Genomic DNA, 72,089 nt, shown 5'->3' with positions numbered 1-72,089 from the left:
GGTATTATAAGCTCAGGAATGAGTATCAGTGTTCCCCCTCAGCGGTAAGTGATGCCCCTGAACCTACAGACTGCTACTTCCACATAACAGCTGTATGGACTGCAGAAGAGTGACACCAAAATGTGGCTCTCCATACAGAGGTAGCACAACTTATCTCACAGTCTGTACCTGCAGGGACAAAAGTGGTGGAGGAGGCTGGCCATGCAGTGAATCAGAGATGCCCTGTGCTCTGCCCCAGCCTCCATGTGTTTTGAGGTGATGCAGTACCTTCCTTTCGCAGGGCTCCCCTCTCAAGGTGCAGGTGAGGAGAGGTCTCCAGCTGGTGTGGAGAGGTCCTGTTGATACCCAGACATCCTGTGGAGAAGAAGCTGTACTGTAAAAAGTAGCCGGTGCCATGAGTTTGTGTTCTTGTGCTGGCTCAGGCATTGTGCTCCGGCTGAGTCCTGTGCTCCAGCATGCTCTGCAGGCTCCCCAGCAGTGCCTCGGGCAGGTTTTGGGAGCACAGGGAGAGCAGCCTGCCAGCAGATAGCTTTAAAGCAAATATAGGTACATCTACATCAGCCTGGAGACAGAGCGGTGACAGCAGGGTGGACATACCTTGCAGCTAGCTAATTCAAACACTTCATTATCTGAGGCATTGGCAAGACTTTTTAGGGCCTCCACTGCATTTTCCCTAACTAATCAAGCTGAAGGCTAGGCATAGACATCTCTGCCAAGGCAGAGTACCGAGTGTCCTGGACAATGGCTCCTTCTGGGTAACCCAGCCAGCTTTGCTAACAGGCACAGTCCGTTTTGGAGTGATGAATGCTATGTTATTGGCTGAAACTTGCTAGGCACGCTGAATTCTCTCAACATGATCTCCTAACAGAAGAGAACAGAATACAAGCAGGCTTGTATTTTCCTGCTAAAGCATTTACGAAGAAACACAAAGCCCTAAGAAAGTACGCCCGCTGGTTCCTTGCCTGTGTTACCCACATTGAGCTCAGTGCTGACAGTTTGTTGAGATGTTGGGAAATAATGTGTTTTTGGAACACTAAAACTATCATTGCCTCTGATTAAAACAATCCTGCTCCCAGTTTGGTATAGTCATGATCACATACTGTTCTAAACATTTATTCCAGCCTCTCTACTTATGTTCCCAGTTTCATATCTGAAACCCATGATTTCACAGAGGTCACTTATGCACCTTGACTGAAGCAACATAAAATTACCTCCGATGTAGGTCTGGAAATAGCATTCCCCCCCTCTTTCTCTTCACATGTTTGTGCAAGTGTGTGTTTGCACGTGTGTATGTTCTTGAGTTGACATCTATTAAAGACTGATCTCATTTGTGTCAAACATGCCACCTACAGGGAGCATTTTGGAGCAGTGAGTTACAGGAGATAGATAAAAAAGAAGAAGAGGTAATGAATATGGAGTGCAAATGCCTTAGCAAAGTAATGGAGACATGTACTAACAGCAAGTGAAATTTGACCTTCTGGCTGAAAACCTGATAGCGAACCAATTGGAGAACTTTAGAAAATTGGATCAGCCTCAGTGGGCACAGAGTAAACATTGGGAGTGCAATACAGTCTTATTAAACATAATGCACATTTAATGCATAATTTTATTGCAACCAATTTCATGCTACTGCCTTAAGTGAGTCTGGGTCTACTTCCACTGTAGCAGTCCACCACCATTAGTGCCTCTTAAAAGAATTGCAAGGCCAGTAAACTATCACTGGTCTGATCTCTCCCTTAGCCCATACTTTCTGCTTCATAAACTCTCCCAGCTCCCACAGCTTGTAGTGAGATCTTGTCTTCATTCAGTACGCAGCTTTTGAAACACTAAACTGTTTTGGCAAGTCTTCACAGATGGGAATGTTACAACATTTCCATTTTATGCTGGTGCAGTAAAGCAGTGAACCTTTGCAGCTATAGATCAGTCGGCTGAATCCCAGCCTTACAACAGGAGTTCCTGGAACCTATACAATCAGGCCGGTGCTGAAGATTTCTCAAGCACAGCAGGCAAAATCCTATTTTTCTAAGTGACAGCAATAGTGTTTGCCCTCTGACAGGAACAAGGAATAAGGAAAACAAATGATGCTGAGTGCTAAGAAAGTGAGTAGCCCCCCTCACAGACTGATAAAGTATGGCTGGATTAACACATAAAAAACTGCAAAGAAGGAACAATAAGTGCTTAATTTATACCATCAGAATACAGAAACCCACACCCTGAGTTTCCAGTTGCTCCTGGCTGAGATCTTCACAGACTTCAGAATTGTCATCTGCATCTTGTAGAAACACAAGCAAGGCAAGAAATGTTGCAACATCAGCCTGGGACTTCCCAGGTGTAAGAGGGCATCCTGCATACAGTTGAGCTTGGATTTTCAACAGCCTTGAGCTTCAGGGGTGTTTGACTCCAGAAACCTTATCTGAGCTCATCCCTAGATCTAAGATCAGTTCTTTGTGTTTTATCACAGTAAGCTGTTAATAACATCTGCTGAACACTGCTGCTGGAGCAATCTACAGGGGTCCTGTTTGCTAGGCACCACACACATATGTACATGAGAGTTATCTCTTGCCCTGACAAGCTTTAGGATTTCAGCTAGTAGCAAAATGCAGTGCAGGAGTGATACACATAGAGCACCACTGTCATCACCAAGTGGTACGATGTCATGAACCAAACCTTCAGTGCTAGTGAAATAACATATTGGTTGCTTTTGATTCACACCCTGAATTTTCAAGCCCTCCCTCCTGTGATCACAACATCTAGGACTCTCTTCATTATCTTTAGCCACACAGCTATGGAGCTGGAGGTTTTCTGAAAAAAAAGGCCCGAACATTGTGATGTTCTTTATTCAAATTTTGGGTATTGTAAACAACGAGGGCTAGAAAGACTATTTGAGTCCTGATATCAGGGTCTTCTGGAGCATATAGGAGTCCATAAGTTCAGATCTAAAATACAGTATGCTTCTGTTGATGTCACACCATGAAGTGTAATCTCTGCTGTCCCTTTGATTTGGTCAGTGCAAGGGACTTCAAGACATGTCAAAACTGGACCTGATATTTTGCACTCCCACAGAATAACTGGGCTCTCCTGTGGCTTTGTGGCATATTGAACTTCACAGCATTTGGTGGACAGAGAAAACTGGGTACCTTTTGTAAAACTTCATACATAGGTGCACCTTGAACTTCACCTGGTCACCTAAGTGGCACAGCAGACCTATGTTCATAGGCTCAGCTGTGGGGGCACACTTTGAAGCATATATATGAATTCCAATAAAAAGACATGAATTATATCCCTAAACATAGGTGACAGTTTTGCACATTTATGGACTAATGAATTATTGAAAAGGACTGTATCAATGATGCTTTTGTTGCCATTTCCTCTAAATCAAATTATGAAGCTATGTATCTGATTGTGAACATACTTAAATGCTAAAGTCATGCAATTTTCCCCACGTTTGAAATTAAAAATGATACAAAAATCTTAATGATCTTTAACTCTAAATAACATTTAATTAGCAATCCAGTAGCATTTACAGTGGTATCACATGAATAATTTTGAAGGGGCAAAAAAAAGAAAACAAAACCTTCAACACCAGTCTCACCAGGATTTGTAGCCTGGGAATAAAAATAAGTTAAAACAACTGAAGAGTCATATGATGCTGTCCTGTCAGGTTGTGGAATTTACAGCTGATGGGTTGGATGTACACTGTTACCTCATTTCACATGTATGTGCCCATATTATTTTGAGGGGAGAGATAGGCAGGAGGTGTGAAGTGTAACTCTGGACTCATGTGGTGGGATGTGCAAATGGGTAGTCCACTCATTTTGCAGGAGCAAAAGATTTGTTTGGCTTCCAGCAAAGGAAGCATTTCGCTATCCCTGCTTGAAGCCAGCCTATGTTTCAAGAAGATGAAAAATACCCAGCTAGACAATGGCTGTCCTATTTACACACTGCGTATGTAAATGCATATACCTACGTATACCTACCTTTACATGCACTTTCCTAGCACATGCGCACAAATGGACACACAGCTGTAGAGAGACAGGCAACGACAAGGCTCTGACTTCTCCTCTGAGAACTTCTTCCCTTTCCCACACAGAACTGTTAGGAGCAAGGATGCTTAAAATCTGTCCAAGGCTTCTTACAGAAAGAAAGGATGCTCTGAAACCTAGAGAGTGCTGCAGGCAAATGCACACCTCTGGCTTGTAACTGTGGCTACTCACCCAGAAATGAGGCTTGCCCAGGCACCTCCCAAGCCAGAAAGGCTTACCAGTTTTTGAGGTTGCTAGATGAAGTACAGTGTCCATGTCTGAATAAATTTGTCCATCTTTATCGGAGACCTCGTGGAAAATGGGAACTCTAGATTGCTAAGAAATGCTAGCAGATTTCACCCATCTCCAGTCAGAATGAAATCTGGAAATTGCCTATTAAATGAAGTTTTTTGAATAAAGTACTCCAGAAATATCAAACTGACCTTGCTGAAGACAAGATTTGACAGTTGAAGTCCTATGTTTAAATAGACAAGCCAGGTGTGGTTGGAAAAAAACAGAAAAATTTCCACTCTTAAAAAAAATTCTTTATGTTTGAAATACTTCAAAGCTAAAAACAACTTTTCTGAGCCAAATCAGATATGTATCTGTTAGACCATCTCTGACAGAGAAGTTAATTGGAAACTATAAACTTCCTCTTGCTTATGTCCTGAGACTATCACAGCTACAGCATAGCTACCCCTCCTTATGGCAATGTTTCTTTTTGTTCTTATGGCTCTAAGCAATACAAAGGTACTTAACTTCTTTTCAATACTTTCAATGAAATCTTAAAGTTTCTCACCGCAACGTCTTCCAAATTGAAAATAATTCTAATGCAAAATCATCAACAGATTATGGTTGAGTTTTTTTCAGGAAGGTTTAAATTATTACCTCAATACCTCAATAATCTATTACTAGGCAGGTACATTAATAGTCTATTGCTTTTAACAATGGATGGTTAAATCAGCTTCTACTGGTGTGTCTTGTACTTGTCATTTATTACATTCATTGTTATTTCTATTACAGCTGTACCTGGAAACAGATGTCTCCACTGGTCCAAAAAACTGAAAAAAAGTTTGTCATGGTTTTGCATTCTGAAAGAGGGTATCACCATGGCTTGCTTTATCCTGAAAATGCAAAGCAACAGAAATCAGTGCTTGTAAAAGAATAATACACAGGGAACAATTAAATAGATATATTCTGTAGAGAGCTTATGAAACTTGTTACTGTGAGATGTTAGAGGGCTGTCATTTCAAGGAAGATGTACTTTCCATCCTTATTCAGACAGAAGAGCATAGTGAGGATGACTACACCTCAGGATATCAGCCAGGGTCTAGATCTTTCTTTCCATGTTGTAGTATCTCATGTGCAGGCAAATTGTATAAGACAAGGCAGTGATAATTCAGCATCATGAAAAAACATGGTGTCAGATAGGCAATGCAGGGATGAAAGGAACATTATTTTTTACAGCAGGCCAAGACGCTGAACTTTTACGTCTTTCTACAAGAAGTAACCAGGAACCACATAACTGTTTTTGCACTTTTGTAATTTCTATTCCAATTTACTGTAAGCCTGATGTGATAAGACCAAAAATGTATTTTAGCTGTGGGCAAGTTTTAAGACCACATTGTTCTAACCCCCTGAAAATCAGGATCCTTGATAGAAACTCTGATAAACCCCAAAGTCTGACTGTATTAGTAGGAGCTGCTATCATAGACAATTTAATAAAGATTTCAAACATTCCTTCTGTGTCCTGAAGCCATTATTCACTGCTAAAGGACTGTAAATCACAAAAAGTCTTGGAAAGCTTTGATTTGAATATTTATATATATATATATAAACCAATCAAGAAATTTAATACCAGGAACTACATTCCCTCTGTCTTTAGCTTGTCCCTTGGTTTAAAATGCAAAACTCACTTAAATAAGAAATGTGGCTGTTTAAACACATCTGCCATACTGGAACAGTAGATCAAGTCCTCTATGCAAAGCAGACAGGAGGAGCTGCGTATTAAAGAAGATATGATCCAGTGACTCAGTAAATACATGCAGGAGAAGGATGGTCTGTTCCTGGTCTCACCACTAGCTCATGGAGTAATGTAGTGTGATAGCAAATTAATTTTCCTCTTTAAGCTCATTTTTCTCCTTTCACTTTGTTGTGAACTCTTTGGGAAAAAGCAATGTCTCTGGGCTCAGCTGTGCAGGAGGAGATCTACCAGCTCCTTAGAAATGCTGGAGAAATGGGAGGTCTCTGCTCTCACCTGCGTCAGCCATTTGATACTGCTCTCCCTCTGTGCATTTCCCCCCTCCTACTCTGCTGGCTTTCTTGTGAGCATCACAGCAAGTGGTGGTGATGGAGACATGAGGCGTATCCACATCTGTCTTGGAGGTAGAAATTGCTGATAGGAAAAAAAACCTTTGCAACTATGATTTCTAGAGGTTCAGGTTTAACATTATGAGATTTCAACTGTAGGGATTGCCCCTGCTTGGGAAAAAGACCTGCATCAAGTATTCAAGTCCTATGGTGTTTGCAAAGGAAAAGAAAGGAAACGATTTCATCCTGGGAAGCTGCCCAGATGGACTGCAACAATGTCACCATGAATACATGTGAAAATGGGATGGATGCAAAGAAAATCAGATTGCTTTCTCTCAGGTTTTGCCCTACAATAGTCTTTTCTACCACAAGAGAGAAATAATGATGAAAAAAAAAAAAAAAAAAAGAAAAAGAAAAAGAAAGAAAAAGAAAAATCTGAAATATGGAAAGAAAGCCAACCAGAAACTCTGCAACCTGAGTCTGTTTCAAGAATTCAAGAATCATACTCCCACAGGTTAAGGCTGGCAGGATAAGTTAATCAACCATCAGTTTTATACCGAGTGTCCCTTGACTGTGTGTCAGCAACTCTAAGCTTGTGTGCCTGGCAGAAATTAATTTGATGCTCCTAGCTGGTTTCATACTGGTCAATAATTAATTTTATGAAATATCTTCCTCTTTCTCCTTGTCAGATGATATTGGCAGTCTCTCCTCAGGAGAAGCACGGGACCGACCAGGTTCTCAGACTTTTCCTTCTCAGCACAGAGCTGGCAGAAACAGCCATCACCCAGGCAGTTGTGACAGCCTTGCCTGGTGCTTCTCACGGCAAAATGCACAAGTAGCAGCTGGGAGGGGAAAACGACCTCCAGCAGAGATGAGACCCTCTGGCTCCGAGGGATGGTGCTGATTTTGACTGCAGGATTTGGCCCACCCAACCCAGCATGGAGAGAGAAACCAAAACACATCCCTTGGATGGCTGGAGCGCATCACCATTTGACTGTCTGGAGCAGGATAATTTGTCAGACACCAGCTGCTGCGAGCTCTGTCCTCTTGGGCACACTTGTTATTGTGTTACAGCCTGCCTGAAGAATGTGGGATGTTGCAGGAGGGAAAATGATTGCAATCTCGTTTGCACAAATAATCTGAGAACTTCTTTATGTGAGAGCTTCTACCATCCATGGTGTGCTCATAAAGCAACAGCCAGTGTTAGGAGGGAAAAGGGAATGGGGAAAAGAAAAGGAGACGTAGAAGAGGGAGAAGAGGAAAAAAGCAGGCTGGCAAGGCTGGGGAAGTGCTTTTGTGACCACACAATGAGATTTAAGACCGGATGGAAGTGGTCCCCCTGCTCATTCGCTCCCTTGCCGCGTCTCCTCTGTCTCTGAAAGAGTTACTCGGGAGGATTTCAAGGGTAGGTTTCTAGAGCGACACCATGTCTAATTATGTACAAGACGGAATGAAAAGGTGTAGGCCTGTCTTTCCAGCTCAGAAAAAAATGTGGTGTCCTGCGAATAAGAAATGAACAGACTGACCTTTTCAGAGCTGCTGAAAGAGAAAACCAGATGTATTCCTCAAGAGTCACTATGACTGAAGGGTGATAAAGGCTTGCATTGTGCACTTGAATAAAAGGAAAGCTAACCAGAAAACAGCAGCTGATAATAGTCAGGCCAGGCTGTGCTATTGTCCAAGGCACAAATGTTCAGCATTGGCCTAGACCACACTGCTGGTATATACAGCAAAGACTTGGGGGAGAAAGAAAAAAAAAAAGGGTGGGGGTGGGGGGAAGGCAGCTTTTTTTATTCCTCTTACCTACAGGAGATTGTGTGAAACTAGTAGCCGTTATAAGACCGCAGAGGAAGAAAATTATCTGGGATCCTTTCCCCACCACACACAAACACAAACATACACAAACTCCATTTCTAACATTATGTTCCTGTAAGACATGAATCTAACCATCTGCCAAATGAATAGACAAAACCCAGCTTGTCTTCCAGGGTTGGATGTAAAGGGGTGGATAAAGAGGAAACATCACACTGGTGAAGAGGCTGGAGCTTTCTGCACTGCAAAACAGGGGTCTCCAGAGCTCAGGACAACCAGTGAGAAAGAGCAATGGCTTTAATTTACCCAAGGACTGGGTGAAACAAGGGGCTGGGCGGGGAACACTTGGAAGGCATGACCATCCCCCATGCCCAGCAGGTTTCTGACACCACCATAAAACCCAGAGAAAAGGCAAGGGTGGGAGACAAAGAAAGGGAGGAAAGGAGTGATTTGTGGGAAAACCCCAAAAATAAAAACCGGAAAGCAAACTCCAGCCCTTGTCGTCTCCCAGTCTTGGGGAACAAACTGGCTTCTCCCTGGGCAGGAGAGCCACTTGCTTCAAGCCCTGATGCTGTGACCTTTCTGATTCTTCAGCGTCACAGACCTGTCTCTCGGCCACTTTTGAATGTCATGTTTGAGAACCAAGGCTGTGTCTGAGTGAGCAGATCTTGCCCATTGGAGATGGCTATTTTTAGAGTGGGCATGATAAGCTTCTGCCAGGCACCATCCCCAGCCAACCACCTCCATGCCAACCAAGTGTAAATCAACCTCAGTGCTCACTGGGAGACCTTGCCTTTTCTTATTCAAATATGTTCTCCAAAATAACTCTTCAGGGCTGTTACCTGTGAATGTGGTGGGAGAGGGGTTCCCTGCTCCTTGCTGCCCTTCCAGAAACAGCAGATGTGCAAAGAAACTAGGGGGGGTGGGGGGTGGGGTGGAGGTGTGTGTTGTTTTTTTGTCTGTTTGTTTGTTTGTTTGTTTGTTTGTTTGTTTGTACAGTGTTGGGTTTGTCCTATACAAAATTAGTTCAAGGAGATTTATTGCTGGCAACAGGCACTGAGTGCTGGCCTGGTGCTTGTCTGCAGAAGATGAAACAGGGTGTTCCCACGGCAAAGTGCTGCAGTTTGGCCGTCTGAAGATCAGGTGGAGTTTGCTTCCTGGCTACTGGCAGTGTGACCTTGGTCGCATCCCTTCACCTCTCCCTGCCTGCTCCAGTTGTCTCAGGACTGTGCACTTCTCAGGAAGTCCTCCAGAGCTGGAGCTGGCTGTCACAGTGCACACAGCTCCTAGCACAGCGAAATGCATCACTTCAACAGGGGATGGAGCAGCTGTTTGTATAAGGAATTAATTATACCATCACTACCAGATGGATCAGTGAAGCAAAGAAATATGGGCTTAAAGGAGAAGCACCAAAGAGAGGACACAGGTATCTACCAGCTGTGAAGTCAGACAGGAGTGAGTCTATTTCCTTCCACTCTGCCTTCCTGATATGCTTCAGCCCAAACTTGGGAAAATGACCCCAGGGAGCAGGCTATTTTGAGGCTCCTGGGCCATGGCTTTTCTGCTGTGATTACCCTGGAGGCATCTAATTAGTAGCAATAGGGCTGCCTTTTCTTTCTGATCTCTGCAAGGAACCACACTGAGAAGCTACCAACTCATCTCATGCTGTACCCGCAAGACCTATACAAGCTCCCTAGCCAGTTAGATTTATTTTTCCCATGTCAACAAAAGTAGGAGAGATTTGGGGGGTGGAGTAGATGGGCAGGAGGAGAGAGAAAGTGATTCACAAGGAAATAATGTATTCCTGCCATACATTCAGAGAATTAAACAGCACACGTATACACACACTCATGAGGCTGAGGAAGCAGGCTGAATAACTTTCAAAAGGCTTGCTGCATCTTGCTCCATGAGTGGGTATTGCTTGGCTATTTCTAAGAGACAGACATTAAAATCCGCAGCACAGTCATTTAGAATTTCAAAGGATTCTTCTTCAGGGGGTGGAATACAAAAGACACCACAGTTATTCACATAATACAAGCAAGGTTGGGGAAACAGCAGCATGCCATTAGGTAAGGCTGAGCAGAAAACCTTTCTGGAGAAGACTAAGATCTATTAATTCAAAGTAAAGAAGTGACCCTAATCATGTCTTATTTATGCATTTATTGTGCGTGTATGTGTACATATATAAAGATATCTTTGTGCAGCTATGTTTTCTACACCACTTGGAGGGAGAAGGGCTTGAGAGAGGATCTGAAGTGCAGAAAAGAAAAGGAGGGGGAGAAAAATGTATTCAAAATACATCACACATCATCCACACATCTACACAAACATGCTCGCATTTCTTTCACCGTGAGCTTTGGGTGTCAATCAGCAGAGAACAAACAGCAAAATGAAAACCAGGAGCTCCTTCTGTTGAGGTTTTATGATAATGTCCTCCAACATTTCCCTGTTTTTGTTTTCAATGTGCTAAACTAACTGTATGGCTGGAGCAGCAAAGAATGCAAAGCTCACACATGTAAAGCATTGTGTCCTCTGACATACTATTACACAGAAGGCTCACAGTTCCCCCCTCTCCCTCCCCTTCCTGGTGTTGATGAATTACATGAGATGAATATCACAGATCTGGGTTTTTTACACCGTGAGCTTAGGCAGCAACAATGACTGCAAAGCAGACATCGTTGTCTGAACCTCTATTGTTTCTATTTCGGGAGCACATTGAGTGATTAGTTTGGGTAACGGTAACATCACATTACCTTCTACAGGCTGGAAATGTCTTTTAAAACTGAAGCAACACTGAAGCCATGTGATACAATACTGTAGACAGAGCCAAGTGGAATACATCAAAGAGTGCCTTGATGCAGATGTTTCATGCAGAAGAAAATTAGGTCAGAGACCACTTCAATTTCAGCTTCTGCCAGGCTTGTTTGAGAGCTTCCAGTGAATTCCTAATGAATAGCTTCTAGGGCACTTTTCTCTCATTCAGTCACAAACTGCCACAGCCAGATGAGCTTTCCATGTGGAATTTTTTCTCATTATTTAAAATACTATTACTTTGTGTTCACAGATTCCAGAATCTTTCTTACAACAATAGCAACAACTCCCCCTCCTTCATCACCCCCCAATAAAATATGAGGGAAAAGGTAAGAAGAATAACCAATTGATACACAATGTATGCTATGGGGGTGTGTGTGGGGGTGGGGTGTGCGGGGTGTGTGTGTGGGGGAAAGCAGCCTTTTACCAATTTTATGTGGTAAATGAATGCTTGCTAAGGGTCCTTCTCAAACACAGAGCTTTTTGAATCTCAGGTGCTCAGACTTGTGGAAGCAAAGCAGTCTGCAGAAACCCAAGTGTTTGTTGATGTTTTGCCTTTTCCCCCCTTCTGTAGCTTTTTGGTTTTTGTTTGTATATATATTTTTTCATAATACAAGGAAGATTTTCAGTGAAAGGGCTTCAGGAAAGAAATTTCTTCCAGTGATAAAGATGTCACATCTTGTTCTTCTTGTTCTTTACCAACCACAAGAAGAAATTTTTCTTTTTTTTTTAATGGCAAAGAGTGAGGTGCTTTAAAGATATTTTTACAGCCTATGCACATATCAGCTGGCACTGCCTGCTCTAGTCATTGGCCCGTTGCACTTCCAACAGGACAGTGGAGTCTGTTACAGACCTGTGCACAATGGGACTACACAAAGCCTTCTGAACTTTTGCTGAGCCATAGTGCCCATCCATCTCTCTCCTGAGCTCACTCCCCTTTCATAAGCAGCTTTGGGGACCTCTTTGGAACCTCAAAACCAAAAAGCAAGTAGCAAGTGTGTTCACTAATCAGTTTAGGTCAGGCTCTTCTTTTAAGCTGAATATAAACTGAGCAGAGCAGCTTACATTTCCATACATGACATACATCAGGGACTGCAAGATTATGGGATTTAGAAATACAAACAATGGCCTAGCATCTTCCTCATCAGGAAGAAGTCTTCAGCATTTGTAATGTGGGTGTTTTTAGTGTGGTCTGCCTTTGCTTTGGAGTATAAAAGCAGTTCAGCAAGCTGTGAGCCAGAGTCTAAGATTCCATTCCAGGCCCCAGTCTAGCCAAAGGTGAGCTTTTGGGTCTCAGATAGATGATTTAATCCATGCTATGCCAGATCTTTCGCTCCTTTCTATGGTTGGCAGGTGGCCAAATCTGAAGGTGGATTGAAATCTATGATGATTGGGGTTATCTAAGGAGCTAAGCAGGTGCTGGGACATGACATGTTGATAGGGTAAAGATATAAACCTGATTGTTGAGATGAATAAAACCTTTTCACTTGTTATCACCCAGACAAGCAAGGAGGAAAGCCTTCACATAGCAGCAAGGTCCTCTCTGACACAGGACCATCTATGAATAATTTTACCTTGCAATCCTGAGTGTTCTGTACTCCACCCACATGTTGCACAGGATCAAATCGAGACTAATGACTCAGACTGTCATCGGAGAGGATCCAGAAACTGACATCAGCCTCAACATGTCCAGCTGTTGTTGTTCACTGAGTCGCACACTCATGACAGAACAGTGTGAACTCCTTTGTGTTCCCAGGGGCTTAGGTGGAACAAAAGCGTAATAAGAACTTGCAGCAGCACAGCCTCTGTTCTGCGTCTCCATTTTCCTGTGCAGAACTCAAAGTCTTGCAGAAGTTCACAGATGTCCTTTTGTCTACTCCAAGCAGAACAACAAAGGCCCTCACCCATCAAAGCCAGCATTTTGGAGGTGGTTTGATATTTAGGATGCTTCCAAATTCACAGCACCATATTAAAGCAACAGGATCTGAATTTTTAGACATTTTTCAGACCATCTACAGATGGAATTTTCTGTTTTCTACTCTTTCCAGCCATAGGCACTCAGGATGAAGGACCACAAAATCAAGTTGCTTTCTAAACCTGAGTTGCTAGAGATGGCCATGCAGGTTCAAGATCAAAACCAGAGCCCTCAACTGAATGACTCATGGCAGGAACAGGACATCCCTGCTTATGTGCACATCCACCAGCCTGGACACAGCATGACAATTTTTTGTCCCAGCAGTCACATCAGGAGCCACTGTAGATATCTGTTTGGTGAACCACTTTGCTAGGTGATAGTTAATTTGTTTGTGACTCTGTAGCAGATCTGTGCTTCTCTTCAGAGGCTCTCATTTTCTTCTGGTCCTGACACCAAGGGGCTTTTTTGGGGCTCTCCCACAATCAAACCCACCCAAGGAATTCCCACACAGAGCAAATAGGAACATGGGAATCTTTCCCTCACTCCATAATTTGGATTCCTAGTCTCTCCTAAAACTTCATAATCACTGTATACCTGGAATGTTTGTGCCCTTCTCCATGTGGTCATTCTCCCACACCCTCAATTCTTAGGTCCCACTGCAAAGACACAAGGGTTCATTTAAATGCACCTGGATGCACTTCTCTTCCACCACAAGTCCTCAGCCTTTGTAGCTCAATAATATGTCCTGTTTCATGAACTTCTCCAAGCCCTAACAGATCTCATATGCTTTTCAACATCCAGCTTTGTTTAAAAACCCCATCATTCAAACACTATCACACAATCCTTGCAAAAAGGAAAATATTGTAAAATACACTGGAATTCAATACATCATGCATATAATTGAGACACTTCTGTTCATTCATCAGTGGTTGCTAATGCACATAAGATACTGAGATGGAAAATCGCTTACAAAATTAAAACACATCAAAATAAACCACTTACAGGATTTTAGTTTTTCAAAGTAAACAATAAAAGCTGTCGTGTCTACCACCTGTTTTACACAGGGGACCACAGCAGGTGATCCTGCTGGCTTTAAAAGCAATAAGCTCTTTCTTTTCTGACCACTAACTGTAGAGTTGAAAGCCCTCTTTCACAGCAGAGCAGATACAATTTGGCAGTAGCTATGACCACATCTCATCAGCATCCTGCCTGCAGTTATAGATATGGTTGCTCTCCTTACACATTCAGCCACTGGTATCTCTAGGGATGCTATCAGCTGCTGCAAAGTGGGGCTACGTTTGGACACTTTTTGATCCAGATCTGGATGGTGGCCATCATGTTTATATTTACACAGACAACTGGACAGCCCCATATAGGAACAAAAATGCCTGCTGTTTCCTAAGCAGTTACTTTTCTGTTCCTGGAGGAGTTCAGTTTCTTGGCTGTACACAGCCTCTGTTGCTCCAGGTTCTCCTGGACATCAGCCAGGATCCAGGTAACATCTCCACCCTTTCCCACAGAAGCAATGGCCAGACCATCTCTCACTGCAGGCCTGGATGAAGTAGGAGCGAGGGTCAAGTCTTCATTCCACAGTGTTATCCACACAGAAAGAAAATTAGAGCACAAGTATTACTGACAAAGCTGTAGTCCAGAGGTGTCACTGAATACCAGACAGCTTAGCCTTTCATCACTCTGGGTGAAGCCAAAGGGATCTGATATTTTTGAAACATCCCATGTTCAATGTTTATTTTGATCATCTAATTTCCAAACAACACCCGACCTTTTCTATGGGTACTCACCCATGCAATCTGATTCTCAGTACTGGAGCTCACTTGATAAAAGAGAATGACTACCATGCTAATTATTTCCAAGCAAGGCTAAAACAGTTTGCACAAAGAAGGGGAGAATCTCAGACAGGAGACGCATCACCCATCCCACCACCAGCATAAATGGCAAAAGTTATGTTGAATGAACTAATTCATCTGCACAACCCGTTGAATTAGGAGTATTTTTAAATAGCCTCTTGACTGAGAATTGATGTCGTATTAATCTGAAGTATATCACAGTGAGAGCCCTAGTAACACCAAATAGAATAACTCTCCACATTGCAGAGACTGCAGCAGAGATTTCACAGTAAAGGCCTTTACATTTATTTAAGACTACAACAACTTCTGCTGTAAGACTTTGAAGGACTGGTGAATATGCTAACTCACTAGGTTTACAAAGGTATGGGCATGCTGTAGGGGACTGGAATATATTGCTTCAAGGACATATCACAAGGGCTGTGCAGCAAAATGCTTTCAAAGTCAATTTCACCCACGGATGAAATGTGGCTAGTGGTCAGAGAGGAAAATGATGCCTTAGTGGCCTTGTTCCATATCTGACTTGTGTGAGACAAGGCTTTTCTGTCCTGTTTCCCAGCAGTGAGATGAACAGAGGTAACACCAGTTCCCCTTCAAATGTAGATGGGCATGGAAAATTCAGGAGCTGTACTTAGAAGGTCCTAGACAGAAGCTGCTGGAAAAGCAAAGCAGCCATCACCTAGAACTCAGCAATAACGAGCATTCTTTTCTCTTATCTTTCTTTTTAATAATCATGCTTAGATAATTTTTTTTTTTTCCAAAACCCTACTTCCTCTTCTCTTCTCCACTCCTCTACTAGCCCTGGTTGTCTGCAAAATTTCATTCAGGATCAGATGTTTTAAGTTAGGGATAAGGTGGAGTTTCTCCTTCAGAAACTTAAATTTAATTACATGCTGAAGCAGAACATTACTTCAAAATGCTTCATTATACTAATGTGGAACCAAAACATTTGGACTTTTTCTCAGGTCTCTGTTCCTTCTCTTGTCCTGGAAATGGCAGTAGGCTGGAGACACAAATCTGCTAATAATCTGAAACTGCAATTTGACAAATAAATTACCTTCAAAATACTCCTATATCTAAGGATGTCTGAGTTGATCTGGTTTCAAGGCCCATTCACTGCAATGTGTGGAGATTAAAGGTGTTACAGGGAGTGACAGTAACGGCTGCAGTGCTTGGAAAAGAAGGAATGATAGCAACAGCAGGAACTCAAGAGACACAACAGCACCAGAGAAGCCTCTTTGCCAGCCAAGAAAACTGCAGAAATGTCCCAGTGCCTGTGCAGGAGCCTGCTGACCATCATGTGTGTTGTTTTGCAGCAGTAGGCTTCTTGCCCTCACAGCATGCTTCACCCTGTCTCTGCCTGCCGCACTTTCCCACCAGCTGCCAGGTACTGGCACTTGCTCCAGGTGCTGGCAGCTCTTCTGATGCCTCCTTTCCAAACCACAGAGTGGCCTGGGGCTTCACATTCAATAGGCCTCCCACCCACCTTCATTTTGGAAAGGTCCCTTAGCATCAGTCACATTGGCATGGGAGCCTCTGTCGCTTGTGAAAGGTACAAAAGAGCTTGCTCAGAGTAGAGTTAGGATGGGCACTTATCATGTCTAGGGACTAAGTGTTTTTAAGTCTCTGGTGGAGGATGCTATAGGAACTCCTAGTGCTGCATGGACACCAAGCCAAGGGAATACTAATATAACTTTGATGAAGAGCTCATCCAGACTTTTACCTGGCTTTTGCTCTAATTCTTCCTTCATCTAAGTGTGTATGGGCTTTGAATCTGGACATAGGCAATTCTTCAGTGCATTTTTGCCCTGTGTCCAAGAGGCACTATTTTCATGATTTTCTAAGAGTTGCAGCCCTTGGGGTGCTAGGATATGCTTAGATCCAGGCACAGCTTGCATGAGCATGGCTGAAGGGCCATTCAGCATTTTGGTAGTCACAGCTGGGTTTGTTTAACCTTTTGAGGACCTGGATAAACTCTGAATGAAAGACATATCCTATACAGGCTGGAAGAAACAGATCAAAACCAATCATGCTAAGTCTCTTCATTTGTAAGTAAGGCCCTGTTCACTACAGGCCTTTTTTTTTATTGACAAGAAACTGGCAGGTTGCTTGCCAGTCACAACTGAGAAGGACAACAGTAAAATGGCAGCAGGGTAGAACTTTGACATGTCCCAAGGAGCTAAGGGGTAGAAACATATGCTCACCATTACAGACAATCTGATGTCATAACTCAGGATGAGGCAAATTTTTGGAGAGTCAGAGAGGAACCAGGCTTTCTCAACTTGCCAAGCAGAAATTGTTGTAGTGCTTTCTTGGTCAATGAGTACAGAGAAACCTAAATCTTTGGCTGAAACCAAGAAGAGCAGTGTAAGACACCAAAAGCACATTTCCGGAGGTTAATGAGCTTCCTGCAGAGAGCAGCAATCTTCCCACTCCTGCCACAGCAAGCATCTTTTTGCCCTGACGGATCCCCTTCCATAGCTGTTGACTGCCACCTTTTATTCCTACAGACCCCTCATACAGTGAAGTTTAAAAAGTCAGCTCATAGGACATACATAAGGCACAAAGGATACCAACAATTTCATCATACTGTCACTGCCAAGTACCTAAGGTCTAGCTATAATGCAGACACGCTTTTCAAAACTCCCAACTAAGTCAGCTGCTTCAAAGGCAGGACACATTCCCTCCAAGCTCTAACTCGTTGCTAAGTACTGTAAGTCAACAGTTGGCTTCCTGCCTTCCTCTTAAGCTACCTACCATCAAAACATGTCAGAATAGAGGAATGTCAATTGTTGTTTGGTAAACAAAAGCAGATTTTATTTGCCTTATCCTTTCCTGTTGGTCATCTCCTTTGCATCAGCTCCTCATTGTGCTGTTATCAAACACACGTTGGATGATACTTTATAAGGGGAGGGATCCTAAACAGAAAGGTGCAGCTTGATCACTTTTGAACAAACCTGTCAAACAAAAAGCTAAGGCATCCCAGAAATTCCTGCCCCATCTTGTTTTGGAGTAGGCAAAACCTGCTGCATAAGTGTCTAGTGCTGATCCTTCAAGTGCATGTGAATACAACAGTAGCTCTGCTGTACACAACAATTTGTCATCACTATTTTATCATCATACTCTTGACAGCAACAGAGAGACTGGAGCAATATCCTATATAGCACAAGACTAGCCAGTGCCTATGACCTTCTGCCATGTCAGTAGGTCACTAGGAAATAGAACATCATTGCCCTGGAAATTCAGGAACAATCTCACAGGAACTGGAAGAGTAGTTGAATAGAGGAAGAGATGCAACTTCAGCAAGGACACCTTTTTCCTAGGCATATGGTAATTTAATATACATCGATCCCTAAGTCTAAGTACTAGAAGGTACTTTGGAGGTAGTTTTATCAGTGTCCTTATTATTCCAAGAAAAAATACTTTGTTTTCATTTCCTTGAGGAAAAATGACAGGTAGGACCAAGAAATAGTTAGGAACTATATAGATGGATGCTCCCAATAGGCTTCAGAAGTCTATAAATAAGCAGATCATACAGATATTTAGAAATTATTCAGTCATTACTGATAATCCAAGGCTTACAAAATTAACAGTAGGACATATGGGCAGTAATAGCAAGGAATGGCCAGGCAAAAACTAAGCAATAGAACTTGATAAAACGTAGCATTCAATCTTTGATGATACTGTATATCATCTGATTCAACTCCACGCTCCATTTGTGAACCAGAATTCATTCTGTAAAAGGTAAGATGATAGAGGGGGCTAGGAAGCAGAGGGAGAGGTGAAGAAGTTGAACTCCAGCAGTTTCTATGAAAACTTCAGCAGCTGCCTAGCTGCAATCTTCTGTTCACAATATATTATAAATACAGCTAGGTGTAGCAGGACTGGGAAAAGAGTTATGGTATTGCTAGGATAATGCAAATGTCCGTTAAAGACAGTAAGTGCAGCTACAAACACAGATAGTTTAAGTTTCAGCTCTGTCTCCCATATGTACCAGGGACCACACACAGCTTAGATTTTTACAAAGCCCACAGAGAAAGAAGCTGAATAATACACTGCAAGTAAATGGTTTGGTACAAACACCAAATTCTAGTTCCAGGCATATCATTTTGAACTTGTACAAACCTCTCGGAAATAAGAAATGCTTTTAAAATAATCTACTTGATTTTTTTTAAAATAGATCTCATTTGATTTGTCCTTTGGAATATGAAGCCGCTTTAACCCAGAATTTCAGGCCAATTCACCCAGGACATCTAGCTTTCAGCTAGGTTTGGAAGGGACTAAGCAGCCTTAGTAGAGAAAAATTTAGAAAGAACTTGGTCAGCCTCGCTGATTACCTGTTTGCATTGGTCCTGCTATGTTGGAAGCAAAATGCCTGTTCACTATGTTGCTTTGGCACAGGCTAGTGGTCTTGGTTTGAAAGTATCTTGTGAATCCAGGTCAGAAAATGAACACTGGCACTGAAGCAAGTTCAGCACAATGCAATAGCTTCAGGGTGTAGTCATGAACACTGACTGAGCCATGCACAAAATATTTTGCCTATCCCTTGATGACATTGCCTTTGGAGGATGTTGTGGGAGGAGAGGTATCAAAGGCCCTCTGGTACATCCTCGGCCCACTCAACCACATGGATGAAGAAGGTTTTCCAGTCCCACAGCCCAAGAGACTGAAATGATCACAGTCATGTTTGTCTGATTTTGACTCCACAGGTAGAATTAGTGTGTACGTATTTGCAGCTGAGTCAGTTCAGAAAAGTTCTCAGCATGAGTCTGTAGCAAGGTTCAGTTTCATGCCTCTGGCCCCACATGAACATGTTTTAAACATGTGGCCATCTGACTCATGTCGTACTTGCACAACAAAATCATTTATTCATTTTAAGCATGTAAATTCTTCCTTGATATGTTCACAATCCTGAAGTCATAAGGGAACTGAAAACCTCTCCCTTTGAATAACATCAAGTTGACTTGCAAACTAGCATACCATACCATCATCTCCTTTGCCAGAAGAAGTTAAATACAAGGCCAGCTAGTGCTTCACTGAAGGGCTCCTTGGTAAAATCCCGTAACAGGAAATGGACTTGGTAATCCTAAATTAATGGCTGGACTCAATGATCTTAAGGGTCTTTTCCAACTTAAATGATTCTATGATTATATGGTCAGATGTCTCATCCGTTCATTCCACGGCAGAGATGAGGTGGAAAGGCTGCTGCACAGGGCAGCCTGCCTCTGCTGTGCTCTGGCTTCTTAGACATTTCTGGTCTTTGAAAGTAGTGACTGTAGGGGGAAAAAACACAGCTCTTCCCAGCCAGTGTGATCAAAGCAACACCAGGCTGAAGAACAACAGTAAGGTACTGCAATGACACAAATCTATAGGCCTGAAGGAAATGAGAATCACACAGAATCACAGAATGGTCAGGGCTGGAAGACACCTCAGGAGATCATCTGATATAACCCTCTGCTAAAACAAGTTCACCTAAAGTAGGCTGCAAAGAATTGTATCCAGGCAAGTTTTGAATATCTCCAGAGAAGGAGACTTCACAGACTCTCCAGGCAGCCTGTTCCCTCAAAGCAAAGAAGTGTTTCTCATATTCAGATCGAAGTCCTGTGTTTCAGTTTGTGCCTGTTGCCTCTTTTCCTGTTGCTGAGCACCACTGAAAAGAGCCTGGTCTCATCCTCCTGACATCCACCCTTAAGATATCTGTAGACATTGATAAGATCCCCCCTCAGTCTTCCCTTCTCCAGGCTAAGCAGGCCCAGCTCTCTCAGCCTTTCCTCAGAAGGGAGATGCTCCATCCCCTCATCATCTTTGTAGCCCTCTGCTGGACCCTCTCGAGTTGTCTCTCTTGACCTGGGGAGCCCAGCACCCAACACAGCACTCCCAATGTGGCCTCACCAGGGCAGAGCGGAGGGGGAGGACAACCTCCCTTGACCTGCTGACTGCACTCTTCCTAAATGCCCCCCAGGATCCCACTGGCCCACCAGGGCACACTGCTGGCTCACGGGCAACTTGCTGTCCGGCAGCACTCCCAGGTCCTTCCCCACAGAGCTGCCTTCCAGCAGGTCACCCCCAGCCTGTGCTGGTGCGTGGGGTTGTTCCTGCCTCGGTGCAGGGCCTTACACTTGCCTTTGTGCATGAGGTCCCTCTCCACCCAGCTCTCTGGCCTGTCCAGGTCTCGCTGAATGGCAGCGCAGCTTTCTGGTGTGCCAGCCACTGCTCCCAGTTTTGTGTCACCAGCAAACTTGCTGAGGGTACACTCGCTCCCTTCATCCAGGTCACTGATGAGTCAGGTGAGCCAAACCGGACCAGCACTGACCCCTGGGGAACACCGCAAGCTACGAGGCTCCAGCTGGACTCTGCACCACGGATCCCAACCCTCTGAGCTCTGCCATTCAGCCAGTTCTCAATCCACCTCACTGTCCACCACCCAACCCACACTGCCTGAGCTTACTTGTAAAAATGTTGCTGGAGACAGTGTCAAAAGCCTTGCTGAGGTCAAGGTAGACAACATCCACTGCTTTCCCCTTGTTTACCCAGCTGGTCATTCCACCACAGAAGGGTACCAGGTTTGCCAGGGATGATTTTCCTTTGGTGAATCCATGTTGGTTTTTCCTGATTACCTTCCTTTCCTGCACATGCTTAGAGATGACATCCAGCATGAGCTGTTCCATCACCTTCTCAGGGATGGAGGTGAGGCTGACTATCCTGTAGTTTCCTGGGTTGTCCTTCTTGTCCTTTCTGAAGGCTGGAGTGATACCAGCTTTCCTCCAGTCCTCAGGCACCTCTCCTGTTCTCCATGACCTTTGAAAGATGATGGAGAGTGGCTTAGCAGTAACGTCTACCAGCTCCCTCAGCACTCGGTGGTGCATCACAGTGGGGCTGATGGATATGTGGGTGTCAAGTTTGTCTAAATCATGTCTAACCCAATCCTCCCTGACCAAGGGAAAATCTTCTCTTCCCCTCACTTCCTCTTTTTCCTTCAGGGCCTCAGATTGCTGAGGGGTGGCCTTAGCAGTGAAGTCTGAAGCAAAGAAGGCATTCAGTAACTCTGCCTTCTCAATATCTTTTGTTACCAATGAGTTTTAATCACTGCTGATTTCTGCAAAGTATTCAAAAGGAGAAATTAGATATTTTTTGCATTATTATTTTTTATTTGTTTTCTCCAAAGGGTCATAGCTATCAAAATTTTTTATTTTCCTTGATGTGTCCACCTCTCAAAAAAGCTGATATTTTTCCTGATATACCTATTATTCTTCTTATACCTCGGCCTACAGAGAGTCTCATTTACTGTTTCTTTGACCTTTCCCATGCAGTAATTGGTGGTATCATAAAGGGTTATTACATTGTTCACTCTTGCCTCTTTCTTCTCAGCTTCTTAAAGACACCCTAAATTATGCAGTCCCTCTCAGAGGTGAGGCTATTTTCTCCACTGCTGCAGTTTTCAGATCCTATATCCTTGTTCTTGGCAATCTCCATACTGTAAACCACAGCCTCCATGTGGATCAGTCCCAGATTAACCACATTGATTGCTCTCTTCTTTCCAATCTTAAAATATGTTTCAAAACGTTTCCTGAATATTCTGCTATTATGTAAAATGCAGCCTCTCCAAAACCACCATTGACAGTACCCTGCATTTTCAGGACATAAGAAATACCCGTCTTCTGGTTCTACTTCTGTCTTACAAACCTACCCATTTCCTTATTGTTTCATAGTTTTTTCCCTACCAGACATAAGGATAGAACAACATCTGTAAGGATTTAACTGTTTTCCTTTGTGTAACATTCCTGAAAGCAGCTAATGATGAGATGATCCCAGCTTGCATATATCATTGCTGTCTTCCCAATACTTTTCTATTGGCCATTGATACAACTATGACTTAGAGTTTTAGCATAGATCTTGCAGCCCAAAGACAAGGCAAATAATACAGAGATCACCTTGAATCTCCCCCAGCCTCTATTTTTTCTGGGGTCCTGTGACACCTCAGTACAGATGAGTACTTAGTTTAGGGACCCACCAAGTTTATGGCTCTCTATCTGGGCTGCCCAAGAAGCTGAAACCTTTTAGCAGTGCTGTGAAACTTTTTCCTTACTTTGCTCTTTCTCTTTCTTTTCCATTTTTCTCTTTATTGATTACATTCTCAACTGATTCTGTGTAGTTGGACTTTTCGTCTTGATGGATCCAAAGCTTCTGAAACCATTTCACTTGTACCAAACTAGTCATAGTTTACAAAATCTGACTTACTATTAGTCAAACATATCTGATCTTTGTGCACACATTTCAGTGTATGATGATGGTGAACTGTGTCCTACTACACATATGGAGGATAATTTTTCAACTCTTATCTGTTCAAAAGCACTTATAAGTTCAAAGCCCCAGGAAAAGCAAGCATACCCCCTGCCAAGAGATGGAAAGCACCTGTAAACCTATGGACAACAGACCATCCTACTAGCAAAGGAAGTGGAGAGCATATTTTCCATAAGGCAGCTAAAGAGCATCCCTGTGCCATAGTTGCAATGAAGTTCTATAATTGGGCCTGCAGTTAATGAAATTCCTGTAGGAGACTGTCAGAAGATTTAATTACACTGTTTACTGAATTATCAGCATGATAGTGAATCCCGTATGCCAGATTTTCATGCCAAAGAAGGAAAATTGCCAATCCAGAGAACAGGATTCATCCAGAGGGAGGCCTCCTGCAACACGGAGGGTCTGCTGTCATTATACCCACAGCTTGTTGGGTCAAGTATATCCCTGGTGAAACTCCTTTAAGTTGGATGAAATCATCATTCTTATCTCCAAATAGAGAGAAAGAGTGAGGCTGGGGATAATATTCAGTCACAATATCAAGTAATGCACCATGGACTAGCAGATCAGGCTGTTCAGTTAAAAATGCCACCATGTGCATTGGGTTCACCAGTTGTCTATAGTGCAAGGGGGATATGGAAAGTGAAAATATAGCCCATGAAGGGGAGACATAAAATAACAGTTCACTTTTTATGAGAGACTGCTAAAGCAACATCCGTCTGGAATCTGATAATGGCAGGATTGGGGCTTATGATAGAAGCAAATTTAATCTAAACACACTTTGTGTTTTGTTTTAACATGTCCAGCCACTCTGATACTTCAGCAAACACATTTACATAAAGAAACCATGCAATCATGATTCCCAGTTGTTGTGCACCTACTGTTACCTATGCCTTTGCAAAGTGAGTGCCAAAATGCCAGTGTGTCAGGATGGCAGAGTTTTCTAATTATTTGTAAAGGCAGATGATGAAATAACCAAAGGCAACACAGGATGTGGAGCCTAGACTACCAGATTTTATTCACCAGTTTGCTTTATCTCGTATTACAGGTGTGCAGGTGTCTTGTTTGTTTTGATTCTATTGACTAACTCTGTGAAAAACTGAAATTAATCATGGAGGGGAAGTCAATATTCTGTTTAGTAAGGAACATATAGTTGGATATCTAAAGCTGAATGTAAGATGCCAAAGAAAAAATTCTGGTAAAATGACATGTTTAAATTTCATCTGAATTTTTATCCCAAATGTATGGAAACTGAAAGACAGTCTGTCTGTGCGTTGTCCTGTCATCATGGTCCCCATATCCCCTTTGTTTTATAAGGATGGGAAAATGTTTTACATTTCTTTTAAAGTGCAGTTATTTTTTTATCAAGCTGTCGTGATTTAAAAAAACTATTTTCCCCAGGAAAAAAAAAAAACCAAACCAAAACAAAGCAATTCAAAGGGCTAAATGAGCTTTATTTTATTGGAATCTATAATTGTGAACAAAAATGCCAAATAATGTTAGCTATAATAGCAAGAAAGAAGGTCTAGAGGACAGGACAATATGCAGAACATTCGGATTTCTTCAGTCAAAACAGAGTCACCATTGATACTCCTAGCTAATACATCTTTTGGGGCCACTAACAGTTAACATAGGCAGAGACAATCTATAAATTTGTCAAAGGACAGGTTAGCACAGATAAGCAGTGGGCAGCACCTTTGTGGTAAGTTGACTAACTTCAAGTGATGAAAATGGTGTGTTACTTCCCCAGGCTTCAGTTACTCCACTTAAGAAAGCTTGTGTTGGCTTTTATACAACACTGAGGCAAGATAAGCTTTCCTATATGCACTCCAAATGTTTTGGGTCAGATCTAAAGCCATATTGTTTGATTATGATCACAAATTAGTGATGATAATATCCAATCAGAAATTATGTAATTCAGACTTCTGAGGGATGGAGGAGTTGTACAGGGTTTTAACATTAGAAGGAATATTAATGGTGAAAACACAATCTTCTCTACTCCTTTTAAAGCAGAAAGAAAAAAACACAATGTTTTCTGTTTGGGTATAGTTAAGTACTCTGTCACCTGCTTCAATATATATTAACCACTGAGCTTTTGCAACAGGGTATTTAATGCCAGTCTGACATGTCCCCTACCCCAGAGGACATCTATAAATACCCTTTCAAGAATTCTGTGTAGGTAAGACATATGGAAATATTCAATGACAATATTAAAAACATTGGATAGATTATCTTCAGTGAGGAGCTCAACATGGGCATGCTGTTCACTTTCACTGTTTAATCCCTATATGAGATTATGTAATATATATCATATATATAATATATATTTTACCAAATTGTTAAACATATTGTAAACCATCACTACTTACAGGTCAACAACTAACTGTGTTTCTATGTATTTCAATCTCTGTGTTAAGGGAAAATGCAAAGTGGGAATAAAGTCACACAAGCAGAGGAGCACTGCTATTATGTCCAGTGTTGCCTAGCTTTGAGACAAAGGTGTTACAATGCTTAGTTACAGTTTTATTCCATGGTTTGTCATTTCATTGATGATTTTTCTGGTTTGGGGCTAATGTCTCTGTGCCATTCAATGCTATCAAATGCTTTCTCCAAAGATAGTAAGATAATGAAAGCAAATAAATTCTAAACAATAAATAATGAACAATATTGCACTGCAACTGACAATCAAGAGGAAAATCAGTTTGGTTTAGGGGTGGAAGAAAGGAGAACTGACCTTGTAGCTGCAGTCATATTCTAGATACTTCCAGTTTCTAGGAAATAAGTCCATCTTTTTATATCAAAACATGATGAAATTATTACACAGCACCAATATCAATAGGGTATCACAGTACTTAATAAGAAATTATATTCTGGAAGTCTTCTGTGCTGCTTTAGAAGTTCTGATTTCACTGTATTTGAAACTCTTTCAGAAGGTGGAACACATGACACAATGTAGAGACTGGAAAACCTAATACTTTGATCAATACACTTTGATGTAAAGTAATATGGTTATTTCCATTTCTCTGTTTTTCCCTTCCACTTCATTACACTTGGTACAGCAAATGCCATGAAAGTTGAGAGCATCCAGTGCAAACGTTGGCCCTATAAACAAGTCCAGCTGCCCCATCAGTAACACCATCAGGGAGAACTAAATGAACTTGTACAACAGGACATGCCTGTTGCACAATGATCTTGACAAATACATGTGAAGTGGCAAACTATGGGGCATGTTTCTAGATGCAAAATACTCTTCCCCGCTTCCCCCACCCTCCATCCCCCTCACCCCACACCCCATGTTATAGACTGTACAAAGCATGTAGAAATAAGTTGGGGTTTACCACACTAAAGGTGAACTTGCAGTCGAGTGGCAGGCATATTTCTACGTACACCCCTCTTCACCTGGTTTAGATACCTGGTGAAAGAAATACTCAAATTTAATCTCACAATTCTTTTGCTTGAGCAAATCTTGCAGTTACAATCACACCTTCCATATCAAAGTGCTGTGCCCAAATCCTTAGAACATTTTACCTTTTCCATAGAACATTTTACCCTTTGTAGTTCGTTCACCTAAACGTTTTGTGGACGTGAAAAGCTGTGAATGGACAATTACTACTATTTAATCACAAAAAAAAAAAAAAAAATTAACACTGGGCTGAGTACTTAACCAACAGGATTCATTCTTGAAAAGGAAACTGACTTTGGGACAGCTTAACACACACAGTCACAAATGAGACAGTTAGAATGTGAGTATCAACATATATTTGAAGATTAAATGAGCATCAAAAATTGGGAAACACATTTAATACACAGACAGATGCAAGTCCTGTGATAAACAGGCACTGAAGAAACTGAAAAACATTTAGATAATGTGAAAGTGGACTAAGCCTTTCCATGGCTAATAGAAAAAATAGGACTGGACAGAATCCTGAGAGGCTATTTAAACTTTATGCCTGTCCTAAATCAGTATTTTAACCACATCTAAATAATTTCCAAGAAATGTCCATCCAACCTCCAGTGAGAGGTATCTCAGGTTTACACTTTAGGAAGTTAACAAAAAGAAGTATGATCAAATGTGGGTCTGCCTGCATCCTACAACTCTAAAGAAAGGCAGCATTATTTTAAACCTAACAAACCAGTTGGAGATAACATTGCTCAAATGTCAGCTGACATGCCTCAGTATTGACAGGTTAGCTTAGACAGCAAGTTACTTGTGCTGAGCACTTTAAACACCCAGTGGGAAAAATTCAAATTCCACGGCTTAACTCTTGGAATCACAGTCTTCTAGAGAATTGTTTCAGCTGAAAAATGGTGCTTTTTTCAGTCTTAGCAGGTGTCCACAGCATTGCAGACGGTATGATAATAGAGGCATACACTCAGCAGGGACATGATCAGAAGCTAGGAGAGGTCACAAAATGAGCATAAGCAGAAAACATCAAGTTTAATCAAAAGGGAAAATGCAATTCAAGGCCAAAAAGATGAAGAAGAAGAGAAGAAGAAGGAGTTGTGGCATATTCTTTCATACCAAAGAATCAGGACAGTCAAGATCATTGCATAAGGAGTACTGAACACAGCATTTGTTTAAAATAGAGAACACAGTGATTGTTAGGAGCTTTATGGCAGATCCTAAAAGAGACAGGGTGGGAACTGATTGAAGGCCGTGTTGTTTTCTAATTCTAAACCTTTCTGAGTAGCCCAGAGATACTTAAGGTGATATTTACAACAACAACAAATCCTCTCAGAGGTCAATAACACAGAACTCTGTTATGTCCTTAGGGTCAGATTATCAATTCAGCAAGCAATAACCTTGCAATCAGATGTACTGATGAGTAGCATACTGGGGCATGCCATGTAAAACAATATATCTGTTTCCATTCATAAAGCATGGCTTCGACTGTGCTAATATACTTGAAAGAGGTGATCCTTGCTCTAATGAATTTTCAAGCTCAGCAGAGGCAAAAACCCCATCCAAGAGTAAAATCCAAATTATGTACATATGCCAGAGAAATTCCTTGCTGTCCTTATCAAGAAAGTTTGGTCATGGTCTTCTTGAGTGAGGCATTTCCATGTAAAATTATTGTTAGTTCTCCTAAATCTATCTAAATGTTTTGGTAAAACCGCTGAAGTAATGCAAAAAATTCACCTAAATACCTTTATAAAGTCTAGCTGGAGCAAGGCCACAATCAACTCAATACAGAGACACAGTGATAGAGCAGCTTCTAAAAGCACTAAAATATGGCAGTGAGTGGCAGGCAGCTCCAGATTAAGTTAGTCTGATATTTAATAGCAAAGAACTTTAATGGTGAAATTTCTTTGCAGAGGGCACTGTGAAGAAAAAATGACTAAAGGACAAGATACTCTAACAATGAGTTTTATATATATATATAATGACTTGTCAAGTATCATGACAATAGGTGCACTGGAAAATCCTTTAAACTAGCTAATTCTGTGAAATTCAGGTTTACCTTTAGAGCACCAAATTGTCTTCTTGTACTTAGAAATATGGGCTTAAACTCTCTGATCAGGTTTCTGGGATATCGGAGCAGGAGATTGGACTAGATGACCTCATGAGGTCCCTTTCAGCCTAAATTAGCTTTTGATCCTGTGATCATCACAAAAAGTCTGAACACTCCTTACAACAGAAAGCAATCATTCACCACACAGCAAAACCAAGAGGCTGATGATCTCTGTGAAACTCGTGTGAGACACCAACAAACTTGCTAGGCTGTAAGGGGCGTGGATGCATTTGAACTCTTCCTTGATCCACTCAAGCCATTGTCAAGGTCACAGAGCTGCTACCTCACCTGTAGGATGACCCTCACCTTAGGTCAGCCAGATCTTCAGCTTGGAAAGTCAGTCTCTCCCTCAACTTTTAGAAGCCACGCAGCTGCAGGAGCTCCACAGGTCTACAAGTTACATCAGGCAAATGCCCTTGCAGAGGGCACCAAGCCATGCTTGTAGGGGCTTACTACGTTCCTGAGAGGAGTCAGTCTGGAAAATAGACTGTGAAGCAATTCTTCCAAGGTCTGGCCAACTTTTACTCTCCTTATTTGGGTTTGTTTCCTTATGAAACTGTGTCTTCTGGTCATTTCTTGCTGGTTCACTTTCAATTGTGAGATCAGCAGCACTGTAACCAAACAAATAAAAATCTGTGAGAACAAATAGGATGGTGCAAAATGCTCTGCTGACATCTGCAGTGTATGTCTCAATTAACTGTGTCCACCTACAGCTAAACAAAATTAATTCACTGAGTTACTGTTTAGCTACATTGAAACCCTTTTTTTTTCTTATTCTGGTCACTTCAGTGCATACAGTTAAATTGTTTATGTATGTCCCTAATGCAATACTACAGAGTCCCTAAGTTCCAGTAGCATTGCCTTGTAGATACAACCCCTGAGGAAACATAAGCACACCAGAAGGCACGGGTTTCTGGATCTGAGCAGATTGTGCTCATTATGTTGGCCATCTACAGTGAGGCTAGGATGTGGCAGAAGTGGAAATGAGTATTGTGCTGTCTCAGCCCAGCCCAGTATAATGATCCTTCACCTACATTTCAGTCCCTGGTGTGATGGTGATGCAGAGATCATTCATTTCTTTGGTGGCATTCTTCTGCTTAGCTTGGTTTTATTGTTTTGGGTTGGGGTTTTGTGTTTTGGTTTGGGTTTTTTTTACACTAAATCTGTTTGTTCTGCCAAGTTTGGCCCAGAACCGGGACAGGAAAGGGGGAAAGTGAAGCAAAATCTGAAGTTGTGTTGTAAGAGCAGAGGTAAGTGAACAACAGCAGCCACACCAGTGTAGGAAAGAAGGATTCTGTTACACGATATGCTTCTGTAATGAGGTGTTAGAAAGCACAGCAGTCTGCTCTGCCCATTCCCAGACTTGGAAGAACCAACAAAATGGCATAGTTTTAAAACAATACAGGACACTGACCATTAATTCTTAACAGGACTTCCAGAACTGTGATTTTTGAACTTTGTCACACAGTTTCATTCCCAGATTGCTGAGATACAGCAGAGGTTCTATATCTGCTTGGGGCTCTGGCACCCATACAATCACACCAGCAAATATAGCCCCACTGATGTAAAACATGTTTAGCGTGGTGCAGCTGCCTCTAGGAAAAATCAGTGCTAATCCAGGCAAGTTTAAATGACCACTGCATCCTCAAAAATGGCTGTAGCAGCACTAGGGTGAATACAATGGTCCAGGTTGCTCTTATCAAGAGAAGTTTGCAAGTGCACAGCCTGATCCCTTACAGCATGAATAAGTAAGCGTTCCTTCAGTCACAATGAGTAGAAAAAGAAACACAGCCTACCAGGTCCCACTGAAGCCTATGAGGATTTCATCTTTGCTCCAGAGAGAGGAGATAGAGGTTAGTGATGAGCACTTCGGAACATTTTCTCTACTACAATTATCTCAAATCTTCTCTTCTATTTGGAAGCAACTCATAGCAACACATAGGGTTTTAAGAATTCACAGAAGGAATTTAGTTTGTCTATTAGCTGTTCTCAAGAGTAATAATATTGGTATTGTGGTAGTACCTACATACAAGGTGTTAGACACATAAAGTGTGGAAGAAAAAAGACATTCTTTGCCCAAAAAGCACTCATTGTTTTCATACAAGAGGAACGCATGACCTTTTAAATGACCCATTCTATATGGATCTCAGTGAACAACCCAAATAAAGCTGGCGATTTAACACAAATGTAATTCCATTGAAAATCAGCAGAATTGCATCAGCATGAGATCAGAAAGGGGACATAGGCCTAGATTCTGCAGACACAGAATGTAGGAAGAGGGGTAGAAATCAATTTGTATGGGCAGTAACTGACTTCAGTGGAGGAAATGTGTGCTCAAACCAGCAAAAGGGTGCATACCAATGTGGTAACTATAGCAGGCATCTATTTAATTATGTCTTATGTTTAAATCATTCCATTTTTAATTAAAATCACTGAATTCATCAGTATAACATCAACCATGGAATCCTCATACTTTGAACATGAAAAAACAAATTATCATTTATTTGAAGGATTAATGCTGTCTGTTTTGATTTTAATAAAGATAAGAGAGGAAAAACAAAGACATGGATCCATACAACCCATATAATGAAGCACATGGCTTTTCTCTACTCAAACAAAGGAACAGATATATTAAGCATACAGTACAGATTGAATGAACTATCATTTGTGTTCTTTGTACAGGATTTAAAAGGGATCTGGAAGTTTATCTCACTCCAGAAGTCATGCTCTATCTGCAAATTTCAGTGATTTCTGAATTACCTTCGATGTATTTTGCTGCATCAGGTTCCAAAGGAGAATTTCTACGTATCAGTCCATGAAACTGCCCTTTCAGTGTGTGGACTGCTTGGCTTTGGGTGATTGTTCAGGCAATAAGCAACTTGCTCCAAATACAGGGAAACCTAAATTCCCTAAGTGCTAAAGGTGCCATTTAGAGAGCAATGATGGATGAATCCATGCTTTTGACACTGCAGCACAACACAGGGATCTGGTTCTGCTGGCTCCACTGCAGGTTTCCTGTGGAACAGCCAGCAAATACCTGTGAAAACTTTTTACAAGTACAGAGTTTTAAAGGTGAGAAGGCACCATCTAGTATTTTTTGCATTTGGCCTACATCACTCCATTAAAACATTGTTTTGGAAAAGGATGGAGAATTCTGATCAGGACAACAGTTGGTCTGTTTGATGATGAATTAGTCTCACTGTTTAAAAACAATGCACTTCATTGTTCACTAACAGAGAAGAATTCAAGTGAAAGCAATTGTAACCCTGCAAAAGAGTACAGAGAACGCCAAACAAACCCCTCAGTAATTTAAGAAGACAACTGTCAGTAAATTCAGGGGGTGGGTGATACCCCATGGGTGACAAGCCCACAGAAAAAGGGAGACCAAACAATGCTAAGAACAGAAGAAGTTATCCCAAAATTGATGAGGGAGGCAAAATGCAGGTGAGACAAATTTGGTTGCATCACAACTGCTGCATTTTGCTGAAGAACAAGGAAAAAAGCATGCAAGAAGGTGAAGAGTAGGTCTAGTTGCAAAGATAAACACAAAAGAATAGTATGAACACACTGGACCAAAAAACACAAAACAGTGACACAAACAGAACAGAAGAATAGCTAAAATGACAAAGTTTCGCAGTAAAGAAAAAAACCCAACTAAACAAAAACCCTCCAAAACCCCAACAAAGGGAGGTCTTGGTCAATGGGTAGAGAAAGATACTGACAGATGATGTCAAAAAGGTGAAAGTATTTGATGTCTTTTTGCTTCACTCTTCAGTAAAGAGGTCAGCTGCAACCAGGTGGCAAATCCAATGAATGCCATCAACAAAGAGGTAATGTCAGGCCCAAAAAAGAAAAGAATGTGTTAGAGAACACTCCAATACATTAGTTTTATCAAATCATCTCCACCTGATGAACTTTATCCCCCAGTACTTAAAAGAACAGACCGAAGCAATTTCAGAGCTCTTAGTGGTTTCCTCTGAGAAGCCAGAAGAAAGGGTTATGTCCTAGAAAACTGAGAAAGAGCAAATACCACATGTAGCTCTAAAAATAAGAAGAGGGAGCTCAAGCTGTAAGCCAGTCAGTTTAACCTCCATTCCTGCTAGATGCTGTGTTGATATTTTGAACACTTGTCCTTGATAAACTTACCTGTAAGCACTGAGAGGAAAAGAGATGAGCAGAAGCCAACACATGTTTATGAAGAGGAAATCATGTCAAAGCAATCTTATTTCTTTCTTTGACAGAGAAAAAGGTCTTGTGTGGATGGAGAGAATAGGTCTTATCTATGTCAAATTTTGTAAGGCTTTTGAGTCTAAGAACACATTCTAATAAATAAGCTAAGAATACCCAAATAAAATTGAAATAATCTGTGTGAAATATGGTTCAAAATCATATTAGACAACATTTATCAATGGTTGACTGTCAAAATCTAAAGAAGTTTCAAAGGGGAATCTGCAGGGTTCTGTCTTCTGAGGAGTCCTATTAGGCTAGCAAATCTCTTCAGTCTGCTGTACTTAATGGAGGTAGGGGATGGAGAGCAATGTGACAGCAAAGTCATAATGTGTTAGAAACCATAGAACTGCCTGAAAATGGTCTTGAAGGAATTTGTGCTTGTCCCCTCCAAAAGGGGAAGATAAATTCCTGGCACAGTCGGTGAGGGAGCCAAGTAGGAAAGGCACCCCACTGGACCTGTTCTTGGCAAACAGAGAAGCACTTGTGGGTGATGTGATGGTTGGAGGCCACCATGGGCACAGCGATCATGGAATAATAGTGTTTTTCATTCTTGGAGAAGTAAGGAGGGAGTTCAGCAGAACGGCTGCCTTGGACTTCTGGAGGGCAGACTGGCCTGTTCAGGAGCCTGGTTGACAGAGTTTTTGGGGAGGCAGTCCCGAAGGGCAAAGGAGTCCAGAAACACTGGACATTCTTCAGGAAGGAGCTCCTACAGACGCAGGAGCAGGCTGTCCCCATGTGCTGAAAGACAAGCCGGTGGGGAAGAAGGCTGACCTGGCTGAGCAGGGAGCTTTGGCTGGAATTCGGGGGGGAAAAGGAGAGTCTGTGAGCTTTGGAAGAAGGGGGCAGGCCACTCAGGAGGACTACAAGGGTGTCATGAGGTTATGCAGGGAGAAAATTAGAAGGGCCAAAGGCCAGCGACAACATAATCTGGCTGCTGCTGCAAAACACAGCAAAGGGCATTTCTACAAAGGCGTTAGCAACAACAGGAGGACTAAGGAGCATCTCCATCCTTCACTGGATGCATGGGGAAACATGGTGACAAAGGATGAGGAAAAGGATGAGGTACTTGACGCTTGCTTTGCCTCAGTCTTCAATAGTAAGACCGGCTGTTGGGGTACCCAGTACCTGAGCTGGAGGACAGGGACAGGGAGCAGAATGAAGCCCCCATAATGCAAGGGCAAACAGTCAGCGACCTGCTACACCACTTGGACACAGACACCAGTCTGTGGGGCTGGATGGGATCCACCCGAGGGTACTGAGGGAGCTGGCAGAAGTGCTCCCCACAACACTTTCCATCATTTGCCAGCAGTCGTGGCTAACCAGGGAGGTCCCAGTGGACTGGAGGTTGGCAAATGTGACACCCATCTACAAGGCGGGCAGGGAGGAGGATCTGGGGAGCTACAGGGCTGTCAGCCTGACCTCAGTGCCAGGTAAGGTTATGGGGCAGATCATCCTGAGTGCCAACACACAGCACATACAGGACAACCAGGTGATCAGGCCCAGCCAGCATGGCTTTGTGAAAGCCAGGTCCTGCTTGACTAACCTGATCACTTTCTATGACAAAGTGACCCACTTAGAGGCTGAGGGAAAGGCTGCGGATGTTGTGTACCTGAATTTCATTAAAGCCTTTCACACCGTTTCCCACAGCATTCTCCTGGAGAAACTGGCTGCTCATGGCTCAGATGGGTGTACTCTTTGCTGGGTAAAAAGCTGGCTGGATGGCCGAGCCCAACGAGTGGTGGTGAATGGAGTTAAATCCATTTGGTGGCTGGTCACAAGTGGTGCTCCCCAGGGCTCAGTGTTGGGGCCACTTCTGTTTGATACCTTTATCAACAATCTGGACAAGGGGCAGAAGTGATCTACTTGAGAGTAGTAAGGGTGTACGGAGGGCTCTGGACAGGCTGTACTGATGGGCTGATGCCAACTGTATGAGGTTCAACAAGGAGGAGGGCTGGATCCTGCACTTGGGCCACAACAACCCCATGCAACATTACAGGCTTGGGGAAGAGTGGCTGGAAAGCTCCCTGGTGGAAAACACCCTGGAGGTGTTGGTCAACAGGCAGCTGACCATGAGCCAGCAGTGTGCCCAGATGTCCAAGAAGGCCAATAGCATCCTGGCTTGTATCCAAACCAGTGTGGCCAGCAGGGCTAGGGAAATGATCGTCCCTTTGTACTTGGCACTGGTGAGGTTGCGCCTCAAATACTGTGCTCAGTTTTGGGCCCCTCACTACAAGACAGACATTGAGGTGCTGGAGCGTGTCCAGAGAAGGGCAACGAAGCTGGTGAAGGAGGAGTGGCTGAGGGAACTGGGGTTGTTTAGCCTGGAGAAAAGGAGGCTCAGGGGAGACCTTATCACTCTCTACAACTACCTGAAAGGAGGCTGTAGCAAGGTGGGTGTCTTTTCTTCTGTAACAAGCAACAGGACAAGAGGAAATGGCCTCAAGTTGCACCAGGGGAGGTTTACATTGGATATTAGGAAAAATGCCTTCACCAAAGGGGTTGTCAAGCATTGGAAGAGGCTGCCCAGGGAAGTGTTTGAGTCACCAGCCCTGGAGGTATTTAAAAGACACATAGGTGTGGCAGTTAAAAGCATGGTTTAGTGCTGGACTTGATTAGTGGTGGACTTGATTAGTGTTAGGTTAATGGTTGGGCTCTATGATATTAAAGGTCTTTTCCCATCTAAATAATTCTATGACTCACTATTTTTGTTAATGACTTAGATGATCAATGGAAATATGGTTACATCTGCAGAGAGCACTGAGGTCAGAAGGATTGCAAATGTACTAATGACAATAAATTTATTTTGGCAGCTAATAGATCTGATCTGAAATTGGCAAGATACAATTCAAAGGACTGGGCTGGAGTTCACCACCACACAGATACACGATGGAGAAATAACTGGCTCACCTTCAACTGTGTAGAGAAGCCACTGGGGATTACTGTCAGTTGCAAGCCGAATATGAGTTAACTATGTTACGCTGCTGAGAAAGGCTGACGTCATACTTACATGTAGGAAAAGGAGTGTCATCTAGTGAAGTGATTCTTCTCTATGCAATCCCTCACCAGAACAGTAACCAGCTTTGGACATTACACTTGAAAAGCAACTTAGAGCCACCTGGAGAGTTGGCAGCATGATTGAAAATCTTAAAAATGTGACTAAGAAGGAAAGACCAGATGGGTTAGGATTGTTCTGAAAAGAGAAAACTGTGGTGATTCATGAAGATAACCCTTACTTACAGTTGAGTTGCTGGGGAAAGATACAAATGCTTCTACACCCCCAAAAACTTTAAATGCAGCAAGGAAGATTCAGATCAGGCAGACATCAAGGGAATCTTTCTGATGATAGGAATAGTGGAGGACTGGGGGAGGAGTGTCCATGGAGGTTGTGGAATCTCCAACTTGCCAGATTTTAAAATAACAGGTTGATGCAAATAAAGGTAGCTACAAAGATAAAAGTTTGCTTTTAAAGTGTGTCCTTTTGTCTTTCATATTGCTGTGATTCAAATGCAAAATGAGAACGATATTGCTTACCAACCTCATGGGGGCTTTCCAGGAACCATTAATGAGTATTTACAAGACACTGAGTGCTGCATAGATACCTACTCCAATGTAACATATAAATCACAATCCTCATGTCTAATGAAGAAAAGAAAAACAAAAATCAATGCTGTGTTCTTTCTAGTCTCATTTTCATGGATAATTGATTTGAAATTGTTACATGTTAGATGTAGAAACTGAGGCAGGAGACACAGCATGCCCAAACTCACACAGCAAAGCATCGGCAGAGCTGGGAGCAGACCCCACATATTTTGTGGTCTTTGAACCACAACAGCAAACGCCTGGGGCATCAGAGGCACAGCATCGTGACCTGTAACACATGTTCTGGCACAGAGACAAGCCATGGTTAAATACATAAAATACTGTTGTCTTCTCTGGCATCTGAATAACAACATGCTGCCAGCCATCATTGAGATCTTGCAATGGTGTTTGCTGTGCTTAATATCTATGAATTCAGGCATATTCTTCATTCTTTATACTTCTGCAAGGTAGCCAGATAGGTAGTCAGATTGATGCAACTTTATTATGATTTTTCACTGGGCATGTCTGGGTTTCCCCTGAAGAAATGACTAATGACATCAGTTCATATTTCCCCACATTTCAGACAAATCACAAGGACTTGGAGCAATATACATTCAACAGAGTAGTAATTAGAAGGACTCTTGGTTATCCTGGAAATGAGATTCAGATGGTAGAGATAAAACTGGTAGATGCTAAAACACAGACCCCCTCTCTAAAGTTCTGGGAGATGAAATGGCCCTGCTGTATCTCACATCGCACTGCAGTAAATTGTGGCTGATGAAGTAACGGACATGGGAACTCTGAACTACTGAGGTGCCTCTAAATGAGCTCCGGACTCTGGAGTGCTGAGCCCTGTCTTGCATGAAGAGTAAGCAGGAAAATGCACGCGAGCCTTCATTCTGCTTCTTGGCATAGGAAAAATGTGCTGTATGCAGTGAGAAAGCCTGTGAGGAGCATGGCTTCATCCTGCAGGGTGCTGGAGACTCCTGAGAGCTCTGCCCCTTCCCCCACCCCAGACAGGTTTTGTTAGGAGGGCAGCACTCCCGGTGCCTTGAGAACTAGCAGCACAACTCTGCTTTTCATGCATGATAAGTGCATGCAAAAAGATGGCCCCTCAAGGAGAAGGGACATTTCCAGTACAGCAGCTGAAGTTTTCCTCATGACAGCAGGAGATGCTGTCGAGTCCTTATTTGCTGGATTTACTAGCTTCCACGCAGGCATGCTGCCGGGAGACCGCTTGCTGTTTGATGGGGGCCTGAAGTTTAAAGCTGCTTCCAGAGTTTTGTTGAGACAGACAGGATTCTGTCAACAGCACACCAGACAGAGAATCGTTAATATGAACACACTTTGGGATGCTGCTGTGTGCATGCTCTCTTCCTGGTGGTTGCAGTTCTAAACTAATTAATTTCTGTGATCTGAACCATTCTCTTTTATTAGTAGTATCAGCATGTGCAGTGCTGCATAGTTATAGATGATGTGCTCTCTCTGGGGATCCTATCAGCGTGCCATTGTAGGTCTTCACAACATGAAGAGAAACGTCTCCTACATTTCCTTGGTAGTGTTAAAATTTTTCATGTTGTTATTTATTTCCCTTGAACTCTTACTGCTTTCTCCCTCCTTGTGAGCTCTGTGTTTGCTCCTTGTGGGTTTCAGTGACTGTTCAGCTCTGTCCTTGACTCTGACTACTCAGAATGACCTTTCTGATAATTCTTTTTGCCTCCCTGGGGCTGAGGTTTGTGGGTAAGGCAAACTCACAGTTTCCTTGGATAATCTGACTTCATTATTTTCGTTGTCAGGGGAGCGTGAGGTTCTTTTGCTCCTTGGTGCACAGCCTTCAGGATGAGTGATACATGGGTTTCTCCTATCTCATGACAGATAATCTTGACAAGGCTCCTCTTTTCTATTGCTTGTCTCACTAGATACAGCACATAAATATAAATAGACACACACATGATCCTTCTCTGTGCATGGGTCCATATCAGCTGCACTGCAAGGTCTTGTGGGACTCTTAGCTCCTTCTTGCAGCTCAGATAGGAATGTGTCGGCCAAGGTTCCCAAAAGCACCTGCTGAATTTGGATGCCCTCTCCATGCATCTTTTAGATTGTCCTATTTTGCGGAAGCTGAAGGGCAATTCAGTCACTAATCACTGGCCTCTTTTGGAAACCTAATATAGAGTGTAGCAACTTCTCCCAGAGAGCTCTCCACTAATCGTTTTTGTCATTTTGCTCTGGGTCCATTTCACTCCCGGCTCACAAATTTTCTATTTTTTTTCTCGCCCCCCCCTCCCCCCCCCCGAAATGCACAAAATTCCATGTTCCACCTACCCTTAACTGGCAGATAGACTCTGTTTTTCATTGAAACACAGACCAGTTCCTCAGCTGCAGGAGACGCATAGTTGTGCATCAGGATTTGTGAAGTCGGACATCACCGGGGTCCTCCTGTTTTCAAGCAAGGAAGACAGTCGTGATGCAGATTTTGCTATTGCACTTGGATCCTACTTCTGTTTTGCTTAACACTGGTACATGAGCACCTCTGAATCAAGTCCTCTTCAGCAGTACCGGAGTGAGAACTTATCTCACTGTTGGCCATTTCTCCCCACAACTATCTGGAGCACATCTGCTTACCATATCTCCAAGCCCTTGTCCTGCTTCCATTGGCACTTGATTTTTTTTCTGTGTTTCACTTGATCTTTTCAACAACATTCATCTCTGTCACAACAGACTGTTATATTCCGAGTATGGATTTATCTGTGCAGATCCCGTTCCAAATAACTATCTAAATAAAACATAATATTTCGTTTCCACAGCCATGCCATTTGCTTTTCACCTGGAAGCCTGAACATTTATTGATGAATCCATATTTGTACTTACAGCAGCCTCTCCAATAATTTCTTTAGTCATGTTCTGTGTGGTTTGTAATAGTGCATGAAAGTAGAAAGAGAAGGTATGCAAATATCAATAATAATTACATTCTCTGTATGCAGATTTCCTCAATATTTCTTGAAAATCATCTTCTAAATTACTTCTGCACAATTTAGGCAAATGTAAACATGCATTTTAATAATTGTGGAACAGTTTAGAGTGCAATCTTGACTCAGTTAATCCTCTCAATTAAGGGACTACTGTAAATAAAGATAATGTATATACCTAGAAATATGGTTGCCTTAATATTTACATGTTTTACAATTTAATGGGTTGCTCTTCTAATTCAAAGTGACAGTTTCATTGTTAGGGTAGATTTAACCATTTTAGTCAAGTGTAGTAATTGATTTAAGAGAAGTTTCCAGAACTAAGGACTAACAGTCCTGAATATGCAGAGCTCTTTAGTCAATGATGTTTGCCTACTGCCATCATGTATGTTATATAACAATAATACAGTCCCTGACTTCCACATTTAAAAGCAGTATATTACCATAGACTGCATATGTGAGAGATAAATGCATTAGCATTGGTTTCTCAGTCCATTATTGGTTTTACAAAGCCTCCTGATAATTTTTTTGCTCCAAACCTGGCTGATACCTCTTCCACTACTTTGAAGTCAACAACATGACCAATAGATGCTGTTCGAAACCCTAACAGCATTCTGGAGTTAAAATTCCGGCTGTCCATGGAGCCACCTCTCCCAGTCCCTCAGCCTTTTGTACCACCACTGGCCCACAAGCACGCCAGAGCATTCTTCCTTTCCCCAGCATTTTAAAGGACCACAGTTCTCAAAGAGCATCTGAGATGCACCATGCTACTTCCAGTCATCTGAGGGTACTACGGGGGCTTCCTTAGTCCAAGTTGTTGGAGCATGGCATCTTTAAAGTGATTCACAGCAGCTGCAGGCATCTTCTGCTCTGCATGTGATGTCTTTGGAAGCAAATGAAACAACAGGCTAAAGACAAGCCTCGTAAGAGCTGTTGACACATCATCTGTTTCACTAAGGTTCAAATAGTCCACAGCAGGATGCAACAACAGAACTCACGCTGCCAAACCAAGATGCTTTCATATATGAGTTGATCCATAAGTTGAGAGAGAAAAGATGGATCTCACTCACGTTGGCCTCATCCCAAAGCAGTCTTACTGGGGATGTATCTATAACATAATCAACCACAAAGCCATCTCCAAAAAGGGTCAATCCTTATTACAAAACATCACTTTCCCAGAGCCGTAAATTTACAGAAATAGACTGGTGATTACTTTCCCCCAAAAGGGCCGACAGCTGTCTGTACCCCATTGAGCTACAGGGACCCTTTTAAAAAGCAGTTGCTTACTCAGAAACAAGAAGCTGCCTGTAGATAGCATTCAATAAATCACCACTTTCAACTTTGGTTGCTCATTCTCAGATGCGTAATCAGAAGATAGATTCATAGATTCTGAGGCCAGAAGGGACTGCTCTGATCATCCAGTCTGACTTCTTGCATAACACAGGTCAGAGAACATCACCCAGCGACTCCTGCTGCAGAGGGAATTATTCTGGACCTCTATTTCGGATGCTGCAGTTACAATTGCTGTCGACCAGTGAAACATGTTTATCCTATATAACGCTGTGCACATCACCTTATTCTGGAAACCTTCCAAGACAACAAGACAGGCTCTTAGATTGTATTTGTTTATAAGGAGAAGAAACAAAGAAAATGATCCCCCCCCGAGAGGATATTCAATGTGCCCCACCACCTTGTGGGGAATGCAGTGCTGTTGATGAGGCTGAGAACAACAAAAAGCACATGGCTGGTCTGGTATATCGCTGGTAGTTCCAGCACTCAGGGCAACAAGGTAGTGCACTGAAACCAGAAGAAAATAGAAAAAAACAAACCCTCCGTTACAGAAAATAGGGACACACACCCTAAACACTCCTAAGGGACAAGAGATTTTGCATGCCCCATTTTACAGAGAGAGGGAAGGTTTGTAGGAAGAGGCAATATCTTTTATTGGACCACCTGATAGATTTAGGGGATAAAAAGGGCAAGGTATCAGACATGCAAGCCCTTCTTCACATCTGAAATATAATTTTATTGATACTGGCCTTATGATACCTCAAAGGGCCATGGAGTTTTTTTGCCTCATTTCTTACAGAATAAAACTTGTGTGTTGTCTGTCTGTCAGCCCCACCTAATTGCTTCTGAATCAGTCAATCGATTTCAATCACATTGTCAGGGGGAGGGGTAAAGGTTTTGCAGATATTACATTCTCTCACGTTTAAAGAAAATAGGTCACAAGGTAACAGACAGACCCAGTTGTGTGCCCCTACAAGGAAAAATTGCAGGCTGATCATAAGACAATCCACACGGGTGAGAAAAATAGAAAAGCAGTTTTCACCAGTTTTACACAGTGCAGTACTATTTGTTTTCAAAATCAGATTCCATTCAAAGGGTCTCAAAAAATAATCCAGGTGTTAAAACCAGCTTCTTTGAGCCTGCCTTAATCACCTCTTCCAGTCCACTGTCCACACTGGCAAAAATTGCTGCTTTCCATACAGTAATTGCAAGTACTTCTTTCCTTAATCTGTGATTGCAATGGTGATAGCACATGGCTGTGGTTACTGAGAGCCCCAGACAAATTCCCTTCTCCAAACATCTAACTGCTGACAGGTGAGCTTTACACTGGGGCACAGATAGGAGCTATGAATCAACATCTGTGCTGTTGCATAAGATGTGGCAATGGCAATCTCTATCTCATGAGACCCTTGCTGTTTACTGAGGAATGGGTTGAGATCTAGGTCTGGAGCTCCCTTGGGTAACAATCTGCAACTGGGGAAGCTCCTCAGGCTGTGATTTGCTCTGAAAACCCTTTTTTTCACCCTGTCAGCTGAACCCTGACGAGAAGGGAAAAACAGCACAAAAGGTGTTGAAGAGACAGAAGGTGTCAGAAAACAGTGATTTGACAGCTCTTGCCTTGTGGGCAACTGTGCTGACACAGGGCTTTCTTCTCTTATCAAGGTATTTTGTAGTCTTGTCTCATTCTGTGCGTCCAGTAGCCTTCCCTACTAACCTCCCCTGAAGGCTGATTAAAATGCAATCTCATTCAGCTTCTCCAGTGTCTCCTCCTTTTCCGACTTCCATCCTTCCCTCCACATGAAGAAGTCTGGGATTTCTTCCTGCTCTTACCACTTTTCACTACAGGTCTGCTCCCACATTTTATATTCCTGGTGAAAAGGGTAACCTCATGCTCATAGCTCCAGACTGGGAATCATATAAACTGATATTCACTCCCAGCTTCCTGCCTGATCCCAGGTGGGTGACTGAGCATTACCTACAGACCCCTTCCTTGATTTGAGGTTACTAACCTATTACACAAAGAAATAACAGGTGCTTGCTCATCCCTGCTTTTGAAATACACCGGTATGCAGTGGAACTGCCAAGCATTAAATCCATATTGGGTTCTCCCCATGAATACCATCACAGTGCTAGGGCTGAGTTAAACTCCAAGTTCTGAAGAGCAGAGCACAGGTCTTTAGCAGGAGCTCAAGGTGATACCACAAATACTGGGGCACCACAAGAGCAAGAGTAGCACCTGGCACTGAGGTTGCTGTTGGGATGCATTGTGGAGGGCTCTGGGGTTGAGAGAGGGGGAGGACTGTGCTGGTGGTGGACATGGAGGATAAGGAGTCAAACCAGAGAAATAGCTTGGGCATGCTTTTTGCAGTGGTGCTCTTGCACGTTCTTCCTCTGTAGTCATTGAAACTAGATCTTCCCCCCCACCCCCCACCCCCTCAGTGTGACTTCCTCTATATTTAGCTACTCTACCTACTTACTTAACCAGCAACAATAATTTCTCATTTATTAAAATTCAGGCATGTTAGACACAAAGTGACACGTAGTGCAATTAGTCCTAGTAAAGGTAATACTGTCCCCCAGGGTTCTTTAACAAAAGCATCTCATAACGAAGGTCTTGCCTTCAGCAAACTCTCCAACGGTGTTGCAGGTGCAGACTTCAGTGTTTGACCCATCAGAAGACAGGAATATGAGGAGATAATCCAGATTATAAGAAGACAAATTAATACATATAACCAATACCCAAGTACCAATGCACAGCACCATGCAGCTCCCAGAAATACATGTTAAAACAGTCAGTTAGGTAGGAATATAGATTTTCTGTCACATGCACAATCTCAGGCAGCTTCAAAGTATAGTAATAAAATGTTAGCAACCAAAGGACCTGCACAACTCATTTCAGCAAGCCTTTTCTAAAACAGAACCCATATTATAATTAAAATAAGGGATACATTTATTTGATCTATTTTAAGAATGAAGTCAGCAGAAGGTCAATTGCTGATCAAGAACAATGGAGGAAAACTAGGTGAGATAATTTTAAAGCTGTTTGAATTGATACAGATCCAACCTGTTTGAAAGATAACTTATAAGGAATTATCTCAATTGACATAATTCAAGTGTTTTTACCCTGGTACCTTGAAAAGGTACCTATGAATTAGAAGATATTGTCACACATAATTTTCTCGCCAAAACTCCCCAAATCAGAACTCACACACGGAAAATATGTGCTATGGAAGAATGATCTAGCAGATATGAAACTTCTGTTTCCAAGAGAGTAGCTTAGTGTTTCAGGCAATACACAGTGCAGTCTCCAAAAAGGCACCATTTAACCGAAGCAGCAACTGAGATTCCTTTAGTGTGGAATTAGGCAGCCCAACACATTCTGGACTAGCTGAGCTCCTCTGGTTAATAACCAAAAGCCACCTGCAGAACTGCAGTAAGCACCCTTTTGTCCTCCTTTAACAACCACACTCTCTCACGTATAGAATAGCAAGTTTCGCTGAAGACAGCCACAGCTGTCTTCCCTTTCCCTGCAAATGAAAGGGTCTGCACTCCTGCTACAAAATGGTTATCAAATGCAGTGTCAAAGCAAGTGTTTCCCCTCCATTGTAAGAGGCGAGCTGAATACTTTCGGCACAGCTTTCAGTGTCTTCAGACCCAACTGCAGCTGCACACACTCCAAACATTCTGCTGGCGGCTTCCTGTTTGCATTCCTGGGCTGGGGAGAAGGAGGACATTTCTTTCCAAGTCTGCTGCCTGCTCCTGGTTTTCCAGCTCTCTCTGTCTTTCTGCCTCTCTCTTTGTTCTTCCTTTAGGAAATCTTTGAGATTCATGAGCATAACAAGAATCCCTTCCCTCTGAACTGTGCTTTTAAATTGGCTGGTTGTTTCAGAAAGGGGCCGGGGGGTGTGGGGGTGGTGCAGATACCCAACAAAAAACCTAGCCACTCTGGCCGTGACAGTGTTCATTTACGCTAACAGCATTCTGGTGCTAGAGTGTACCCTCTGTGCATATCTGTGTGTGTTCTGTGTGTGTGTGTGTGGCTTGAACTGAGATCAGTAAGCCAAGTTCTGTCCAAAGATACAAATGCCATTGTCTCCTGCTGATGCCAATGAGGCAGGTTTTGCATTCACAATTGTCGAGCACGCTCATTCTGGGGCTTTATACCCTCACCCACTGCATTTAGGCAACCACACTCTGCCCTGCAGGAGGGCTCTCTGGGAGTCAGACATGCACATCTGAGGTCCAAATTAATGTCTGAATCAGTGCATGTGACTCAAGGATGCAGTATTGGGACTGACAGGCCCTGACCATCATTTCAACTCTCACTGCAGCTATGAATACTGATGCTTCTCCCTTGTGGTAATTTTCCTTGCCCAACCTTTCCTTGCCTGAAACCACAAAGGATCTCTTCCTTTTCTGCCATCTCTTGTGCTTTCTTATTCAGGGAGTCCTTTCTTTGCTGCACCTCCACTGGTATTGATAAATGTTTAAACCTTGTATCTGAAACTTCCATAAAATGCTTTAAAATGAGAAAAGAACTTCAGCTGTTTTGTGGAAAGCTTAAACTTTGTGTTTGCCAATGATGCTGCAGGCAGATCTCAACCAGTGGGTTAATGTTTCTTTTATAAAGTGAAGACACCTGATTTCTGTCAGTCCTTGGCTTAAAAATGCACCATCAGCCACGGCTTCCCAAACAACTGTATCAAATAGACAGAGAAAAGCAACCAAACCGGTAATCAGATTCTACTGAAGGGACACCAGTACAACACCTGCTGTCCCTGTCCTGCTTTCAGGAAAAGGACTTCTGCTGTGCAAAGAACTCTCTGGAGTATGTGCAGATAAAGTTACAGCAACTTAGAGGATTCTGTTTCAGCTGATGCTTGGGAAAAGGGTTGACCCAGAGAAGCTCTTTCAGGAGGTGTAGGGGCTGGGAGTGAAGACTGACTTGTGTGACTCTGACACTTATTTCAGTAAGTATTGCAGAGTTATGCTTCAACAAGAGAAGTGGTAGGTGCCTGACTGCAACATAAATGAATGCACAAGTTCTCGGAGGCACTCCTGCATGTAAGCAGGAGGAGGAGGACTGTGGCGCGTGAGTGTACAGACTGACAGCTCCAGACGCTCTTTGTCGCTGCTCCGTAACAGAGGTTGTTGTGTCCTCTGCACCTCGGGAAAATGAGGGGAAAATAACATATTTGTGTAACTGCTGGCAGGCTTTGCCAAAGCAGCTGCCATAGGCTCCATGTCAAAGCACCAGGGGAGCGCCTAATCCCCTTAGAAATTCAAAGGCATGTGAAACATTCTGTCATTACACTGTCTCTCTTCTACTCATCTCTCACTCTTTGACTCTTCTGCATCCAGTTCCAGCTTCAGACAGGGAAAGCAGAGTTCAGTGGCAGCATGATAAAATCACATTGTCTCAAAAAAAAAAAAAAAAAAGAAAGGCTTCTGTCAACAACTGGCTTTAATTGGATGGATGAGTCAAAGAGACAGTCTTTTCCCACTGCAGAAGGCTGGGACATGGGGCAAGGGAACAACACAGAGGGAGTCAGGCAGTCCCTACTCCTACCACGAAAAAGCAGTGCTGTGTATGTGCCATGTGTTATACAGGAGATTAGCTGAGAGAATTGCAGCAAGGTCTTCTCACTTTGAAAATGGGTGGCCCAAACTACAGGATCTTCATACAGTTGTCCAGCAATGTTAGATTCAGTGGACACAATGTTTTATGCCATCTGACATTTCAGTCTGAAGAGTTTTACAAGACTGCACTGAATTTGAAATAATAGAATCCAAGTAAACAACAACAATAACAACAGGTTTTTTGCACATGGGGAAAACAATCTCCCCATGAAGCCAGACTGACTCAGCACCATCATTTTCTCTCTGGTTTGGCTGGTGAAACCGCTGGCAAGCCAAATCACTTTCATCAGTGAAAAGTTTGGCTTCAATTTAGGGGTGCTCTGCTAATATTGAAAAAACATTGAACCCCCATTTTCTCATCATCAGCATTTGCACCTTGACAGTTTTTGACATGGCAGAAGAAAACTAAACATGATTCAGTGAGTTGAGAACACTGATCTGCTTCTGCAGTCATGGCTCAGGGACAGCAGTCTGAGTTCCTGATGCTTTTGCATTTTGGAGGCAGTGAAGTGAGGCCCTCTGACAAAAATATCACCCAGTGTGTTTTTATTACCGCATAATCCATGCCTTTGCCACTTGTCCACATACCACTCTTTAATGCAAACCTCATGTCATCCTGCTCTTTTCAGGTCCTGATTAACTCTAAAATGCCCAGATTTTCAAAGCCAGTGGAGAAACAGATCCTTTCTAGTCAAGAATGTAGAAGGGGAGGGGAGAGGGCAGAGAGAAAGATGGAAAAAGACCTTGAATCACTTACTGCTTGGAACTGATAAAATTAAAAAGTAAAAACATGGAAAGAATTGTGCTTCATTTGATGTCATCTGTGTGTAGAGATGAAACATTATTTGGTAACATAAGGTACACCATATGAAAATATATGAAGTACAGAATCAGTCTGTCAGTACCCTATTATTCTGGGCAGCCAACGGTGTCAGAAGCAAGGTTTTAAAAAAAAATTTGCTACTATCTGGAGGATGGAGAACCAAGGTTTCTGCTGCCTCTTGCATTTGCTGGGTGAATACTGAAAAATGCAGTTGACTTGTATTAATTTTAAATCACTGCTCCATCAGGTAACCTCTTAGGAAACAGTTTGGGATTTTTCAGAAACACAGTAATCAGACAAGTCTTATTCCAGCTTACTTCCAAAGCCACACAAGACACAGTCTCTTCCTAAACAAAAGACCACAAGACTGAGAATTGAGAAGGTTCATTTCATGGGAGGCTTAGTAAGATTATTTTCAGGAAAGTAATCAAAGTTTCCATTTCAGTATCAGACAGGCTACTTGATTTTTCTGAGACATGAGCCTATTATCTGTGTGATCATCTAACATATCTGGTAGTTCTGGAGAATACTACAAAAGTTGTGGGATTCTGCACTGAGAATTTTTTCCCTCCTGTTGGTAGCTCAGACTGAGAGTTCACAGAATTCTCCATAAGGGAGCATCAGGAACAATGAGCTCTGTACCTACTTTCTGCAAAGATATACAATTTTTGCCTAAATTAATACCACACTACACTAAAGATATGTAATCGTATGCTGCTTGACACAAAAATGGCAGCAAGCATCCAGCTGACAACCTAAGCCACTGCTGGCTTCCCCTGAGTCTCACCAAAGGAAATACAGAGGACAGCATTGCTCGTTCTACACCCACTGTTACACAAAACCAGCCAAATTTTTGCTGTGTTATGGCAGTGAACGTAACAGAGAAAATTTTTCCTGAAAAAAATTGTGCAGTCCAATCTATTATAAGATGTTTGGCATGATAAAGATCTGGAAGTTTGCCATTAAGTTGCAATAACTTCAGCAAGTAATGTTGATGGGATTTGAACATTAACTCACCAATGGAGAGTGCCAGTGCATTCGTAGGATCATCAGTGTGATGGATTCTGGCATTCCCTTCTTACCATCTTTACAAATGTCACTTTCATTCTATCGTAAATTAACCCCGATTTCTTCCAAAGCTCCAAAATAAGGCTTGCTTGCAATCAACCAGCCCCGTCTACCTTGCTGCTGAATATATTACATTAGGAAACAGGTACTAATAATATATAGACAAATCATTAAAGATCTATATTGGACATTCCCTAATAAACACAGACCTGATGAAGTATTATTAGGAATTTATTTTCTGTCCCTGGAAGGGAGCAACCAGAGGCAAAAAGTGTCCCAAGTAAAAGACAGCAGAGTTCTTCAGTTGCTGATCCGGTTAACACAATGTGTTGGATCCCAATTTGATGTAAATCAGCAAAGGACCCTTAAAGTGAAACACATGACATCAGTGCACACTACTGATGGATCTGCCCTTAACCCTGCCCATTTATTATTGGAGGATTTCATCGCTTACTAAAGTGTAGTCTCCCATCCCTTTATCAATTATTCATTCTGGAGAGCAACCTTCTTTACACAGTAGCAAGAAAATCTGTAGGTTAGATCTAATTTACTCTTTTAACCAGTTTACTCCAGTATCAAGTATTTAAATTGGCCTCACTGTGCTTTCATACGTTACAGCCATATATCAAAGCAATTTGTGCAAATGCCAGCTGAGCAGCCAGCTACATGTATCATGTATTCTGAGATTACACAGTTCCAAATGCCTTTGTAAAGCAAACCTTTCATGAATAAATCAGGAAATACCCTGATGCATGCTTTATGTAGAGCAAGGTATTCTATTTAGGTCACAGGAAGGTTCTGCCAGCTTTGCTAAAATGAACAAATCCCCAGTGTGTACTCTCACTCCACCACATTTCATAACAGAAGCAAACATCTCCCACTCAGTCACCACCATGCATTTGTGACTGCTGATGACCTTGCACTTGCTAAGCATTGGCTTGATCACTTGAAGCTCAAATAGCTTGAAAGCCAGAAGGCAAACTGCTCTGGTGCCTATGGCTGTTGTGTCCCAGACAAGGATTGACAGTGGTAAAAAGATATAGATACGAATTAAAACTCTGCATCTTTCTTGCAGGAAAGAACCTAGAAGATACACCTTTTGCAGAGGGCTGAGAGATGGCTGGGCAGCAGAGAGGTCAGGCAGCATAACACGCGATGCAAAGTTCTCAGTGCAGTTTGTGGTTCTTGTCCAGGGAGATGACAGATAGATGAGAATCAGCCCATTAAGTGCAGAATACCTAAACAGCAAACCCAAGCTATGCAGTCATCCATTTCCTCTGCCTTGAATTCAAGATGCTGTTGTTGGGCTGATCACTCTTCCTGCAGCGGAAATGTCTATGATAAGGTTCCAAGCATAAGGATTTGCAGATTTCCAGACAGGCTGAAATGATAAGTTATCTAGAGTGGAGGAACAAGAAACTAAATGCAGAGATTGCTTTCCCTTTGAAAGACCTGGCAGTAGACAGGGAAAATAGTTTAAAGAAGGAAAAAAAAAAAAAAAAAAAAAAAAGAAACCAGAAATATGCTAGCAAAGTTAAGGGGAAATAAATCATAAATCACATCCTACCAAAGATACCAAACACAGAAGTTTTCTTTCTTCAAAGACATGGTTTTGAGAGTAAGGAAACAAGAGTCTCATATGAATAGATCAGAAGGTTTCCACAGAACATTCCCATCAGTGCTTGCAGAAGCATTTCCAACCACCTAAGAAACTTGCATGAGTGGATGAGGACAAAGACTGACGCCCTGCACGATGCTGCTCCCACTTTCCTTCCTACTTTAGCTGCTGACCATTTGGCTTATGAAGCCACCTAGCCAACATTTCCGACATGTGCAACATGCCACCCCCTCTCCTGGGCATCCTTCATGACTGTTTGCCTTCACTTCTTTCCTTCTTCCCTCCTTGCCTCTCTTCTCCAGCAGATCCCTGATTGCCCAACACGTGTGCAGCCCACACTACTGCTTCACCCCCACCCCTCCACCTGCTGGCAGGCTTTGTGGCCAAGCAGAGGAAAACAGCAGGGTGGGACTGCAGTGGCCTTGAGCAAAGTGAGATGCTTTTCTGGGCTTCAGTTTCCTCCTTGTAAAACGAAGGTTATGCTCACTGGTTCTGTAAAGCCCCTCAAAGTCTTTTGATGAAAGAGGCCACATAACACACAAGCATCATGATTAGTAAGCTACCAGCCCCTTGGAGAGCCTTCCCTGCCTCAAGACCCCATCAGGGCTCCCCTCTCAGAAAGGATTTTACTCCTTGGCAAACAGCTCTCTTACTACCTCACTGCAGCAATAGGTTGACCTGATTATCAGAGTCCAGCCCTGAAAGAAGGTATTGGAGTAATGCAGGCTGCTTTGTGTTAAGTCCAGTACTCTGCTTTCAGCATCATTTGCCAAAGCTTTCTGGTTGTTTAGAAATGTGTTGGCCTGTCTGTGTAAGAGGTATTGAAATAGATTAGTTACTGAAACAGCATGGTGGCCTGTGGAACATCTCCCTTCAACTAATGGGAAATCTTCAACCAGTGACACTCACAGCAGAGCGTAAATAAGTCCAGGACATTTTCTTAACTATTCCAGGCTCTTTTTAGATCACAGCAGAGAACAGCAAGAGAAAACTTCTCTTTGTACCACTGATGTCTGTTTCATGCCTTTCATGCTTTTCCTTGATGTAAATTCAACCTAGATCCAGTCTGCGGACATCATCAAGACTGAAGAAAAAAATAAAACAAGTGAGGACAGGAACAAAGTGAAGAAAAAGTAAACCCCAAGGATTTTAAGAGAACAACAAGGGGGAAAATCTGAAATTTGAGGCTGTTAAAAATAAACCAGGACCAGGACAAAAAAATGAACAACATTGATACAATTAGAGGGACACTACCAACTTAGCCATAGCTATGATATTAAAATAAGTTTACCTTTAACTTTTTTGCCTCAGAACAGCTGGGGGTTCCTATCACACTCCAAGACATACATTTTGAAACAACAAAGGCAATGCAAGCCACACAAATCATGGAAAAAATAAAAGATATTTTCTTGCAGAATCCTTGGTTTTCTTTTTAATTAACACATTTAAAGGGTATTTTTTTATGCCTTTCTGAGTCTCCAGAGCATACTTGGGAAATGTTTCCCAGCTTCACAGTAGGCGCTAAAAACATGCCTGTTTCAAAATGTAAGCCAAGATGCTCAGGTTTCCAGGAAGTAGATCCTGACAAGAAACACCAAATATCAGGAGACTCATGATAAAATCACTAGTGCCAACAATGCTGCACGTTAAGGTTTTTTAAAATTAATATTACCTCAGGGATTAGCAAATGGTCCCAAACTAGACACACTGTGACCGAAAAACACTCTCAGCGCATTAATCTTCTCAGTAATGATTAGCAATTTGTATTCTAATGGGGCCTGTAGGACCTAGCCAACATTGAGGTCCCGTTGTTCCAGGGCAGCGTGTGCACACAGTGGGGACATAGAGCAGGCTTACTGATAAACAAGGCAGACTAGGAGTCCAAAGGGAAACCAAGGCACACATAGTCACACTGTCTTGCCAGAGATCACACAGCAGGTCTGTATTCTAGTCTCATGGAGACCAAAAATAAATACATAGTGCTCTTCAGGCTCAGGGAAGATTTTAATTACTGTCAAACTAAACTAAGATAAAAAGAATATAGGCTGAGTGTGTATATTCTTCACAGATAAGTTGAACACCAGCTGAGATGAGGAACAGAATTCCCTCAGGAGTAATTTCTTGTTAATTGCACAACTTCAGGCACTTTCTTGGAAGTCCTTCTAAATTGCAGACATAAATTGTTACAGGAGGGTCACAGCTTCTTCTGAAGCATCAAGAGCTCTCACTGGTGGAGAGTACAACAAGGGATATTTGCTATCCATTGACATTTCTTAAAGATGTCAAGATGCCAATGAGAAACTGTGAGATGCTACTGTAAGATCTCTCTCGTAGCAAGATGAGACTTGCATTTGGCCAAGAAGCCCTAGTTCAGATCTTACTCTTATTTCACACAGATGTGATCCCACTTTCATAATCCTGCCTGTGACCTACATGAGAGTGGATGAAGGCCATACAGATCACACTAATCAAGGAATACTTGAATAATATGTCAACAGATGATGCCACATTTTAAATAAATATATCTCTGAACATTTAAATAGCACATACTTTCACATACACACAGAGCTACATTTTTGTAGCAGGGATGATAATACAGTCCCTTTTACTAAGAAAGAAAATAAATTTCAGTGTATTTAAAATCACTGTCCCACACGTATTCCTCATTAATATTCACTCCCGCTCAAGCTTTTGGAAAATTATATGGGACCAACCATTCCTACATACTTCCCTACTTCTGAGAGACTTTTAAGGAATTTCTGGGAATTGGGTATTTCAATTTTTTCAAGTCTTTGCAAAGGTATCTTTTGTCTACAGCTTAGATGTGTTGGCCTGGTTGTTTATTTATGGTGTGTAACCCTATTTGTGCTCTTTCAGTTCAGCAGTGGAAATGGAAATCTCTCCATGTTCCCAAGCATTCATCTTGAACAAGTCTACCAGGAAAGACATGCTCCCTGGCCTGACTGAACAGAATATGTGAAGTGTATCACAGCTGGAAGCCACTTTTTGCTGACATAGGAATATTTAGCTGATAGTCAGCTTTGATTCTTGATGGACACAAATCCTCCCCCAGCTGCCCTGAAGTCAACACTGCACCAATAAGGACGATTGAGACCTTGCCTAGTTTCTAGTGACCTGTGCCTCACGTATACTGTACTGCTATGGTCCAGGCTGCTGTGGAAGGTAGGTAAGCCAGAAGACTATCTTCTGCTTGATCTTACATAAGGAAGCAGAAGATATGTGCATTCTTGCCCCAGAGCAAGGCCAAAGCAAACATCAAAGCAAAGCAGACCACAAATTGTTAGCTTTCATGGTCAGATCTTTAGCAGATGTAAAATCTCCACCAGCTTCTGTGGAGAAGGATGGAGGCAAGTAAAACATCTCCCTGCAGGGTACAAATGGACAGAAACAGTTCTTGTGTATTTTTATGGCTTTTAAAAGTCACTTGTCCTGAAATACATGTCTGTCCTCTAATGCACACACAAGCTACTTATTTTTACAAAACTAATGAATAACTTGTAGGTGCGAAAGTTATGACCTTGCCTTCTGTATTTGCCTTCTGACTACTGTAGTGAGGCATTCAGGCTGGAGCTGCAGTCCCTTACATCTGCTCTGTCCTATCAGGGATGTTGGGTGGCACCTTGTTTGTCGATGGGATATTAAATAATTGCATGCATTGATGTTAGATAAAAACAAGGATCATACAGGAATGGCAAACAGATAGTTTTCCCAGCATCTTTAAGAGCTTTTTGAAATAGAAGTCACATGTGAAGCACCTTGCCTGTCAAAATTTCCTTCACTTTGATGTTGAGCTGCCATCCTGCATGGACAGGACAGGTATCGTGAGTGCCACAAAGAGCAAACACCCTTTACTCCCCGCCAGCTTTCTGGTGAGCTGAGGGCTGGTTTCCCATGAGAAAATAGTGTCGCTGGACACAGGCGTTTTCAGTAGCAAGGGCTGGACTGAGCGGTGTGCGAGGCAGGTGGGCTCTGAATCTGCCTGGCCCAGGGTGCATGTGAGTAAATCCTCACATGCACTCCTGTCCCTTTCGTCTGAGACAAATCCACTGGCTCCAGTGGGTGCTGATCAGGACCAGCGTCAGCACAGACAACAGCCTTCCTGCTTTCATTCCTTCCTTCCTTCCTGGGCCACAGGCAGCAGGAGTGAGAAGCAGAGCTCCAAACATCCCTGTAGGGCTCCTGCTGTGCCCTTTTGCTTTAAAACAGATCTAGATGTTTTTAGCAGATTGTTTCACTTCAAGTAGGATGCTGCCCAGCAGAAGAGCTCTTCATGAAAAAAATTAAACTTCAGCTTGTTCTAACCAGTACCTCAAGTTTTATTTTTTTTTCAGCTGACAGTACCTGCAGTGGAAAGTGTCAGGTACCCCTAACAAGCGACTAAGATGGGCAACACTGAACTTCACAAACAGGCTGCCTGACAAGTCTTCCCCATCAACACACACTACAGATTCAGCATTCAAATGACCAGGGAAGCTGACTCCATTGACATCTGGCTCCTGTTTCAGCACATTAATTATCCTCTTGGGTTCTCCCATCTTCAGCTGCTTCCACACAGATGCCATCTCATCATTTATCTGCTCCAACATTTTACCCCATCCTGAACAACTGAACTCTTCTCTTCTTGCATGGCATTCCTGCTTCAGCAGATGCATTAACACTGCCAAACAAGCCTACCCCATCAGTGTCTGTCTCAGCAATGTCTTCAGAGTGCACGGTGCTAATAAAGAATACACTATTTTGTTAACACGTGAATTCCAGGGCGCAGCTGCATCACAGTAGGTTCTACCCAAAATGATAAACGGATCACTGAGACAGAATGCCCATTATCAACAATTTCAAAAGAATAATGGGACACAGCTTATGCTGTCATGCAGAAAGCTTATTGTGGTTTTGGGACAGCTAGAGGCAGTGTGAAGACTTGCAAATGCAACATGTCCTGGGAAGCATTCAAGGCCAGCTGGGCTTAGAGACTCTGACATTCGCCGTGATATGGAGTATGAAAGACTGTGCTTGAAAATAATCTGAGAATAACCTACAAGCAAGTAGGTGAGGCAGCATGGATCATTAGATGTGGGAATGAAACATAAATCAGGATCCCTATTGTCATCTCCTGTGCATGGCCTGGGCTCTCTGCTACCTCATTAGAGCAGGGAGCTGCAGCTTACTCCAAAAAGCAGGTGGCTATGCATTTTAGAGTGTTGTTGCTGTGACTTTGGAAACCTAAGTGAAGTCTCCTCCAAGGGACTGACAGTGGGCTTGTTTGCATTTTGACAGAGCAAGGTCAATGGCTGGAGTCTTTTCTGGAGCTCAGGCATTCAAATAAGTTGCTTGTGCCAACAGCTCTCTACATCTCAGGATCAATAAGCCTAGTAAGATTCCTGGGCTTGGCAACAGCTCCATTATAATTGCAAAAACAACAGCTTTCATCAATAAATCAGCCTAACAAGTAACGTCTAGGACATCCCATCAAGAGTGCTTCTGATGATGCAGCAAGTTGTTTCCTTCACTGCACAGTTACAGAGTACACAACATAATACTCCTGCTACATCACAATAGACATGTCCAAGTGTTTTGGACACTGGAGTACGCAGAAGAACTCACAAGTGCTTCAGCAAATCACAAGTGGCAAATTGTTTTTCTTTACAATATCCACAAGATTTTAGCACATTAGCAGCCTGTAACAGCTTTACAAGGAAAAATTGTTAGTCATGTACCTCTTACTCCTTATAGTGGCTAACAAGTGGTGAAATGGTGACATAGCACTCTCAATCCCAAAATCAGAATTAAGACACAGAACACAAAGAAAAAGCTTCAACCTGCAGATATCAACCTGCTGTATACCAGCATTATCAAGGGAACAAGACATCACTAGCCTGTATCATTACTATGTACTATGTCTGTTTACTGATGCTTCAGTCATGCAACTTAGCAGACAGATTTTATAATCATAAAACAACCTTTTGTTCTATTGCCATGTTACTTACAGCTCAGATGTGGAATATTAGGTGGTTATTTTATGCCATACTTGCCTGATATTGATTCATAGACTTGAGCTTGGAAATAAAAGGTGACTAACAAACAAGAGTCAACATTAGGCTTCTTGGTTATAAGTGGCAGGCCGTATTATTAGACTGATTTTCAGGAATTCTGTCCATCAGTGGGTATCCATAAAAGCCTGCTTAATCTCTTTCTGGATTAGGTATTACTCTTTTGGGAAGTTATTTTTTAGTCCAAACTAGACCAAAAGTGTGACCGTAACACATGTTCACTGCAACTTCCTTGCAATTTTGTTCCTTTTAAAATTTGGAAAGCCCTAAACCACTAGACAAGTGCCTTAGTGCAAGACCTTGGGGAAGTCTTTCCATTCCTATGGAAAAAAAATAAAAATCTATCTACTCCTTCCTTTCACCTGTAATGTCTTTATTGAAGAAAGTTCACTATAACCACTGTACCTGATTTTTCCAGTGAAAAAATCTGGAACAATGAACGCTTATCCTCAGGGGAGGAGAATAAGAATAATAGAATCACAGAATGATTGAGTTGGAAGAGACTTCTGGACATCATCTAGTCCAACCCCCTGTTAAAACAAGTTCACCTACAGCAGGTTGCAAAGAATTGTATCCAGGCAAGTTTTGAATATCTCCAGAGAAGGAGACTTCACAGACTCTCCAGGCAGCCTGTTCCCTCAAAGCAAAGAAGTGTTTCTCATATTCAGATCGAAGTCCTGTGTTTCAGTTTGTGCCTGTTGCCTCTTTTCCTGTTGCTGAGCACCACTGAAAAGAGCCTGGTCTCATCCTCCTGACATCCACCCTTAAGATATCTGTAGACATTGATAAGATCCCCCCTCAGTCTCCCCTTCTCCAGGCTAAGCAGGCTCAGCCCTCTCAGCCTTTCCTCAGAAGGGAGATGCTCCATCCCCTCATCATCTTTGTAGCCCTCTGCTGGACCCTCTCGAGTTGTCTCTCTTGACCTGGGGAGCCCAGCACCCAACACAGCACTCCCAATGTGGCCTCACCAGGGCAGAGCGGAGGGGGAGGACAACCTCCCTTGACCTGCTGACTGCACTCTTCCTAAATGCCCCCCAGGATCCCACTGGCCCACCAGGGCACACTGCTGGCTCACGGGCAACTTGCTGTCCGGCAGCACTCCCAGGTCCTTCCCCACAGAGCTGCCTTCCAGCAGGTCACCCCCAGCCTGTGCTGGTGCGTGGGGTTGTTCCTGCCTCGGTGCAGGGCCTTACACTTGCCTTTGTGCATGAGGTCCCTCTCCACCCAGCTCTCTGGCCTGTCCAGGTCTCGCTGAATGGCAGCGCAGCTTTCTGGTGTGCCAGCCACTGCTCCCAGTTTTGTGTCACCAGCAAACTTGCTGAGGGTACACTCGCTCCCTTCATCCAGGTCACTGATGAGTCAGGTGAGCCAAACCGGACCCAGCACTGACCCCTGGGGAACACCGCAAGCTACGAGGCTCCAGCTGGACTCTGCACCACGGATCCCAACCCTCTGAGCTCTGCCATTCAGCCAGTTCTCAATCCACCTCACTGTCCACCACCCAACCCACACTGCCTGAGCTTACTTGTAAAAATGTTGCTGGAGACAGTGTCAAAAGCCTTGCTGAGGTCAAGGTAGACAACATCCACTGCTTTCCCCTTGTCTACCCAGCTGGACATTCCATCACAGAAGGTTATCAGGTTGGTCAGGGATGATTTACCCTTGGTGAATCCATGTTGGTTTTTCCTGATTACCTTCCTTTCCTGCACATGCTTAGAGATGACATCCAGCATGAGCTGTTCCATCACCTTCTCAGGGATGGAGGTGAGGCTGACTATCCTGTAGTTTCCTGGGTTGTCCTTCTTGTCCTTTCTGAAGGCTGGAGTGATACCAGCTTTCCTTCAGTCCTCAGGCACCTCTCCTGTTCTCAGGTTGGAGGACTTTAAACAGGTGGAATGCACATACATCCATGGGACCTGACGGGATGTACCCAGAAGTGCTGAGAGAGTAGATCAATGTCATTGTAAGGCTGTCCATGCATATCCCTGAAAGGTCATGGAGATCAATGGAAATTCCCAAGGACTGTAAGAAAGCAAATGTCACTCCTGTTTTCCAGAAGGGCAAGAAGAAGGATCCAAGGAATGGCAGGCCAGTCATCCTCAGCTCAATCCCTGGGAAGAAAATGGAGCAAATCCTCCCAGAAACTGTTTCCAAATACATTAAGGACAAGAAGGAGACTGTGTTTAGGCAGCAAGGATTTTTAAACAGGAAATCAATCCTGACCAACATGCAATGAAATGAGTGGTTCAGTGGATGAAGGGAGTGCAGTGTATGTTTTTTTATCTGGCCTTTCACAAGGCTTCCAGCGCTGTGTCTTGTCTCATAATATCTTCATGGGAAAACTCATGACATACAGGGTAGATAAATGGCCAGCGAGGTGGACTGAATGCTGGCTGGGCTGCTGGGCTGAGAGGGCCATCATCATTGGCGCAAAACCCAACTGGAGGCCAGCCACCAGTAGTCTGCCCCATGGGTTTATGCTGCAGCCAATACTGAGGCACAGTGCACTTTCAGCTTGTTTAAAGATGATGCTAAACTGGGAAGAGTGGATGACACACCAGATGGGTGTGCTGCCATTCAGAGGAACCGTAATGGGCTGGAGAAATGGGCTGACAGGAGCATCATCATGTTCAACAAAGGGAAGAGACAAGTCCCCCACCTGAGTAGGAATAGCCCCCTGCATGCTAGGGGCCATCTGGCTGAAAAGCACCTTGACAGAGAAGGATCTGGAGGTCCTGGTGGATGCCAAGCTGTCTATGAGCCGCTAACGTGCTCTTGTGGCAAAGGCATCCAGTGGGATCCTGAGCTGCTTTAGAAGGAGCATTGCCAGCAATTCAAGGGAGGTGAACCTTCCCCTCTACTCAGCCATGTGGAGACACATCTGGAGTGCTGGGCTTTTCAATACAAGAGTACAGAGTTAGTGGAGCAAGTCAAGTGGTGGGCTCCACACGACAAGATACAGGCACATACCGAGGAGAGTTTTTAAATGGTCATGAAGATGATTACAAGACTGGAGTATCAGTCACACAGGAAGATGACAGGAAGATGTTGAGAGAGCTGGGATGTTCACCCTGAAGAAGAGAAGGCTAGGTGAGGACCTTACCAATGTGCATAAATAACTGACCAGAGGCTGTAAAGAAGACAGAGACAGCTTATTCTCATGCCCTCTCCTGAAAAGGCAAGAGGCAATGGACACAAATTAAAACACAGGAAATTCCATTTAAATGTCATAAAAACCTTTTTTACTGAAAGATTTGTAAAACACTGGAGCAGGTTGCCCACAGAGGTCATAGAGTCTTCTTCCCTGGAGACATTCAGAACTGGACTGAAGAAGTCCTGAGAAATTTGCTTTAATTGACCCTGCTTTGAAAAGGGAGTTGCCTAGACAATATCCAAAGATGCCTTCAATTTCAACCATGCTGTGATTCTGACTGTTAGCAAGACTATACTTATACCTAATTTTCCAGCTGGGTAGATGCCAGCATGAAGGGTTTCACAGTCATTGCTAAAGACTGACTTCACTCTTTCCAGGGCTTGGTTATGTTAAAAAAGGAAATCAGACATATAAACTTGCAAAGGTCTCAAAGATTCAGCATTAAGATGGAGAAAGGGAGAAGGAAGGGAGAACCAAACATTCATTCCAATTCAGTTTGAGTGTGCCCTTATGGCAGACCATGAAGGTTTCTGAAACATGCCAACTTCAAATCATCATCTGCACTCATCATCACAGGTTCAAAAGTTATTCCAGTCTGTACCATAGCCATCACCCCCTGATTTGAGACGTCTTCAGGAGAGCCAGATACTTGCCCATTCTGCGTCTAAGTTACCAGAAAAAGACGTTTGTGCATTTTGGTCTTCTTGGAGCTGGGTTCCTCACAGCTCTAAGGAGACTTCTAACAGAAACACTGACACTCCTATGCCCTGGCTCACCTGAGAAGTAAAAATGGGACCTTTCATGGCCCATGAGTCAAACAAGTTCAGATTAACGTGGCTGTTCACTGCATTCACGTCCGTCAGTAAAACTGTTCCAATGCTAGCAGCAATGCTGGTAACATTCAAACAATCTGGAGCTCTTTTTGATATTAAGACACTTAATTCTTGGCTGTTCAGCAGCTGATGAATTGATCCCTCTACCAGTGTGCATGTTCATGTGGCCCTTGTTAACCTCATATATATCTTGAGGGTGTTCATGACGGTGAATGTATACCTTTTTTTTTTTTTTTAATCTTTACAGGTGAAATAAAACAAAAGATTGGCCATGCAACAGCTTCCTGAAAAACTCCGTGTGACTTCACATTACATTGTGATTGCTCCTTTTTTGTGTGTTTATCTTCGTTCCATTTACATGTTTATTTTGTCTCCATGTAAGGCCATTCACATTGCTAAAGATTTATTGAGCTCATCTACCATCATTCTTTCAGCTGAAACATATGTATTTTGCAGTACATCTGAAGTTGCCTTCCATATATTGATTACCTACGAGACAATGTAGCACATGCAGATACAAAAAAAGCACACTTGTCTTTAGGCAGCTCTTGTTCTCTTCTGGATTTAAAGACAATCATAGAAGCCAGAGCCTAAAAATAATGACTTGTAAATTATCTAGTTACCCTTCCTGAACTGTTCCCTTCAATTAGAACAGCAATGTGCCCATATTCGCTTCCCTTTGGGCACTCTAACCGCAGCTGACTTAGCATGACTCTTGGACATGTTATGATCATATTGAGGTCACAGTGTTTTTCAAAAGAAAACAGTCACCTTGCAGTATCTGTAGTCTATTTTTGGAAGTGTTCAGTGGCACAGTGCATCAGTGCCTGCTTGCCCTAAATAGCTACAAAGCACTGTATAGTAAGCATGCTTTACACAAAAATGGAGCATCCATATCACCTATTACAAACTCTGAAGTGCTACTACACGAAATAGATTGTATCGGGAGTGAAATAGATCATTCTTTGTTGGATTTGTTGCTACGATTGTAGTCTTGAGGATGAGGAATCAGTGTTTTTCTCCAGAAACTCAGCACTCTTGTCTTATGCTTTAGAAGGTTACTCTGGAAACAGGCTGGATGGAAACAGGCAGCATCACCTATATATATGCATATACATGTTTATTTGTTTCAGGTTGGAACAACCAAATCAGCAAAGATAACATCTCAAGTTAGCATGATGTCTAATATGGCAATACTTTCATGGAAGCATCGTGTGTCAAAACAACAGGCATATGGGAAGATGCAAAAGTCAACTCCCTTTTTGCTCCCCGACTTGCCCAGCTCTAGTAACACTATCTGTATGGCTTGCAGAGGCCAAGCACTGTGGCAGCAGCAGCCCCCAGATGGCTGGAAGCTAGATGCTCTCTCAGCCAACCATATGGGAGCCCTGGCAGCTGTGGGGTTTTCATGGAGCCTGTGCACCAAGGCAGTCACTTCCCTGGGGACCATGGGGACCTCCAGGGTGGGATTCTTCTTCCCTGCCTTCCTGGCAGTGAAGCTTCTTAGTCAAAATGATACCTAACAAAACAGCAGAACAATTTCAGCAGTACAATTTTCATGCAGTAACAAGTCTCTCCATTGCAGCATCTGAGGCAGCTGCTGAGCTGATGAATTGTCTCAGCAGAGTTCAGGACCAAATGACCCTGGAGATTTATAATGAAACTTGATCCCTTATGAACAGAGCTGTGCATATGAACTGATACTACTATGTTTTGGACAAAGAAATAGCTTGAACCACACTGTTTCTGAGGCTGGTGAGTTAAAAAAAAGGCTGCAAACGTCTCCATGAACATGGGCATTCAAGTTGGTGATGGCTAGAGACCTATTGCATCTCTTTGATTATTTGATGTAAGTCAATCTTAGGCCCTCCTTTCTCTTCTCATCGGTCTGATGCCTTTCCTGCTTCCTTTCTTTTATTTGCACATTTCTTTCCCACCTGCCTCCAGTGCTCCAGATTTTACTCATCAGGCTCCTCCTAATTCTATAAATGCTGTATAAAGACCTATTTAGAAACACAGGAATACCAAACTGGACAAGTTTGCTCTTCCAGACAATGGGATCTATTTTTCTCAGCTGCACATTTATTCAAGCTGGTTTCCTTTACGTGCCATTCACTGTCTTCTGAGACTCTGTTGTGGGTGCAGGGAAGGTAACCAGTATTCTCTACAAGTGTTTTCTCCTTTCAGATGGCACTGTTTTCATTATTATTATTATTATTTTTTACTTCTTTGTGTTCCTAGACAAACCTATGGATCTGTGATAAAACTATATAAAACAGTCCCTTGTAAAAATAAACTTAATTGTATTTAAGGTTCTGAGCAGCAATGAAAGCATTATTTGACTTAGGGCTTAAGGTGCTCTATGCTACTGCCAAATATCCAATTGATTTAAATTACATAAAAAATGTCAGGTAACCAAAATCATGAGGGCAGAGTTGAAGTGTACTTTTCAGTCGAGCCATTCACTCCACCTAATTTCCGCTCTTGTAAAAATAATACTTCTAGATATATTTGCAATCTCCAAAACCAAAGTCTATATGTTTCTCCAGCTGCAGCATGTTTCAGTGGCATGTTGTTGCACTGCATGTCCTTTATCAGAATCCTTTGGGATGTGTAATGCACATTACAATAAAAAGCTGAGGATGATACAAATAATTATAATGTGTGATGCGAACCCACTGTTATAAAGTCAATCTCTCAGCAAATTCATCAACTCGACACATGATGTACAGTACCAATTTTATGTAAATGACTCATCTAATCCTGCTGGGCAAAATTACTCCCTGATGTAAACTCTGTTAAATTCAGTGGAGTTACACCAGGAGTTCATTGTTTTGCTCATAAGATCTGAAGCCACACTTTCTATGTCTCATTCATCTGGAAACCATGGTAATAAGAAAAAGAGTGAAAACACTTGATTCTGAGTATCAGAGGTATTATATTCTCTTTTGTTTAAAACAAAAGGCTACCTTAAACGTTACATATTATTATCATTTCATGAACATAAAATATTAACTTAGAAAATTATACTGATTTATAAAACCCTAAAAGAGCAAAGAAGCCAAATAAAGACAATGGACTGGTTTTCACTGACCCTTGCAACCTTTAGATCAAGAATTGCCAGAAGTTTAGTAATTAGAACATAAAACTCATTGTCATTGTAAACTGTTGTAAAAAAAGACAATGCAATGAGACTGAAACAGACATGAAAGGCACATAGGTGCTTTTGTTAGAGTTATTTTTTTAAAGAGATGTAAAAAAAAAAATCCACCCCCCTTCAAAAATCCCCAAACATTTAAAACCCCATAACTAATAACTGGATTACTCTATGGTGGTAAAAATGTATCAGTTACCCCACAGTTTAAAAACATACATTAATGGTGCCACCCAGGTTCTATTTGTACAAATGATTTATTTTTAATGAACTGCAGTGCTAGTATGTATGGAGTCAAAAATAAACTTGGATAAAAATACTGTTTGGGAAATTTCTAGATACATGCAAGCTTTATAGCAAAGCCTCAGCCAGTATGCTGAATCTGAATGTCCCAGGCTTTGGAGGTAGTGCAGCTTTATGACACAGAATCTTGAGATATTAGCAGTGATGAGTTCTACAAATTCCAGGTTTGTTTTTTTGTTGTCAAATCAAAGCCTGTCACCACCAGTTTTCCTTTTACACCAGACTGAGAGAGGACTTACTTCAGACATTTTATAGAAAGGGTATATGCTTGGAAGAGTCCCACCCCTTTTGATGTTAGATGTATTCCTAGAGGAGGACAAGAAAAACCTGCAGAAAAACAAAACAAAAACAAAACCCACTTAAGTAATTTTGAGCACCTAGATTCAAATTTTCTGATCTAACATTTAACAACCATTCAAAATTGCAAACTTCTTATCAGAGAATAGGTACCATTGCTTTGATTCAGCTCACAGAGGTAAGTGGGATGATCAGAATATTTTCAACAACTTTCTCAGTCCACTCCCACTAACCAAAGTTAAATATGGGTGGTGGATGATGTTTCAGAAACTCTCTTCAGCACTGCTACTATTCAGTCAACTATTGTTTTATCTACAACAGATAGTTTTGCAGCACCCTGCTATTACATTCAGTCCACTGCTGAGGATAACAGAACAAGTCTAAAGGAAAGAACCCTAATGCAATCTTTGCATTTTTCAATGCAGTTATTGGAGACATTTCATCAAATCAAGTTTCAAGGTAGACCACTGATCAACAAAATCAGAAACAGGTCCAGTAAAACATGTGTAATGGCTTCTTTCATTTTAGGTAATGTCATTGAAAGGTACTTTCACATTGAAAGGAAAGAAAAAAGGCAGCCATTGCATGCCTTGGTTTGCTTGGAAAAGTAATCCAAAAGCTTTGTATATTGGAAATGTACCTTTATTTATTTATTTTTTTTATATCTTCTGCCCTCCAGATGGTCTACTGTGATGACATACACCTGTTCAGCGTCAGCTATTACCCATAGCGACATATGGCAACTCACATATTGCCTAGGCTGAGGGGATCTGGGATTCAGGTCACCTGGGGTCTGTTTTCAAGTGGTGTGATGGCAGCTGTGGGAAACATGATGACTGACAGAAAATTGCTGTTCCTCTCACCAGCAGAAAAATTTAGATGTCTTTAAAAACCCAGCAGCTGTATCTTAACTTCACCATGTAGGTGCAAACAATATAGTGAGCTATTTCTTCAGCAAAAATAGCACAATGGAGGTGCAATGCTCTCACTTTACATATTTTCAGTGGTAGGAGTTGCTCAACATGGACAACATGGGCTGTTATGGTAACAAGTCTTGAAGTGTGCTGGCTAGGGAGGGCTGAATTGGCTTACAGCATAATGAATCTGTGGACCTCTGCCCACTCCTAGAACAACTAAAATGAAGTCTCTGTAGGTACTGAAATGTGCAAGTGATTTCTTTGTTCCTCCGTTACATCTAATTTGTGTGGGCTGCTACAATACTATAGCAATAGGATACAACAGAAGGTAGCTTGAGAGAACGCATTTGGGGCTCTCTAAAAGCCAGGCTGCTAAACCCCAGAAGGTATAGGAAGAAAAGAAGAAAAAAAAGAAAAGAAAAGAAAAGAAAAGAAATAAGGCATGGCACATCCCTGTTGGCTGGGTTTTTCAGTTGAAGAAAAAATTTATCTAGTTCTGGAAGAGACCATTTTCATGATCTTTCCAGGAGAAACAAAGGAGGAAACTCATGGGTTACACTGTGGTTTTGAGATGTTCTGCTAAATATTGTTAAGAGTTTTAGATAGTTTCTGGTGACTAGCTGAATTTGTTGGAACTTCTCCAAGTCAAACAGAAAATGGGAACTTTTTAGAGGCCCAGCATACCTCCCACATTTATAAAAGTGACGAGACATGTCTTTTTCTTCCCTGCTGGTGTTTTATTCTGTATCTGCAGCTGAGGAGGGCAACTGCATTGCAGCTGAAGACAAATCTGAAACAGAACAACATGGCTTTTGTAAAAACTTATTTTGGGCATCCCTACCTCTGAATCCATCCAGCCACTACATTTAATAAACTGTGGAGGAAATGCTTTGAAGTTTAAATAGAGAAGGCCTGATTTTTTTCTGGATCTTCTAATTTTCAGTGCTGTTTCAGTGACCTAGGCTGAGTGTAGCTCTCATGCAATAGGACTAATGTGGCTGTGGAACATACTCCTTTATTTTGGTTAATGGTGATCAAGATATCTCTCTTGCAGCAACAAGCTTTGGAAAATTCTGGAAAAGTCATTCTCTGCACTCTTGATTTAATAAGCTATTTCTGCACATACCACGCTTAAGCATGGAACTTATTGTAAAGAAAGCCATAATATTATTAAAACAAAAATAGTATTTTGCAGCAGGGCACTCTTCCTGTTTTTTAGAGGTCTTCATGTCACTTGTTCTAAGCTCTTTGTCTTTCTCCTTCTTTTTTTTTACCTAGGGAAAATAATTTAACAGCCAGCACAGCGGTCAAATTTTGTAGACCTTATTCAAGTGATACCTCAACTGCGTGAGGACTGAGGACAATGAAACATAACTAATCAGTTTTCAATCAAAAATTCTTTCTAAATGGCAAATGATTTGTCCTTTCCAGTGATAATTTTCATATTTTTTAGCTTTCAATGAAAAAAACCACCTTGCTGGTCCAATAATACAAAGGTTTCCCCAACAAGCTCCCATATGATCTCCTCATTTCCGTTGTTTTTATTTGTACAACTTAATGGTGCTGAAAGGAGAAAAACAATGAGGAAGACAGAGCAAGAAAAAGCTGTGAAAAATTATTCTGGAAAATGTCATTTATATCCCTTAGAAAGCATAAAGTTCATATAGATAAACAATGCTTCTATGACATCACAGACAGCATCCTCTTCCCATCATTTTATGTAAGATTGTGTTCCTGGCTATATCCAAACTAATCCCAATGAAATTAGTAGAATTACTAACATTTGCCTACACTATGAATAGTAAAATGTAGGCCTAAAGATGAGAAAAATGAAGGCCATTTTCTATTACAAAATTAATGGATGTTCATTTTAATGTAGTATTTTCTAACAATCCAGCTATTTCACCTTTTCATGCTGTCGAATGAATAAAATCAAAATGAGAGAAGAAAACCAGTGGAACAACTTCTTAGCATCAAGCAACTGAGTAATTTCACTTCTGGGTCATCCATGCAGGACTTCGAGGAGTACAGATGTTTTATTTTCCAGTGCTGGACAATAACCATGTGGTGAGCGTCAATCGCTCCATGTTTATGAAATGGTATCTGGGTTTAATTTCTGCTGTCTGTCAATTGAAGCCTTTGATCTTGGCCTGGAATTATTTTTTCCACTTCTCCCTAAGTGACTAGAGGCTACTGCTGTCACTGACTCTTCAATTTCTGATTTCACTTTGCCAAGATGTAAAAGATTTATTTACAAGAATTCTCCCAAATACGATCCTTAACTGCATTTTTTCCTCCTTCTACCCTCAAGGTATTTTGTAGTGAGTTGTTGTAGGATTAACCTGAAGTAAAATACCCAGTAAAAGGCAGAATGAAACAGTCTATCTGAACAAACATATGTATTTAAGCAAAGAAATTCAGTTTTAATAACTAATTGCAGCTGGGACTTTAATATATTCTTCTTTTTTGAATCAAACTGAAATTCTTCATGATATGTGTTAAAAATTATGGTTTAAATTTCTGATGATCAAGTTACATAGATTAAAGTAATGGATACCAGACTGCATCAATGCAGTTATAAATATGGATGAAATGAATGTATATTACACACTGTTATAAATCTGTGTGTTCAAGGAAAAGCATAAATCTCCATCACCTTTTCCTCCTTGGGATATGAAGGGTATGGCTATTTTTACAGTGTTTTCAATGAAATTACAAGTTGGAGTAATTTGCTTGTTCTGAAAGTCTTCTGGGTTTTTACAAGTGGTTGAGTAGCATTTTATTTACAATGGCATATCATTAAAACACACAAAGTAGTGTGTGCTGGAAAGTCATGTGACTTTCCAGACATGAACACAAACAGGATCATGGTACATTCAGAGACATTTGTAAGTATGTACGGCATTTGTAGAGGTTTCTGCCCCTGCAGACATTTGTCAGGTGTGGCATAACCACATCTCTTTTCACTGTTTCCTTTCAGTGCCTGTCAGTGTGCAGCTAAACGGTGGCAAATAAGAGGATGTGGTGAAGCCTTATGGTTGGAGGGAGAGGTCTGATTCTAATCTGTGATAAACCATTCATTCTGTGTGCTACCAGGGAAAGTCTCAGACCTTTTTTTCTGGTTTGATGCAGCCACAGGGACTTCAATGGACATTAGGTTGCAATGCTTTATTTGTGATCTTCAGCTGGTTTCTGATGTATTAGGAGACAGAGACCTCTGTTCCTTGTACAAGTCACAGGTCTCATCCCTCATCCAGAAGGAATATGCCACCCTTCCTGCTGGCTTTGAAGTGGCACCTGTGCTCTCCTGTGAAGCACACATGGAGAATCTCCAGCCTGCCTCCTGTCTTTGGGAATGGTGCTTCTGGTTTTCCTGTTGGGCTGTTGCCTGTGTCCTGTGGCCAGAGGAGACGGCCTCCGGAGTGGCAGGAGTAGCATTTCCCTGACACATGTACAGTAAGCCCTTGGCACTATCTACTTTTCAGTCCTCATCCACAGAGTCTAAATTCTTTGAGACACTCCAGGGAAGGGGCTAACGGGCTATTTCCATAAAATTTCCTAGCATTTGGATGACCTGCTAGTCAATGAGAGAGAGTAATCTAGGATAATTGGAAACATCATGGGGGTAGGGAGAGAGGAGATGGTTTTGTTTTCTTTGTGACTGATTTTGATCCTTCAACACAAAACAGGACTGCTTAAAGATAACAAGAGCTCTCTCCAGCCAGCAGATTCTGTGGAGAGCAATTAAGGAGCTTTTCTGGTGCCTGCCAGATAGCATGAAGCTGTCTTTCTCAACAAAGATGTCTAAAATTGTGCTCCAACCATGAAAGTAATAACTGGCTGAAAACTGACCATGAGTTTGAGCCAGACTCTCTAACATCCTATGACACAGTGTGATCCATGTGGCAGGCAAAATGAGATCTGTTGCCAGGAAGATACCTGTGGATTTCACCACCTATGGTGCAAATCTTAATAGTGAACCTAGCACAAAGCTACAGTGCAAAGTTAATTCGCTTTATATGTTCAAGTTTTTTTTTTTTAATGTTGTATTTGCTCCATTTCACATGTTTCAGGAAGTTTTCCTCACTGAGATTGATACTAAATAAATACAGTTTACCTAAACTTGGATTTCTCTCTCATAAACCTTCCTGCTATTTGTTACTTCTGAAAAGTGAGGCCGTTGCACTGACAAACAACACGTTTTCAAATATATGATAATGCAGTTTTTGGGGCTTCATGACTGTGTTCAGACTGCTCTAAATGCAGCTTTTGCAGGAGCTCTAGACTCCCTGGAAGTCTGAGCTGGTGTAGCAGACTGTCTGAACTATGCATACAGCTTTTGGAAAAGGGCAACACCCAATGAAGTCTATGGATAGGTGAAATCAACTGAACACCCAGCCTTTGAACATCTTGTAGCTACAGGAATTAATGGAACACCAAGAAATCAGTAGGTTCATTGCAAAATAAATACATAAAAATGAGAGTTTTATAGAACATGAGGAAGTAATTTTTTACATTGAAAACCTCCAACTCAGCCACTACTTCACCTCCTGTGCCCTGTCTACTTGCTGGGCTCAAGGATGGCACACAACCAGAGGTCAGATCAAGTACCCCACCCCTGCCATCAGCCTCTGCCTGCTGATCATGACAGGGCCCTACAAAACCTAGCTCTGTGTTATTCATGCACATCCTTTTCTTCCCCACAGATACCTGCATTTCCCCATGTCTCCTGTGGGTAAATGGGAATGGAATGGGGCTATATGGGCTTGGAGACCAAGGTTTAGCCCATCCACCATTTCCCATGTTTAGTTCTCTAGTACTTTGTGGAAACCATTGTCCTCCCATTCACTCTGAAATCTGCAGCCTCTCTCACATATTTGTGTCCCAATTAATGCTTCCTTTGTCTCAGACTCTTCCCTAACCCAGACCTCACTAAATCAATGGGCAACCTTGCATTCATTCCAGCAGTACTGGGTCAGCCCTAAGGCAGTGGGCTGAACTTCCTGCTGCAATGAACAGCCACCTGGCAACCTTCCTTGGTCTGTCATCATCGTGGACTTGGCTCTGTGGTTTGCATTGCTTTTGGAGACTGCCAACCTTTAGCGCCCAGCCACAACAGAAACTGCTTTCTCTGAGGACCAGTGACTTCTGCTTGAAGTTCAGCTCACTTATTCAGCTTAATGTATGAAAGCAGATCAGCAGAGGGCATGTATGCAAAAAAAAAAAAAAAAAAAAAAGGAAAAGAAATCAGACTGAAGTGTAGCTATGTACTTTTTAGTCCCAGCTCTTATACTTCAGTGGCATACCTCCTGCTTTACAACAGAGCAGAACAGGAGCACAGCTTTGCCATGCCCATCCAATAATTAACCATAAAATATCTCTCATAGCAGAAGTTTTAGCTTTAGTAGCTCCATGTTGAAAATAGGGGAATCCAGTCGTTCAGTGAAGCCTTTCAGCTGAGATAGACCATCCAAAAAACCCCAAGGTATGATTCAAGGCCAGCAACCCCCTGGAGACCTAAACTGTCCATTAAGACAGTGCTGGGCTCTTTCTGCTCTCCAGGTTCACATCCTGCTCAAGGTGTTTCCTGGGCTGAGCTGCAGTCAGAGCTCAGAGACTGCTGGAAAGGGAACCAGCGGCTGGCTTGCCATCCCAACACAGCTCCAAGGTCACCATCCCATGACTTGAAGGGGTTGGGCTTAGGAAGGGGGCTGACTGCACCACATCCAAATCCCTAAGGAGCCACCCCAACCTCAGCTCCTTTTGAGACATTTCAGACTGCAGGCTGGCTGAGAGCAGCAGTGCTCCCAAAAAGACAGCAATCACAAAGTTCAGCCCGCATGATCTAGCTCTTTAGTCTGCACTTCACAATAGTCACAGCAATGCAGGAATGTGGACCTAGGCCTTAGATGAATCAGCTTCCATGAAGAAGCTGGATTTTCAGGTGTCTCCAGTGCCTACTCTGAAAGGCAAAGCACCCAAAATGTTAACTTCTTTGGAGAGGTGTCAGGTTTTGTTGCCAACAGAAGGGGTTATTTGCTGCATTACTTCAACACTTTTAAGGTGGTATTACAAATTCTGACCACAGAAAGATGAAATCTGCTTCTCAGAGTATGTGTCTTTATCAGGTACCATCAGCACAGGCAACGCCTGTGCCACTGAGTCTGATTTGGTATCTGGCTAATCTTTGGACATACACATTTTTTAAAAAGATTCATATGGAGTCAGCCACCAGCCATAAAGAGAAATTTCATCCTTGATAATTTATTGATCTTCTGACTGGTTCTTTATTGCAAGGAATTGGCTTTCCACTCCCTAAGGATCATTGTCAAAAGCTATGGCTACACTGAAAACAACTGCTCCAAAAAATGGAATTGTATAATTGGAGCTGTTTTCTGGGAAAGTTGATGAACTTTTTCAGTAGAAGGCCTGTGATCAGTCCACCATGTTGTTGACAAGTTCTGCTGGGTACCTAGCAAATAAAAACCAGGAGGGTGAGCATGACTTCTAATGTCCCTTCACATTGTGTACACAGCAGGAAGAGGTGAGGTGGCCTTAGTACATGGTAATGCTCTCTGTGTGGCCACCTTACCAGTCATCTGAGATCAAGTTTTCAGTGGTTCAGTGCTTCCTATTACACCTCAAGTCTGTTTCCTCAGCACAAGATAAATTCAGATGACAGCCAGTAGATTGTATGACATTTCAGTAGGGCAGTTTGCTTCTTTCATCTCTTGCAAGTGCTTTCATGAGACAAACACAATTTTTACCAAACCCTGAGAAAATGTCCCCTTTTTTGCAGAGACTACCTCACCTGTGACAGTCTTCTCTCAGACTTTTGCCACATACCTGCAGAGCAGCATGAAACATTGCTGTGCCCTCTGCAGAGTTACTAGCCACTAAGATCCCCAAAATTGCATGTGGAACCATCTCTAGCACTGATGCTCCAGCTACCCTGTCCCTCCCCATAATAGAGAATAGCTCCCTCCAAGCAACAGCTCTCATTGGCACATAGCACATGAAGCTATGAAATTTCTGTCATCTGTTTCTGTCTTTTATTTCAGTCATCTCTAAGGAGCAGTGGTGTCCTTCTTTCTCCATACCCCGTGCACTTCCTGACACAAATGCACCTCTCTAGTGTGTAGATTTATCTCAGATCCCTGAAGAGCTTAATGCCATAAAACAGGGCATGTCTACAAGCTACAAAATTCTGAGTAGCAATACTGCATCAGGAGCTAGAGCATTGCGTGTTATCTATCCCAGTTATTTGCTTGGAGGAATTCAGTTCCACGGAGTCACAATCTAGTTCATTGTCTGCTGTTGGAGCAGGGAGAATTCTGCAAACCACCAATGGGGACAGAAATTTTTAACATCCAATGGCCCAGAAAAAGTTCAACCCTCTCCCATTCTGCACATATAACATTTTTCTATTCCTGTTTTCTTATTAAATATAAATCTAAAATCACTGTCTGTGATAGCTTATGTATTAATGCATACTATAGAATATGCCAGAGTTAAGGGCTATGGGAGAAATCTTGTAACAACATTTCACAAGTGATAATTTTTTTTTTCTTCAGTGTTTAAAAATAATGAATCTAAATTCTTT

Source organism: Falco peregrinus, chromosome Z, assembly GCF_023634155.1.
Source record: "Falco peregrinus isolate bFalPer1 chromosome Z, bFalPer1.pri, whole genome shotgun sequence".
Lineage (NCBI taxonomy): Eukaryota > Metazoa > Chordata > Aves > Falconiformes > Falconidae > Falco > Falco peregrinus.
Note: the sequence above shows the minus strand (reverse complement) of the source record.